At 44.5% G+C, this 70,930-nt stretch overlaps 3 protein-coding genes and 1 long non-coding RNA gene across 5 annotated transcripts; 2 read left to right on the top strand and 2 right to left on the bottom strand.

Moving 5' to 3' along the window:
• Nucleotides 1-14,576: 14,576 nt before the first annotated feature.
• LOC101788539 (myeloid cell surface antigen CD33) lies at nucleotides 14,577-20,660 on the bottom strand. Of its 2 annotated transcripts, none has more exons than XM_013147860.3 (5): nucleotides 20,072-20,656; nucleotides 19,612-19,890; nucleotides 18,003-18,096; nucleotides 17,612-17,693; nucleotides 14,577-15,081 (listed from the first exon to the last, which is right to left on the bottom strand). In XM_013147860.3, exons 1-5 carry the CDS (start codon nucleotides 20,565-20,567, stop codon nucleotides 14,941-14,943), a joined length of 1,092 nt encoding a protein of 363 aa, XP_013003314.1. In that variant the 5' UTR covers nucleotides 20,568-20,656; the 3' UTR covers nucleotides 14,577-14,940. The 2 variants fall into 2 exon arrangements, with proteins under 2 accessions (XP_013003314.1, XP_063109292.1); XM_063253222.1 differs by lacking the exon at nucleotides 14,577-15,081 and adding an exon at nucleotides 15,088-15,428 and having other exon boundaries at nucleotides 20,072-20,660.
• Nucleotides 20,661-20,785: 125 nt separating this feature from the next.
• On the top strand, nucleotides 20,786-65,929 carry LOC100714832 (sialic acid-binding Ig-like lectin 9). The gene is made up of 3 exons (XM_013147712.3): nucleotides 20,786-21,012; nucleotides 50,064-51,339; nucleotides 51,519-65,929. The coding sequence occupies exons 2-3, from the start codon at nucleotides 50,853-50,855 to the stop codon at nucleotides 51,851-51,853; spliced, it is 822 nt and encodes a 273-aa protein (XP_013003166.1). The 5' UTR covers nucleotides 20,786-21,012; nucleotides 50,064-50,852; the 3' UTR covers nucleotides 51,854-65,929.
• LOC100714556 (myeloid cell surface antigen CD33-like) lies at nucleotides 39,374-44,358 on the bottom strand. The gene is made up of 6 exons (XM_063253221.1): nucleotides 44,015-44,358; nucleotides 43,574-43,951; nucleotides 43,103-43,396; nucleotides 40,567-40,660; nucleotides 40,136-40,207; nucleotides 39,374-39,778 (listed from the first exon to the last, which is right to left on the bottom strand). Exons 1-5 carry the CDS (start codon nucleotides 44,049-44,051, stop codon nucleotides 40,144-40,146), a joined length of 867 nt encoding a protein of 288 aa, XP_063109291.1. The 5' UTR covers nucleotides 44,052-44,358; the 3' UTR covers nucleotides 39,374-39,778; nucleotides 40,136-40,143.
• Nucleotides 42,536-44,838, top strand: LOC134476903 (uncharacterized). Its single transcript, XR_010048702.1, has 3 exons — nucleotides 42,536-42,668; nucleotides 43,120-43,182; nucleotides 44,401-44,838. It is a non-coding gene; the product is annotated as an uncharacterized LOC134476903 (long non-coding RNA).
• Nucleotides 65,930-70,930: the final 5,001 nt, after the last annotated feature.

Here is a 70,930-nt window from a genome sequence, read left to right as displayed (position 1 = left end):
CAGAACACTATAGAATTTATTACAGCAGAATATTGAATAGAGCAGTACTATTAATCAGAATAAAGCAAAACAGTAGTAAAATATTTGCCTTCAAAGAGATGGTAAAAGGAAATTCCCCTTATTTGCTATATTGCATATGGTCAACCTCCCAAGAGATGCTCAGATCTCCAGTTCCCATTTGCTAACAGGGGCAGGGGAAGTGGGATGTTTGACTCTAAGCCCGTGCACCAGTAGGCTTACTATTGCTTAGCAGGGAGGCAGGCTGGTTGCTTGGTTTCCCAGCATCCTAAGTTCCAACATGGCGTGGATCTCAGGAGATGCTGGTGGTTCTCCCCCTGGGGCAGCTTCAGCCTGCCCCTTACAGATGTCTTATTCGTTTCACTTGAAATAAGATCCTTCTATGACTAATTTCTTTGATTTTTTTAATCATGAAGGGATGTTTAACTCCGTTAAAGTTGTTTTACACATCTCTTAAAGGACCATGTGATTGTTGTCCTTGGTTCTATCTATGTGGTGTATTACATGATTGATTAGCATGTGCAGAACCATCCCTGCATTCTTTGAATGTAATGAACATGATCGTGGTGCATGACCTTTTAAGTGTGTGGTTGGATTCTGTTTTGAAGAGTCTTGTTGGAGATGTTAGCTTCTGTGTTCACCAAGGACTTTGAACTATAATTTTTCTTTCTGGTGAGGATTTTTCTGGTTTTGATATCTAGGTGATACTGGCTTTATAGAATGAAATTAAATGTGTTTCTTCCCATTCTACTTCAAGCCATAGTTGAAGATAATTGGCATGGCTTTTAAAAAAAGATTCTGTAAATTCAGCAGTAAATCTGTCTGATCTTTGGCTTTTGCTTGTTGGAAGACTTTTTTTTATTACTGCTTCAAGCTCATTGCTTGTTATTAATCTGTTTGGATTTTTGCATCCTCTTGGTTTCTGTGTGTCTAGACCATGTATCCATTTCTTCTGGATTTCCCAATTCACCAGAATATAAGTTTTGAAAACAGTTCCTAGTAATCCTCTGGGCTTTGGTGGTATCAGCTGTAATGGTGCTTTTCCACCTGTAATTGTGTTGACTTGAGTTTTTCCTTTCTGTTGGGTAGATTGGATAAGGATTTATCTTCTTTATCTTCTCAAAGAACCAACGCTTTACTTTATTGATCTTTTGTATGTTAAGTCTTCATTAATTTCAGTTCTGAGCTTCATTATTTCCATTGATTTTGGGTTTGGTTTGTTCTTGTTTTTTCTAAGATCTTGAAGTGTACAATTGAACTATTGATTTGCAATATCTCAGCTTTTTAACTGTAAGGACATGGAGCTATAAGCATTTCAGAACTATCTCTGCTATATTGTATAGATTCTGGTATGTGGTATTTCCATTATCATTTGGCTCTAGGAATTCTGGTATTATCCTGCCTGATTTCTTCAATGACCTACCAATCATGGAAGGGAACATTCTTCAATGTTCACGTGTTTGTGTATATTTTGTGGTTTCTTCTATTGTTTCTAGTTTCATTCCATTGTAACTTGATAGAAATCATGGGACTATTTCATTTTTTTGTATTTGTTAAGAATTTCTTCATGTCCTACAGTATGGTTTATTTTGGACAAAGATCTGTGGGTTGCCATCGAGAAAGCATTTTCTGCTGTTGTGTGACGGGACACCCTGTAGATTTCACTTAAGTTCTTTTGAATCTATAATATAGTCTAACTTTGATAGTTCTTTGTTGTTTTATCTTGTGGGTGATATACTGTTTGGCGAGAATAGAATATTCAAATCACTGAGGATAGTTCTATTGTTATCAATTTTTCCCTTTATGTTGAGCAATTCTTTCCCCCCAGAAGTAGTTTGTTTGTTTATAACTTTTTCAAATCCATTTTATTCAACATAAGAAGAAATAAAAGGAGGAAAAGGAGGAGGAAGAGGAGGAAGTGGAGGAGGAGGAGGAAAAGAAGAAGAAACTGTAACAGAATTTCAAAGCACATCAATTAAGGGGTAACAATGGCACACACATTGTACATTGTCATCCTCAAATCATTCACCTGGTGCCCAAGACATCTGCCCTCCATTATCCAAACAATTTCAGTACAAAGCTTTCTCTTCAGTGAACTCAGAGAAATCAGTAGTATAACTATCTTAATTATTTTATATACATATACATACACATATACTGGTGTTTTTTTCCAGTTTGTCACACTAACAAGACAATATGATATTTACACATGTGTCTTATTTATTTCACTAATGAATATATTCTCAAGATGCATCCATTTACCTATAAAGGTGTCCAGTTTGAGTAGTGCTTTATGAAATAGGGTGCCTTAGTGTTTAGTGCATGCATGTTTACAATTGCTGTATAATTTTGATGGATTATTTCCTTTACAAATACACAGTAACCTTCTTTGTCTCTTCTAATTTTGACTCGAAATCTGCTTTGTCAGTTATAAGTATAGCTACTCCTACGGGCTTTTGGATTTCCTTTGGATAAACTATCATTTTTCATCCCTTTATATTTAGTCTGTGTTTGTCTTTGCAGGTGAAGTGTATTTTCTTTTCAAATTGTTTTCTTTTTCCTTTTTGTGTTATTAGGTATAGAACTCAGGATATTCACACTGAGTTACACCTAAACCCTGTAATTTTTTTTTATTTGAAACTAATTCTCACTAAATCACTTAGTTGCCCATGCTTGAATTTTTAATCCTCCTTCCATAGTCTCCCAGCATGCTTTGGTATGGACTAATTCATGGCCAACTTGAAGTGTATTTCTTGCAAGAAGGATATGGCTGGATTTTGTTTTCTTAATCCAATCTGCCAGCCTGTGTCTTTCAGTTGGAGAATTCAAAGAATTTATATTCAGGATTATTATTAAGCACATGCCATTTTGTTACTTTTGTGATGTTTATTTCCTAATACTCATTTGTTAGTCTATGCTTTCTCCTCTGTATGTAGTGTTCCTTTAAGAATCTTCTACAGTGCTGGCCATGAATTAGTTCTGCAGTGCTGGGCATGAGTTAATAGACACGAATTCCTTTAATTTCTGCTTGGCTTGGTAGGTCTTTACTTCTCTTTCAATTCTGAAGGATAGCTTGACTGTATATATTATTCTAACTTGGCAGTTATTTTCTTTAAGAGCCTGACACACACTATTCCATCCCTTCCTGGTGCTTAGAGTTTCTGCTACGATTGAGATGATTTGCCTTTATGCATCTTACAGAGTTGAATATTATTTTTTTTCTATAGTCATGGCATTTTAATATGATAAGATATAGAGAGATTCTTTTGTGGTCAAATTTGTTTGGGGTTCTACAGGTCTCGTGTAAACTGAATGTCCACATTTTTCTCGAGATTTGGGAATTTTTCTGCTACCATTTTACTGAATACATTTTCTTTCCTTTTAGTTTCTGTCCTATGCTCTTACATTTCAAAGATTCTTAAATTTAGCATTTTACTCAAAATTTTCACATTTGCTTCATAATTTCTTTTTGTTGTTGACTATATAATATTTCATCAATCAACTTTATCTATAAGCCCTAAGATTCTCTCTTCTGTTTGATCAAGTCTGCTGGTGACGCTTTATACTGAATTTTTTGACATTAAGTTTTTCATTCCAAAAATATCTGTTTATTTTTTCCCAATATCTTTACCTCTTTATCAAAATGTTCTTTCTTATGTTGTATCATCTTCTTTATTTCATTCAAATGTTTATCTGTATCCTCTTTGAGTTCTTCCATATTTTTTATGATTACTATTTGAATTTTTAGGTATTTTATTCACTTCAATGTCATTGGAATCAATTATTCTAGAACTATTAGCTGTCAGAGAAATGATTTTAGCTTATTTTGGATGTTTCTTGCATTTCTGTAGTGACATTTGCAGAGCTGTTGGGTTGGAAATCTCCTCCACTTTTATGTGAGGACAAAAGACTCAATTGCCCCAGGTAGGTGGGCTATGGTGCCCTACTCAGGACCACATCTCTCCATGGCTCAGTCCCTGAGTGCAATTATATGTGTCTTCTCAGACTCCAGACTGTCTTCTACCAGCACTTGGAGACTGGAATCACCAGTCCCCAAGGGTAGAGTGCTTTATGCTCCTGAATATTTTTCATATGAATCTGTTGATGTTTATCTTTCAAGGAAGCAGCTTCAGTGGCATTCTTCTGGGCAAACTTGATCACAGGCCAACATTAGCTGGGACAGCATGGCAATCCTTTGACTTTGAGGAGAAAGGAAGGTACATGGGTTTGTATTTCCCTGAGCAGTAAGCTTGAAGTGACCTTCACAGGATGGTTCTTGCCATGCCACCAGACTTGTATCTTGACACTTTTCAGGCACCAGCCTGGTATTTGTCTTCTGGATCAAATAAGTACAAACTGCTGCTTTGTTTTGTTTTGCTTTGGATCTGTTTTCATGCCAGTTTTTGTCTACTAGGACTCTGTCTTTCCCTCTGTGACAGTCTCCCTCCTCTGCTGTGTGGCTGAGTCGCCAACATTATGTGGTTTTGCTAATCTTCTGTTTTAATAAACCCAAGTCTCGATTTGTGTCTTAGTCACTTGCTCATCACTGGGACAAAATTTCAGGGAGGAGAGGTTTCCTTTGGCTCACATTTCAGACCATGATCAGCTGGTTCCAAGGCAAGGTGACATGGCAGAGGGACAAAGTGAAGGAAATGCTGTTCAAAACATGACAACAAGAGACCATTTGAGCACTGCACTCGGTTATAACCTTCATGGACTAGAGAGGGCGCCATTGGCTATCAAAACCGGATATGACTCATTATCAAGGGCTCCTATGTGAACACCCTCACGTAACTTTAGACTATGAACACCCTTAATTCAATCATCTTGCTCCCAGTTGCACAGGGGACACTCCCTTCATGGTTATGTGGCAGTAATGGACTAAGTGTTCTTGAGTCAAAGAGATCGTACACATTTTTCCCCTCAGAGACAGAGACATCCAATATTTCACAGATGAAAGCAGACGGATTCCAACAGATGGCATATGCAGTGATGAATCTAGAGTCCATGGTACAGGCTCAGCCTCTGTGTACAGGAAACTCAGCCAGAAGACAGAACTACCAGCCTTGATCAAGGCTATTTTGCTGACCATGGACAAAAAGGTTAACATCTCTACTGATTCGAAGTATGCCTCTCTGACACTGTGTCTACAGGATTATTTAAAAGAAAAGAGAAGTTTTGACTGCTGGAGGGAAGAAAATAAAATACAAAGAAAAAGTTTTACTACTGTTAGATACATTATGCCTGCAATAAAAAATGAATGGCTGCCATACACTGTGGGGGGCATTAACAGAGTGAAACATTTAAATCAGAGGAAATGAAAAAGCAGATTAAAAAAGCAAAAATGTGGGCTGCTATGATATAGGACCTTTAGTTAACCCCAGAGGAACTCTAGCCATCATGCTCATCCCGGAGCCACCCCTACTGAAGATCCCAAATTATTCTCCAAATGAGAAAGCCTGATTTGACCAAGAAGTTGAAAAGTGTATAAATGGGGATAATGAAAGTTTGCTGATTGGAAGCTGGCTGTTATAGATTAAGAACTGGTGGTCAACTTAACTCCAGCTGGATTACATCTGCATAGCACTGAGTGAAGTTGTGAGCATAAATAGGTGGAGGAGAAGAAGGTTGTTAATGCATTGTTGCATTGAGGCATTGTGGGTTCTCCTACGAGTTGCTGTTTGAGCCTTTAGATTCTCCTGGAGAAGCTTTGGTCTTTACATTGAGCATTGCTTCCTGATTCCGGAAGGGCAGACATGTGACACTTGGTCTCCAGGATGGACTCATCACGCTAGCTTCCTGGCATGTACCTGACTGTGCTTGTTGTCGGAGGGGCTCAGGCCTCTATGTCACGAGGATGGCTGTGGTACCTTTCAGGACAGCCCTGGTCTTTGTTGTAAGTATGACTTCTTGGCTCCAGCGTAGAACCCTCATCCCATCAGCATAGCTCTTTCACCCCACGGGCATGGACTTTCTGGCTTCCACTGCTGGCCATTGGGCCTTCCTGGCATGGATCTGTAAAAGAGACTGGCATAAGTCCTTCTTATGGGCTCTGGACCTCCAGTTGGACTCGTGGGAGGCATTGTTATGAGCTCTGGGTTTTCATCTGGACTCATGTGAGACATTACTGTTGGATTCAGGCCCTTAACTAAATATTCTGTCTTTGGTGTTGCGGAGAGATTTCCTGCATTTTCTTGTGTTAACTCCCGGTGACCATTATAAAAATAATATTATAAACTCCCTGTCCTGATTCTAATTGTTCTCTGCACAACCCCTAACTATAACACTGGCCTTCTTTGAAGTGCTGGGCCCCAGCTTCATCAAACAATTCCATCAGGGTTCTCACATGAGAAAGACAACATGGTAATCATTACGAGGTATTTTTATGTGTCAAAAATCACTGCCATTGCTCAAGCGATACTTGACCTATGCCCAAAACAACTCAAGACAAGCGCTCACCTGGCTCCTGGGTATCTAGGAAATAGGAGCTGCCCCATGTAAAAACTTGCTGATGGATTTTACTAAAGTGCCTCAAGCCAGGCTCTACTGCTACCTGATCATCCTCATCTGAACCTCCGCAGGATAGACAAGCTTCCCCACTTGAACAGAAGAGGCACCAGAGGTGACCAAGGCACTTTTAAGAGACATTATCCTAAGATTTGGAGTAACTCTGACCTTCCGGTTGGAAATGGACCCACAATCATAGCCAAGATAGTCTCAGAGCTCACACAGATGCCAGAGATAAAATGGAAGCTTCGACAGGCTCACCTGTCACAGAGCTCGGGGGAAAAGTGGAGAAGATGAGCTGGACCCTAAAACAACAGCTGAGGAAGTATTGCCAAGAAAGCCGCCTAAGGTGGGACCGTGTCCTACCCGTGGTCTTCTTCCTTGCTGGTGCATCCCGAGCAGGAAAATTGGGTGTTGCTCTTACAAAATCTTGTTCAGCCAGCCACTCCCAATCATAGGTAAAATGAAGGGTGATCTTTGTCAATTAGAAAAGTTAACTTTAAGAAGACAAATACAAGCTCTAAACTAGGCATATAAGACTGCCATATCTGTGTACAGGGAAAAATCCCTATAAACCTGATGGAGCCAATACATCCATTCAAACCTGGGATCTTTGTTTGGGTTAAGAAAAATTCAATCACCCTCAGACTCTTATGGAATAGACTCCATGCTGTGATCTTGTCTACCTTCACTGCTGTTAAAGTTACAAGAACAGTGACTTAGACCCACCATAGTCAGTGTAAGCCAGTGGCTCAAGACAAGTGGACCAGCCAGCAGAACCCAGAACACCTGAACCAGCTGATCCTGCTATGAGACTGGGCCAGCACCAGAGACAACACCCTGATCTAGTCACCCTGGAAACTGACCTGTCCACCCACAGATGAAGCCTGAGGAAAACACAGCCCTGCTCTGCTCATTCTGGAAGCTAACCAATCTACATACGGAGGAAGCTTGAGGATCAACGTCAGGATAAACAGAAAACATGAGTCTCTTTTCCTTTTTTGTTATAATTCTCCCTCTGTCAAATAGGGAGCCACTCCCCTCCCCATAACAAGGTACATGTTAGTAATGCTGATGCTGTCTATTAAAACTTATTATAGGAAGCATCAAAGGAAGTGGGGTCTCCCTCAAACTTCCCACCTCCTTCCCTGTAGCTATAACTCATTATTCTGGAACAAATAAAATCTTGTCCTAAGAGTAGAGCTTATGTCATCTTGTTCTTGCACGATTCATAAGGCTAAGTTATTAATTGCTTTGTTTTGTTTCTGTTGTTGTTTCTGCTTGATGACCCCTCCTCCAGTTACTAAGGCCAAATGCATAAAACCTAGAGCCTTTCCTTCAGGGCTCACTTAGCCATTTTGGGTACCATAAGGTCAAGCTGAGCTAGTGTGCCCCTAAAACCCAATAAATCCTTCTCTTTCCCCTTGGGATTTGTGCTCAGATCCCAACTTGGACTCCTTGGGCTAGTCTCTCTGATCTCTTAGATTCTGGAACACTGTCTTATGCAACAGAGAAAACAGAAGCCAGAGACCATGGAGGAAAAATCAGGGGAAAACATGACAAAAATATTCTATCCACTGTGATCTCACATCCATAAAAATGTAATTGAGTAGCAAATGTGTTTTGAAAATGTGTAGAAGGGAAGGGAGAAGGAGGTGAAGGAAACTCGAAAAGAATCACCATGTGTTATGTAGGTGTACATACACTCCCAAGGAGGAATGCAATCATCACATACTGCAAACATGTGCTAATAAAAATAAAAATTTAAAACGTGTAAAAAGCCAAAAAGCGTGGAATGGATAAGAAGTAAGCAAAACTAAGGGCTAATGAATGGGAACGTTGTGATCAGAGTTGGGGAGTAGGGTGCCGCTTTAGGAGTGTTGCCAAGAAAGTTCTGCATGTTGTACCTTATTGGATTGTATTACGTGTGAAAGTATAAACAAATTTTTTTATGGAAAATGAGATAATATAGTAGCCATTGTTTGTTCTCTGTTATTTGGTTCTGAATGCCCTGTCATACCCTCATTCTCTTGAATGTTTTTATACTATTTTGTTATGTTTGATACTATTGCATATGAAATTATACTCAACTATTTCAAAGAAAGCGACATTGTGGTAGTTACTGTTAATTACGGGTTGTCTTCTAGTGAAATTCTGTATTGCTTACATTGTTCCTTTCTGATCTGCTTTGTTATGTCCTGTTTTGTCTTAATCCCTTTAAAATAAAAAATAAAAATTAAAAAAAAAAAAAAAAAAGAAAGTCCTGCTAAGAAAAAAACTCTCCCCAAACTCCCAGGAGTTCACTGGCTCCTATTCATTGGTTCAATATCGGTGGTCATAAAGAGGGGGCCTTCTGATAGGCTCTGGTGGCTGTGCATCAACTCCAGGAGCCACTTGCAGGAGGACACAAAGCTCCACCTACCTCGCTGATTGGTTGTAGAGTAGGTGGCATGCGTGGCCGCTCATTGGCTGTGAGGTAGAGGTGAGCTTGTGAGAGGCTAATTGACAGGATTCTGGGTGGGTGTTGCGTGCTCCCCTTTCCTTTCCTGTGCTGCAGACAGGAGGTAGCTGTCCCTGACCCTGGCCGTCCCTGGAATGATCAGTGCTGGATCTGTGCTCGGATCCCAACTTGGATTCCTTGGACTGTCCAAGGCCAATTTCAGGTCATGACAAAGCGGTACCGTGGATAGTTTGGTTCATCAGCATGTCATCTCTTACATATCGGCGGTTCTCTCACCACGTCAGTCACCTGGTCATCCTTTCACCACATCAGCTGTCTGGTCAGCTGTCACCAGGTCAATTACTTAATCAGTCTGAAAGTCAACAGGTGAGTGACCAGTCTGCCACCAGGACAATCAAATGGGGTGGTGTGTCACTTAATGATCAGGTTCGCGCCCTTCTGAGGTGAAGTCTCCCCTTTAATCAGTTAATCCATTAATCGGCAGTTAGTCCTGCGTGAAGCACTCAGTTGTCATACACACAGTCATTTCACGGAGAAGCGTGGGCTGCACTGCTAGCCTTTTATTTCCCTGGAAAATTGAGTTTTAGGTGCAGTAACCACAATCAGTTGCCCCGCCCCTCGGTCCTTTTGGTTTGAGTTTTGTTCTCTATCTCATCTGACCCAAGGTCTGAGAAAGTGTAAGTCTAAATCTCTGCACCTCAGCACCTCTCTTCCTCTTTGTGGGAAGGGGTGGAAATGAGTCACTAGGTGAACTCTGCAGCCAGCAGAACGCACTGCTGTCCCGCGAGGGGACGCCTTCCCTCCTGTCCAGATCCCTCCAGCACTCTGCCCTTAGGGAGACACCTCAGGGTCCCTCCAGAGCCTGGCCTCTGGGCAGGAAAAGCTACAGAATCCAAAAGGGTGCTCTCTCCAGGCTGGGGTGGACACAAGAGCAGGAGAACTTTTCGACATCCCCGAAGGGCTCTCAGTGTGTCTTTTGTGTCCAGCCTCATCCAGCCCTCAGAGCAGGACCCAGACAGCATCATCAGGGAACAGAAGCTACTTACCTATGCACCTGGGCTTTCATGCTACCTGTGACCTTGGAGTCCACCCTTCTTTGTCCCTCTGCTTCACTCCCTCCTCAATCAGACATGCTTTTCATTTCCCAGGCTCTAGAGAAAGCTGAGGGGCCCTGCCCCTCCCCAGTGCTGCAGGAAGAGGATAGTCCCCTAAGGGGCGAGGTCAGTAGGCCCCAGGAGACCTCAGGCCCAGAGACAGACGGATGCTGACCCTGGTCAGTGAGCAGGGGTAGTGGGAGCTGAGAATTGAGCTTCGGCCAGCATTCCTGTAGCTTCTTTTCTGCTGGCACCTTGGGTCCAGTTGACCCGAGGGCCAGGGCTCCAGCATCATAAAGCAAAGACCAGAGTGCAGGATAGCGGGTGTCCCATTTTGTGTTTGTAGTGTAAATGTGTGTGCATGAGTCAGGGGTGACGTGCATGTGTCCGTGTGTAGGTGTGCTGTGGGTGTCCGCTGTGCGCATTTGTGCCTGTGTGTCTATCTGTGGTCTCAGTATATCTGAGGTGTATGCATGTGTGCCTGTGCATATGTGGTACACATATGAGTTTTTGAAGTGTGCATGTGTCAGTGTGGGTCTAAATTCTTTGGGTGCGTAACTGATGTGTTTTTGTGTTCTATATGTGAGCATGCGGTGAGTATATGAGACTGCTTTGTATGCATGTACATGCAGTGTATATGTGAATTTGGAAGTGTGTTTGGGTATATGCCTGTGTATATCTGAAATGTGAGTCTGTACTGAGTTGTGTCTGTGTGTGTGTTTTTATGTATCCCTGTGGTCTCTCTGGATGCATGTGTGTCTGTGTGACTAATGTCACTGGTGTGACTGCTTAATCATGCACACACATGCCATATCTATGTATATGTGAATGTCAGTTCTCATTGCTAATGTCCAGGGATTACATATTGAGGAGTATAATTCATCCGATACTCCCTGTATCTCTTCATTTTTTCCCAACGTCTTATTACCAATCAATATAGCATATAATCTGTTTAATTATCCCTTATCTACCTCTTCCACCATTAAAATATAAGTCACATGGAGGGTTTTCTATCTTATCTATTTACTCTGAGAGCTTCCTCATCTGAATGGCCTACGATAAATACTTATGAATAGCTGGTGTAAGAAGTGTAAAGAAACTTAGAAAGCAAAATTAGATTACTGGGACTCTTTAATGAAAGCTGTGTTCTTTACAGCATACACTTCTGGGGGGACTTGAATCTAACATTTTTGTCTTTTACCTATTTTACAGTGCTAGAATTTGGAGTTAACTAATACAAATGCAAGCAGTTCCTGTCTAAGGTATGCACGTCCACTTGTCTGTTGGAGGTTTGTTTGAATCCCCACAGCAAGCCAGTTCCGTGCCCATTCACAAATCCATTCCCACACTCCCTTACTCTCTGTATAAATTTGTGAGTTTTTAAAATCTTTCCTTATTCCCTGAATAATAATGAATAAAATAAAACCTTTACTGTGCTAATTTTATGAGAGTTATAACCTTTACCCTTGGAGGAATGAAGAATTTTCATGTGTGCTTGTGTGTGTGTGTTTGCCCCTTGGATCCTGGCCTGTTTTAGGAACTGGCAGTGCCCCTCCCCCAGCCATCTGATGCAGCTGTGGGGAAGGAACCTGGGCCGCTGCTGGGCACCCTGCAGCAGGCAAGGCCAGAAACAGAGTCACATGCAGGGGGATGTGGAGGGGCAGCAAGTTCCGGTTTTGTGGTCTCAAAGCCCTATCAGAAGCACCCAGATTTCCTGCTTCTCTGTGGCTCGGGCAGCTGGGCCAGAAAGAATGGCAGGAGGGGTCTGGCAGAAATTGGGGTGGGAGCCTTGCTGTGCTTGAGATCAGCTAGCTGGAGGCTAGAAGGTTCCAGACAGAAATGTGAGAAAATACAGAAAAAGGAAGGCCCTGTCTTGAACTGAGAGAATGAAAATGGGCAGAGTTGGAGAGAGAAAAACAGAAGCCTGTAGTTTTTTGGGGTGAGTGGGAGGAGAACTACACATGAAAAAGAAGTGCTGTGTCCCCCGCAAGCCTTCCGACAGAGTGAAATGTCACTCTTGGAGTAGTGAATGCCTTGCTACCAATTTGCCCCAACAATGGCTCTGATTACTAAATCCCAGGAATACTGTGACTGCTCCGTCCTCACCTCAGGAAAGCACAGATTCCTAGTTAACATCTGTAGGTGGCAGGGAGTCCACCCTGGAGGATCCCAGGCATCCAACCAGCTTCACCACTCTAGGGTGTCACCAGCCCTTTCTGCGGGCCCCGCCCTCTTCTGCACAGGATTCTGGCAAGGCTTGGCCCAGGGCTGCTGCTCTCCCTGAGACACATTGCCTAGTCAGGCACGTGGCACACATCTGTAATTACAGTACTGGGGGAGGCTGAGTCAGGAGGACTGCAAGTTCAAGGTCAGCCTGAGAAACTTAGGAAGTCCCAGTTTCAAGATAAAAGACAAAAGGAGCTGGAGTTGTAGGTCAGCTGGAGAGAGAGAGAGAGAGAGAGAGAGAGAGAGAGAGAGAGAGAGAGAGAGAGAGAGTAAAGAAAAGAGAGAATTCTTTCCAGGAGGAAAAGGTGGGACAAGGTGGTGTGGGATGGTGATGCTTTTGCTGACTGTGGTGCAACTGAGACCAGGTGCTCCCCAACTCTGCAGAAAGCCCTGACCCGGGGTCTGAGAACCCCAGTGCTAACCCAGGAGGGCAAAGGGATGCAGAGCGGCCACTTCTGCTGAGAGACACTTGAGTCAGTTTAGGGAAGGACACATGATCAGGAGTCCGCTGAGCTGATCGCTCCCTGCCATCTTCCTCCCCCAGGGGCACCCCTGCTGTGGACAGCACGGTATCCTCCATAGCTGGCTGAGCCACAGAGGGCTGAGGTTGCTAGGCCTCTCTGCTTACTGGCCTCACCCCTGCTTCTTTAAGGATCTTGTCCAACCTTAGCCTCACATCACAAAGGAGAAAATCAGAAGTGAGAAACACCAGGTGCTGAGACTGGGTTCCTTCTTCCATCTGTTCCTACTGGACCTGCATCTCAGACCTGGTGCCAAAGGACCCTGCTTTGTGGCCACTTAATTCTGGGTCCCACTGATCCTCCTTCCTGGAGATACTGAACCTGCCTCATGTTGTCAGAGGGGCTGCTCGTTTGCCCTGAAGGACACCAGTGGACACATGCAGCTGCCTTCCATTGGGGGAGCAGATGTGGGGGAGCTGGGTCTGAGGGGCCTTCCCCTGCCCAGTGGTGCAGGAGTGGGAAGGGGGACAGATGCTCCGCCTCTACAGTGTTCCTCCACTCCTGGGCCCCAAGCCAGCCTGCCTTTTCACCTCAGTTTAGCTATTTGTTTTGTCTGGAACATTTGCAAAGACATATTCTGGTACTATGCCAATGATATAGTTTTGCAAAGAAAGAAGAGACAGGAAACGGTGGCTTCTCATCTAGACTCGAGGTCTAAGGTCAGTTCCCAGTGTTAGCAGGCAGGGCTGTCTGCACCACCAGGCTGCCAGCATCCTCCTCAGAGGGTGGACTCTGCGGGGCCTGCTGTGGAAATAGGGGTTAGGCATTAGCTGCTTCGGACACAGTGCCAGAATATTCCATGTACTTAACGATTCTTATCAATCTGTAGCCTAATAATTTAACCCTTTTACAGCGATGGTGAAGTTTGGGTGGTTTCCGCGTAGACTAGTTTTCTGTTATTTTACGCGGTCTTTTCAGGAGGGGGGGGCTATGGGTATGAGCTTCTGTCCACTGTGTCTACCCAGACTTCAACTTCTGAGCTCATTTTGAAGGGTAAGCACATTTTATCCAATGAGGGTGTGGGATGGGGCCCCTTGGAGGAGATGCCACACATCAGTGAGGGATGCATCAAAATGGATCAGTAGAGCAGTCTGGATCAGTGGTAGGGTTCTGCAAAGGAGGAGAGATACGTGCAGTGTAGGACCCACAGCAAACAATGGCCCATGGTGTGTAAATGAAGTTCTGCTGAAACTCAGCCATGTTTGTTCATTTGCAGATTGTCGTGTGAAACTATGGCTTGTGAAGCCTATTTTTTTTTTTTTTTTTGATACTGGGAATGGAACTCAAAGCCTCGCACTTGCTAGGCAGGTGCTGTACTGCAGAGTTACATGCCCAGCTCAAGCCCAAAATATTGACTCAGTAGCCTTTTACAAAAAGGTTTCTCAGTCTTTGTTCTAGAAGGTCATGTTGAAATTTTATCAGTTAGTCTTTTGGTTTGGGGAACTGACTCTGGTCATATTTAACTTTAAGAAAATGTCAGATGCTAACATATGGCTTAGGAGGGCATAAAAGAAGTGGAAAATGTGAGTAAGGGAGAGGTGGGATGGAAGGGGCGAGGATTTAAGGAGTAGAAGCAGTGGTGATACTGGGGGGGATGTAGAGTCAAGGAAGGGCTTCATGGCAGGGTCTGAGCAGGGAATGAGTCTGACATGCTGCAGATACAATTTTCAATGGGACACCCTGAGCCTCTGGACTGGATGGCCCGCTGAGAAGGAACCAGTGAGTGGTGGGTACACACGGGGACCTCTGCTGGGCGTCTTCCACGCATGCTTTATTTAATCCCCACAGCAACCTGTGAAGCAGAGCTGCTCACGCCCACGTACAGAGCGGAGCAGGAGATGGGTCATGGTGGGTGTAGTGGCCCTCCTGATGTTGCACTCTTCTTAGAAAACCAGAGAACATAGGTCCATCCCAACTCTCTCTGACTGCAAAGTCTGAGATAAGTTCAGTGTCGCAGGAAACTTGCAACAGTAGTTTATAAACTCAGTGCAGATGGGGATGCTATGTCTCAGGAATCAGCCTGGGAGTCCAGCAGAGGCTCAGGGTCCTGGCTGAGCCCCACGCTCCCCTCGGTCCTTCAGTGGATCCTGAGGTCGGAGGGCTCCCCGCAGGATTACTTCCGGGGACCGAAGGTGATGGAGGCGTAGTGGATCTCCTGCTCCTCCTCTGAGGTGGCGGTGGCGGTGGCGGTGGTGGCCTCCATGGAACCAGAGGGCTCAGTGGAGTCTTGTGGCTTGGACTCTGCTGGGTTACCCTGAGGAGAAACAAAAGGGAGTCACAGTGTGGAGAGAGGAACCTGGACAAGGCAGAGAGGGTCCATAAAGTGAATTTCACCTTTCATTTTTTGATCAAGTACTTGTTCAGAAGGCCAACACACCTCCATTCATTTCTGCTTTCTAATTCACAATGCTCACAGCACCTATGTGAAAAATGCTATTATCTTGTCCATTTTCCTGGCACAGAAACTAAACCTTAGGGAGATTAAGTACTTGGAAAGGCCACTTGTCCTCAGATCATGCAACCAGCCAGGTTCCTCCTGCGTGCTCAGCAACGGATACATGGACCCGGGCGATGCAGAGACCGGCCCTGTGGCTTCCAGTGCTGAAGGAGACAGAGACAAACACTGCCAAATAATCATATGGTGACAACTGGCACTCCATGTGGGTGACCAGGAGAGAATTTAGGAAGGTTCCTCAGACCTGTCCTTGCCCCGTGCAGCGAGTATGGTGGAGGCAGCCATGGACCAGCGGGGAGGAGACCTCTACAGAGGGTGACACAGCCTTGCAGGGGATCTGGCTCGGGATCTCCTAGAAATGTCAAGCTTTGCAAAGCAGAAGCATTTTCTGCTGCAAACCTATTTCTCAGCTCTAGATTTACCACAGCATTTCTCAAAAGCGTTCTGAAACTCACAATTTCCACTTCCTCTCCTGGCCTCCTCTCCTGAGCTCGGTCGGACTCACTACTTTAGTGGCTTCCTCCATCCTCAGACCTTCTCGTGGAGGGCCCCCAAACTCGGTATTCATCTGGAACCCACTCCTCACCACAAACTGTTGGCATTTACGGTCTAAGCTGAATTCTCAGAGGTGCCTCACGCAAAACAGTGTTTGATTCTATTTCTTGAAGCATTTGTCTTCCTGCAGGGCTGGAAGTTTCTGTCACCTGCAGTTCAGTGATTTACCAGAGTGGGGTCACCTGTGACATACACGGATATCTGTGGCATCTTGATCATCCAAGGTATCTAGGAGGCAGAGAGTGTGATATCTTGGCGATATCCCACAGTGAGGTCTTCACTCCACTAGCAGAATCCGTGGGCTCAGTCTTTGGGGTGCGGCGAGAACCCACCTTCCCACCCAGATTCCTCATTGCTGCCCTCACTACTCGTCCCTTGCTGAGTCGCTTGTGTCTCCTGTCTCTGGCCTCCCCCCTGCACCACCTAGTGTAGAATATTTTAATTTCACAGAGGGATTCATTCGAATGGTGAAAATTCATGTCACCCTTCTGCTCAAAATACACAATAATAATGGTAGATTTTTAAAAATGCAGACAAGGTGCTAGCACCTGGAATAACTGACCCACGAGGGCTGATTATGTACTGAAGGACTGGGTAAATGCACAGGTACTGCTGACTCTGGCTTCAACAACCTGATAGCGCTGTCTACTTTAGTCAGAATTTTGCACATAGATGCAAACCAGAGCTCAGATGATGAACAGAGTTGGGCAGATTGACATGGGCCTGGGTGCAGGAGGGGTAGCTGGGCCAGCGTCCTGAGAGGCGGCACGGGGAGGAAGAAGGCCATGCAATGAAAGTGTCCCTGACTTTCCTGCCCCAAATGCCAGACCACGCTCTTCGGATGACTTTTAGCAGCATAGAGCATCTCATAACTGGGTTACGGGGCAGTGGCTTTATAGGATACTGATGACACATGGGGAGGAAGAGTTGCGGCTTGGTAACAAAAGTGAGGGGAACTTAGCTCAAAAGGAGAAGTTGGCTTCACTTCTTTAGAAGAGGGATCGACATCCTTTGCAGCTTACTGGCAGAGGAAGAGGGGACAGTGAACTTGGGCGGAATGCGGGAAGGTGCCTGGCTGAGTTCCACGGGCAGGACTGCCATCATTAGGGAAGCCCGCAGGAGGAGCACACTTAGGGGTGTGTTAGCTACGTGTGTGTGATGTGCTGTGTCCATGCCCTTGCTGTTTGAGAGGCCACCTCTTCCAGGGACAGCCAGTATCTACAGAGAGTAAAGGACCCACACATAAATGCATCATTGCTGTGCTAAAAAGCAAAACCAAAGCCCACGCTTAACCACACTCTCTGCAGAAGGCTGACACTCAGGGCCATGATCCTTTTGCCCCATAACTCCAGGGCTGGTACCAGGCAGTTGGGGACAGGGCTGTTTGTCCCAGAGCCTCCTGAAATTATGCAGTGCAGCCAGTCTCACCCCTGCAGAGCCTGTGCACCCCGCCTCCTCCTTTCCTCCCGTAAAGCCTGCATCTCCCACGCTCTGCCTCCTGCTCACCCTAGTGCTTCCCCACACGGCCTTCTGTGGCATTGGCATGGCATGCTCATTTCTCTTGGGAACTGTGAGTCATGAACTGCCTTTCCTGTGGTTGCCTTCCCTGGTTGGTTGGCCTTATCATGCCTGAATAAAACTGACACATAGGTGATAAAGCAGGCGGCAGGTGACCAGTTCTATTCTGAACCCGGCGAATGGGGCACAGCAGTAAACCGCATCATGGAGGAGTCTGGGGGCACAGCCCCAACCCCAGATTCAGCATGGCACTCACCAGCGAAGATGGCCCCGCAGCAGGTTCAATGTCCTTCGTGTCTTCTGCAGTCTTGAGTGCTTTCTTCTTGAATGTCTTCACTCTGAGGGGGGACAGCAGGGTCTTTGAGCCTGGTTTCCTCAGACTTGGGGGGTCACTGTTAGGAGCCTGAGGCAAATAACCATGGCAGGGCTAAGGTAACGCTTGCCTGGTGGCTGGCATAACAAGGCACTATACAAGGTTCTTTTCTCCCTGCTCCTCCTCCACTTCCTGGACAGACCAGGCTTTCCCAGAAGCTACAGCTTGGATTCTCAGTAGCACAGCACCCCTGCCCCTCACATCCCTCCGTCCCTCTGGCTCCAGATCCATCTGCTCCAGCCCAGCCCCTGCCATGCCCTGAGCTGAAGCTCACATGAAGAAGATGACGCAGAGACAGACAGCGAGCAGGGCTATGACAGCAATGCCAATGACCGCCTGGACCACTCCTGCTGCTGTCTTGGGGTCCCCTGCAGAGAAAGGAGAAGTGAGCCAAACTTCAACCTTGATAAATAGCGTGTGACCCCTTCTCTCCAGCTCTAAGGGAGGCTTTCACCTCCAAGACACAACTCAGTCCCTGGGACCCGCTTGTGCCTCGTGACCTCCTTGTCCAGAACCTTGGGGTAAAGGATGTAGCCCAGCCTATCCCTACTGTCCATCCCTTGCCTTCCTGTCTTCTTCTCCTGGAACCAGGTTCCTCCCTGCATCAGACCTCTGGCTTGGCCACAGTGGGAGCCTGAAGCTCTGGGCCCTGTTGACCTTCTGTTAGAGATGGTGACAGGGTCAGAAAGTGCCATGAAATGCTACAGATCTGGTCCCCACTTCCTTCCAGGGAGCAGGTCTGAGTCTCCTCTCCTGGTCCCCATGGGTCCTGTTCCTTGGGGTTAAATGGGTCCTTTGTCCTCACAGAAGGTAGCAGAGGTAAACTGGAACAGGAGGTGGGCACTGAATCTTTGAATCAGACACAAGCAGCCCTCCTGGGCCTGCCTGGCTGTGCCTTGGGGAATCCCAGCAGCCAGAGCCAGGGATGCATCTCCGGGCCTTGCCTGGTGACAGCTGAGCAGTACCATGAGGGAACTGCCCTGTCCTGACAGTGCCCACTGTCCAGAGAGGGAGCCAGATGGCATTACCATTGGGACAGGGCAGGGGCAGTAGGGTGATCTTTGCACAGATGTTAGGGCTGAAGTAAAACAAAAACACCCCAAAGGGATTTTTAAGGCACTAAAGAGTAGTGTACTATACACTATGATGGTGACAACGCACTACACCAAGGGTGAGGCTTGGTGTGGACTTCAGGCTCCAGGTGTGGGGTGTGCACCTCTGGGATCCCCATTTCTAACTCTTCAGCACTCTGCTGCCTCCTGATGACAAGGGGGCGCTGTGCACAGGTGAGGGCAGGGGCTGATGAGAATTCTCTGTATTTGCTTGGCACCCAAATTCGCTGTGCGCAGTGCACTGTGCTAAACCCTGAAAGGTATCTTAAAAGTGCCCCCCAAATAATCACTGCTTGGAGGGAGAGAAAACACATCCTTTAGGAGGGGAGAGGAGGCAATCGCTGCTCACCCATGAAGGTCCTCACCTGGAGCAAGAAGCCTGATGGAGGCTACCTGTGATTGGCTGCAGGCCTCCCAATATTTGAACCCTACTCAGACCAAACCCAGCACAGGCAACAAGCCAGCAGCAGTCCCTGGAAGAAGGAGTCTCCCTCTACTAAGTCAGGTTCTGGGGAGACCCTGATTGCAGGGTTCCTCTGCAAACTCTGGAACAGAAGACAGCATTTGTTTCCCTCTCTACTGGGGTGAAGAGGAGGTGATAATGAGGCATTCCCCACCACCAACCCAGAAGCCACACAAACACTAAGGTTCAAGACTGTGTTCCTCCAAGGCCCCTGTGCACCCAGGATTCCAGCACAGAGTGGTGTGAGTTCCAGGGCTCTGTCTTCCTGTTCCAGGCCCAGGGACCTGGATTACCAGGACAGCACTTACCAGTGACGTTGAGCTGGACGGTCCTCTGCACAGTCACATTAGCTCTAGGGAACCTCACCTGACAGGTGAGGTTGGTGCCATGGTCCTGGGGCCAGGGGCTCAGGGTGAGCATCCAGGAGTTGGTGACAGTGGGGTCCAGGTGGGATACAGAAGCCCCCACCCAGGAGAAGATGGGGGGTGTCCCCTGTTTACAGGCCCAGGGCACAGAGCAGGTAAGGTTGCTGGGGCGTCCAGATGCCAGGATCTCCGGGATGAGGATGTCAGGGATGTGGGTCAGGGCTGGAGAGGAGAGGAGACAGTGGGATCATGAGGGTGGGTCCCAGGTACAGATGTGGGAGAAGCCTAGGCTCAAACCTAGCCCCTCCTGGGGTCCTAATTCTTGAAATCAACCCTTCCCACCAGCATCCATCCCAGCTACCTCAAGAGGCCCCCATAAGCTGTGTCTGTGCCCAGGCCTTACCTGTTACTTCCACAGAGACCTGGTTGGCACAGAAATTCCACTTTAGACTTCTTGAGACCACCCGAAAGAAGTATGAGCCATGGTCACCCCTCTGTGCATCTGTGATCTTCAGGGAGCAGTTCCTGGTCTTTGGGTCCAGCAGGAGGTAGAACCGGTCCTGAGTCCTCTCCTGCACTTGTCGCTGTGGGTCGTTTGTGGCCACTGGGGAGTCGTTATTTGTATCAGCCCCTTTTTGAAACCAGTAGCCATAGACAGAGCCATTCCTAGAGGACACTGCCTTCTGGGGGAGTCCGCAGGGCACGAGGACACACTGACCCTCCTGCACAGTCACCGACCTTGGCACTTCCACCCTGTGGGTCCGACTAACAGGTGCGCACCTCGAGGGTAAAGAAGGCTCAGCATCTGGCAGCCTCCGGTGCCTGTGGCCACTCCTCTGTCCCTGTGCCCACTCCCCTGTCCACAGCAGCAGCAGCAGCAGCAGCAGGGGCAGCAGCATCTCAGTGCTGAGGATCCCGGGCCCCTGTGTGTGAGTGGAGAAGGGAGCAGTGCGCAGGGGAAGTGCTGTGTGAGCCACAGAAGCAGGGGTGGAGCAGGAGCCTTGAGGGTTCACAGAAGAGGAACTTAGACCCACACCCGGAGGGAGCTGTCCCGCTATACAGTGGGTGGAAACTCAGGGACCCGCCCAGAGGACAGGCAGGAGCAGAAGCCACGTCCTGACCCCACCTTGGGAGCTTCTCTGAGCACTGGGCTTGTGCCAGGACACTGAGGACCCCTGCGGCAGGCGCTGTGAATGAAGTGAGGCTGCCCACCTCCCGCCTGGCACACTGACTCACAACTTCACCCACTGCCATGTGAGATGGACCCTGCTGACCAGCAGGTCCTGAATCATCTCCTGTTTGGAAGAGAAGAATAGAAGGAAGTGAGTCCCCAGCGATGTGCAGGTAACAGCCTGTCCTGCTTTCACTCAACAAACATGAGGGAAACTCAATTCCTAGGAGGAGACAAGATAAGGGATGTCCTGGTCCTGAGACACCCCAGTGTAGGGCTGCACCAGACATAGAGCTGCAGGCTCCAGGGCTTGCCGTGCATCGTGGTGGTGCCTTTGATACAATTATAAAATACAAGCAAGGGGTTCTTTCCCTAGCACTGGAACACTGGCTTGCAAAGTTTGCCGTAAGAAATAGACAAGTCCTTTCAGACAGAAAAGAGGCCCGGGCTTTGGGCTAGGGCAGTGCCACTGGGGTGGCATGGACTGCGGTGAGTTTCAGTCCATCCCCAGCTCACAGATGAGCTCCTCCTTCCACGCAGCACATCTGCTCCTCCTATGCAAATGTGCCTCAAAAGGCGTGATGTATTCAGATAAAGTTACTTCTTGATGCAATTCTCATCATGTTCCTCCTCCTCCAGTGAGGCAGTCAAATTCTGTCCCCACTTTAGGGTGTGACGCACTGTGGTGAGGGGTGTGCCATGGGGTAATCTGTCCCCTGTGACTCCAGCCCCGAGCGACATTGTTCCCATGGACCACCTTTCTTATACAATTTACCAGCTGAGGAATATCTGAGTTGTTTTCAGGTTTGGGTGACTAGGAAATAAAGCTGCCAGAAGTATGAGCATGCAGGTTTTTCTGTCATGATAAATTTGTATTTCACTTGGGTAAATATTTCAAAGTAGATTACTTGATCCTAGGGAAAGGGTAAATTAAATATATGTGAAAATTTCAGACTGCCCTACAAAGTGCTTGGGAAATTTTATCTTCTTAATAAGTGTACTTGGGAGCTTTGCTTACTCAATATCCTCCTTAGTGTTTTGCATTTTTTGGATATTTTAGGGGATATTTATTCATTTTTAAAACTAATTTTTTGGTACATGCTAGGTATATATAATGACCATATACATTATATGGAATTTGTAGCCATACAAAGTATATCTTTATTCTTTTTTCCCCAATCCCTTTCCCTCCTTTCAATCTCTCTTCCCCTCTTTATTTATAAAGCTTCCTTTTCATTTTTTTTCTATCCTCTTATTTTTTCTTTTTGCTTCCTTCCTTTTGGGGGGGAAGTTTAAAGTTTTAATTTTTAGTCATTGCATTAAATGTGTTCTGATATCTCCTGGTTTTCACTTGTAGTTTCGCAACAAATGATGTTGGACATGTTTTTGTCTCATTACTAGCCATTTCTTTTCCTTGTAAAAGTCCCTGGTTATTTTGTTGTTGCCATGGTAAAATGTACACAGTGTACCCTTTCAACCATTTTAAACGTACGGGCCATTACACCACCATCACCACTGATCGCTATAGTTCTTCAGTATCCTAGAGGGAAGCCTATACCAGTTAAGAGCTATCTTTCTATTTCTCCTGCCCCCAACAGGGTAATCACTATTCTATTTCTTTTGCCTATAAATTAGAACAGCCATTGTGGAAAACAACATGGAGACAGCTCCGAAACTAAAAATAAAATTACCATATGATCCACCAATCCCATTTCTGGGTATGTGGATGATCAACAAAATGAAAACCACATCTGAGAGACAAACCAGAATTCTGTAGCATTGTTCAATAGGCAAGGTTAAGATGAAGTGAATGTCATGGTGCATGGGTGATTGCATCAGAAAGTCACACACACACATACACGCACACACACTACACGTAGGCAAAGTGGAATATTAGGTATTTAGAAAAGAAGGAAATCCTTTCCTATTCAACCACAAAGATGACATCAGAAGACATTATATCAAGTGAAATAAACCAGGCATAGAATGACAAATATCACATTATGTTCTTTTTCAGATTTGCAGTCTGAAAAACCAAACTCAGCAAAGCAAGAGGAGAAAGTGGTGGGAGTGCAGAGGCCTGGGGGTGGGAGCAAGGCTAAGAGATTGATCAAAGGGTATAAAGGAGGGGTCAGATCTGGAGATGTACATAGTGGTGACTATAGTTAGTATGATGCATTGTATATTTCAAAATTGCTAATACAGTACGTTTCTTAAAGTTCTTATCATAAAGCAACAAAACTACAAAACTCAAATACTTCTGGATCTAAAACAACTTTTAAGTAACACAGGACGTGTTAGTTCAAAGTGCAGGGATGTTGGTAGGTAAATATGTGAGGTCACTCAAATGGTAGCTTTCCTTAGCATAGAACAGTGTGAACAGACTTCAAACCATTACATGCAGTTTCTGTTTGTCCATAAGATAATGATATCAATCATGATAATTACAAGCTACCAAGTGAATATCCACAAAAATCGCATTATACACTAAAGGTGTCTAAACTTTTATTGGCTAATTAGACCTTAATAGACCAGAATATTTCCTACAAATATCTAAAGGGGACACCAAAAATTTATTACAATTAATAAACAAAGAGAGCCGGCTGATACAAAGGCCACGGGTGATAAGCGTGTTTCCTTTTCTCCACATTCGGTCGGTTATCTCTTCTTGCCTCCCTTGTGGGCTTCTTCACCCCAGTTATGCTCTGTGACACTGCAGCCTGGACCCTCCTCTCTCTCCACTTCTGTATCTGGCTCTCTGCCTGGATCCCCATGTAAGATTCAAAAGCCTCTTCCAAGTTACTATCTGTAGTGGTTGATTGATTGTGTCAACCTGAGACAGTTAGAAGCTTAGTTAAATGAGTTTAGCAAGTCTATACCCTAGGATGTAGAAGACCCACCCTAGGGTGGCTCATCACTTGGAGGTATAAAAGGGAAGGAGGAAGGAGGAATGCATTCCATTCTTTGGAGAAGCTCCAGTCTTCACCTCTGGTTTGGACCTGGTCTCCTGGCTTCCAGTGTAGACTCTTTGCTTCCCAGCATAGACTCTTCAGCCTTCCATCATAGATCTTTTGGCATTCTGTCACAGACCCATCAGCCTGCTGGTGTGGACTTGCATGAGACACTAGGGTGAACTCTAGACCTTGGATTGAATCCTTGGGCCTCCAGAGTATAGACACCCTCTGCACACTCCCTCATCTGACTTTATGGCTGACCGTCGTAAGCCAATCTTGTCATTTCTTATACATTTGTTTATCTCATGTTATCTGTTTTTTCTAGTAAAACCCTGACTAATACACTATCCTTGCTTACAACCCTGTTCTTCTTTGGAACAGATTGGCTTCCTTCCAGTTGCTCAGTGAGGAGTTCTGGCATTGTTCATGGCAATCTCAATAGTAAACTCAGCCTTTAGAAACTGTCAGGTAGGCAAGCATCATGCTAGAATGGAGGCAGAAACACTTAGGAAATGCTTGGAATCAGCTCATCAAAGCCTTCAGGTACCCAGAGCTGGGAAAAAGAAAATCCAACAGGAGAGCAACATGAAGAAGCCCGTGATATCCCGGATCAGGGTGTGCAGGGCAGGGAGAAGTTGCTTCTCAACCCTGACACTGCTCAAGCCCAGGTCCAGTGAACACACCTTGGGCAAAGTGCAAATCCTCTCAAAAGAAGAAACAAAGTGAGGCAGAGGGTTGGTGCCCAGTCTACAAGCCACTGCCCAGTACCCACCTGGCCTAACTCTCCTCCCATTTAGGGAATGGAGCCCAGCAAGTGAGGAATTCTGAAGTGAGGGTCTCTCCACATCAGCGTACTAAGGAAAACAAAAGCCAGAGAATCACACTCAGAAGGTAGTGACTGTGTTAGGACTGGTGAGCTCCAGAACAGAGGAGCAAAGGGCACAGCCCTCTGAGGGATCCAGAAATAGTGACTGAGCAATCTATGAGGCAGTGAGAATCATAGAGATTGCAGTGTCTGTGATGAGTGAGAGCCGTGGATAAATAAAAGGCATCAGAGCACTGCTAGAGAGGTACTGCAGACGCAAATGCCACTGAGCTCTCCGTCTGCATCCCTAAACAGCCACAACTGGAAAAGAACCTCTCCACAACACATCAGAGTCAAAATCCCAGAGATTCAAAGCAAAAATACTAAAAGCCATTAGACAAAAAGTAACACAACTTGTGAATGCAAGCCTATTACAATAATAGCAAATTTCTCAACTAAAGTCTAGCAGAGCTTGGGGTGAAGTTTTCCAAGCTCTACAAGGAAGTAATCACCAATCTACATCTTGCAAAATGATATTTCAAATTGATGGAGAAATAAAAACCTTTTGTTACAGAGGGAATCTAAATAATTCATGATCACCAAATCAGCACTGTAGAAAATACTCAAAAGACTCTAATCAGAGACAGTAATGCCAATTCAAAGAATTCAAAGGGAAAAATACATTTAATTGGAAAAGTAGTCAAATAAAAAAGTAAAAAGAATCATCACTTAAAAACTAATCCATGGACAAGAATACATTAATACCTATCAATAATAATGCTCACTGTAAATGGTCTTAACTTCCCAATCAAAAGACACAGACTGGCAGATTGAATTAAGAAACAAAACTCAACTTTATAATGTCTGAAAGAGACACATCACATCTACAAAACACACACATAGACTGAAAGTGGAAGGGTGAAGAACGATGCTACATATATTGAGCCCCAAAGCAAGCAAGAATAGTATTCTAATGTCAGAAAAATTGTACTTCAACTCAAAATGGATCAGAAGAAACAAAGAAGGTCACTTATTGGTAGAGATACAATTCAACAGGAAGAGATAACATTTGTAAATATATATGCACCAAATGCTGGTGCATTTTATTTCAGAAAACAAAAATGTATTGAGATAAAAAGACATATACACATCAATACAGGCATAAAGCAGAGATTAATGCTCCAGTCTCACAAATAGGTCAACCATAAAAAAATCAATAAATCAAAAAGTTCAATGGTGGTGTCAGAGTTGGACAACACTGTTGAACAAATTGATCTAAAAATATCTGTAGAGTGTTTATCTGACAATAGCAGAACACATTCTGTCAGCAACACTTAGAACTTTCTCCAAAGTAGACCACATGTAGGCCATCACAGGTGTTTAAATAAGTACAAAATAATTGAAATAATCTCATGTATTCTAGCAAATCTCAACAGAATGAAACTGGAAATCAACAGCAAAAGAAATCATGGAAAGTGCACAAACATAAAGACATTAAACAATAATTTCCTGAGTATTCAGTGGATAGCAGAAGAAACAAGGGGAGAAATTCTTAAGAATTCTTAGATCAAATGACAATCACAGTGCAATATACCAGTACCTGTGCTGCACAATGAAAGTTGTTCAAAAAGGACAGTTTATACCTGTGAGTAACTGCTTTAAACACATAGAATATCACCAGCTAATAACCTAGTGATGCATCTTAAGGTCCTAGAAACACAAGGGCAGTTCAAATCTAAAACTTGGAGAAGGAAAAATTATGAATATCAGAATATAAATCAATAAAATTGTGACCAACACAAAAGATCAATGAATTTAAGAGTTGCTGCCTTGTAAGGATAAATAACATCAATAAACTCTAATAGATGTCTTAATTTTCTCATTATTGAGACAAAATACTCAATTCCTAAAGTTAAAGGAAGAAATGTTTCTTGTGTCACAGTGTCACAGTGCATAGAGGTTTCAGTCCACAATAGTCTGTTCCAAGGGAGGGTGGTATGGCAGAGGGGTATCACAGAAGAGAGGAAAACAGTTCATGGCATGGAATGCAGAAGGCAGGGGGCAGCAAAAGCAGCAAGCAGCATGTGACAAGTGACCACAGCAACCCTTTTTCTGTGCTTTGACTTCTATCCAGGATATGTGCCCTTAAGACAGATAACGCTCATACCCAGTGGGGCATTCCTATTATCCACTCCTAGAATTATGCCAAGCCAATCAGTGGACTGATTTAGCAACTGCACACCCTTGATACTGGTATTACATACTCTAGAGCCTGACAGCTCTGAAAAGCCCCACCTATGACTGCATGAGGCTTTGGAGGGACATCTAGACATAAGCCGTAACAATAGACTTATTAGAAAAGGAAAGAACGGTTACATCATTGTAATTAGAAATGAAAAATATGAAATCAAAGGACACCACTGGACTCAACCATATATCAAAAACTATTTGGAAATACATTCTAAAAAGTTGGAGCATCTGGAAGAAATGCATACATTCTTAGACACATATGACTTACCAAAATCAACTGAAGAAAGTATACAAACCCTGAATGGATCCATAATGAGCAATCAAATTGAGGCAGGAGTAATAACTCTACCAACTAACAAAGTCCAGATTCTGATGGATTCAACACTGACTTTTACTAGAACTTCAGAGAAGAACTTCAGTACTTCTGAAAGTGTTTCGTTTTTGGTGACTGCTGGAAACTGAGACCTGGGACCCCAAGAAGCAGCCAGGACTGCCCCACTGCACCAGAGGAGATTGTGAAAGGCTCTGGAGCTCCAAAGCTGAATGCTGTGCAGTTTTCTGACCATTCCACGCTGTGCCGAGAGCACAGGGAGGGCGAGCGGCATGGTGTGCAGTAGACCCAAGAGGAGGACCTGCACCGAACCCTGGTGAGTACTGGGAACCCCGTGGCTGCTGGGGTTGGCCAGAGAACATCTTGGAACTGGGCAGTGCCCACCACCACGGGGACATCAATTAACACAGAGAGTCTGGTGGCAGACATCTTAGAGTTGGGCAGAACCTACAGCTTGGTGACATCACCGAGTCCCCCTGAAGGGAGGTCTGGTGGAGGACGTCTTGAAATTGGGCAGAGCCTGACGCCGTGCTGGCTTCAGTGTGATACAGAGAACTAGTGGAAGACATCTTGGATTTGGGCAGATCTGCTGTCCTGGTGCTCCTGTCACAGAGAGGTCTGGAAGAGAACAGCTGGGATTTGGGCAGAACCCTGTGCCATAGTGACATTAGTCAGCTGCTTCTGGTACAGAGAGAACTGGCAGGAGCTACTGGGGCTAAACCAAGCCTCTGCTTGGGGCCCAATAAGCTGATACAAAATAGTCACAACTCAGTGACATCCAGAAAGTACAGCCTAATTTACGGATTGACTGGCACAGAGGCTGGAGGCTAGCCTGTACCGCCCCTGCATCCCAGCCTACCCCAGATAACAGCAAATTGGGGAGGACAGCAAAAACTCAAGTCAGCACACTTCTGAAAGGCCCTAAGCAATTCGGAGAGGGCCAGAGACCACCAGGACACTTCAGTCTGAAAGAAACCAGAAACATGACAAGAGATAAAAAAAAAAATCTCCAGCTGCCCAACATGAGAAAATAAGCCCAGGAGAAGTAAACACTGAAGAGAACAAGCACAGTAACCATCCAATACTCGACACAGCATCAGCCAAAATTAAAAAATACCTTCATGACCTCAGAGATTAATTTAAAGCTGTACTCCTGATCCAAGTGAGGCAAGATATAAAGAGATTAATTAAAGAAATGACAAGCCCCACCAAAGAGAACACAGATGGAAGAACTGAGGAAATCAGAAAAGAAGGAGAAACTTCTGAAGAAGAATTTAAAAATAACTTAGAATACATGAAACAGATCCAAAGAGATTACCAGGAAACTAAAAACTCCATTGAACACGGGCAAAATACCTTGACAGAAACTAAAGACAGCCTTCTGGAACTTGAAGAGAGATTTATGGCATATGATCATGAAAGAAAAAGCCTCTTAAAAATAACAAGGAACCAGAAAGAAACAATTCAAAAACTAGAAGATGACAAAAAGATACATAACTTAAGAATAAAGAATGTGAGTGAGGAAGCAGGAGCAACCAAAAATGAAATACAAAGAATATTCACAGATATATTAAAGCAAAATTTCCCATGTATAGCAAAAAGAAATGATATCCAGATAAAAGAGGCATAGAGAACACCAGCTACCTACAACCAAAACAGATCTACACCTAGACATATAATAATCAAGATTCCAGAAATCCACCAAAAGAACAGAATATTAAAAGCAGCCAGAGAAAAGATGCAGATTACCTACAATGGGAAAATTATCAAAATAACAGCAGACTTATCAACACAAACTCTTACGTCAAGAAGGGAGTGGGGAGAAATATTCCAAGTCCTGAAAGAAAATAATATGCAACCAAAGCTCATATACCCATCAAAACTCTCTCTCAAAATTAATGGAGAAATAAGATGCTTCCAAGACAAGGAGGAACTGTGGGAGTTCGTGGCCACCAATCCAACCCTACAGAGAGTGCTGAAGGACATTACAGAGAAAGAGAGGAAGGGATACCAGGATTCCAGCAACAGTGGCAGAGAGGCCTCAATGAACGGGGCAGACAGTGGAATGAGGGAATAAGGTGGACAAATTATAGCAGAAAAGTGGAGTAGCAGACATGAGGCAGAGATGGTAAGTTATAGTCTTTAGTATAGACAGCTCTGAAACACTATAAAAAAAAGGCAGAGGTCATTGTTAATGGTGTATAAGGATTTAAAAGACACAGTAGTCTTATCTCCATATTTAGTTTGAATTTAATTTGTTCTGGTCTGTCCACTCATGTCAGATTTGAGGGCACAGACATCTTGACCCAAAAATAGCAGGTTATACCATGATAACTATCCTTACTTTCCTATTAACTTAAACTGAAATCCTGTATTACTTACATTGTCTTACTATGACTGATCTTAATTGAATCTGAATCATAAGACTATGGGTTTGCCTTGGCTGATTTTATTTGAATTTGGTATGCTTGTTAGTATCAACCCTAAAAGTAGAGGCAACTACTCCGAAGATGACAAGATGTAAAGGATATCCATACTGGTATTAACTATTAACAGCTCTCAAATCCCACAATGCTGTCAAAGTTAAGTTTTTATAATAATAGGTAATACTATGTTTAACTATAATAAGCCGGTGTTGGGGACAAATCTATTGAAAATAACAAGAGAAAACATAGTAACTACGGAAGATCATCTATATTGTGGTCTTATATTCTTATCCATTGCATGTTTTCCTAGGAAATTGTTTTGCTGTCTTGCTATGACTTGGTTTTCCCTATAATACAGAGAGGATAGATATATATGTAGAAATTCACACATGAGTTCTTTTTTAAAATTATTTACAGGAACAGATTATATAATGCAAGATGTAATAAACAGATACTCTGAGGAAGAGACGTTAAGAAACCCAAGGCTAATTTGGTAGCATTATGATATAAATTCTAGCAATACTATTGTTCACTGATTAGAATGACATTGGACTGGTTTCTTGAGTTCAATTTCAGCATATGTAGAGATGGAGACAGCTATCACAAAGAGAATGAGAGATGCGATGGTAGTTACTATTGTCTTCCCTAATGTTAGATCTTGAAGACCTAAAAAGCCTTCATCATCCTGTAATGATTTGATTAGTTCTATAATATGCAATAAGTATATAAAGTGGGTGAAGATGGGGACAACTATTTGTAAGAAACTAGAGACAATTAGATAGACAGTGAAGATCTCCAGTGGACTTGCTTTGAAATCTGTATTTCTTTAAATTGTTTTTTTTAATTGTTTTGTTCTGTTTTGATATGTTTAATATTACCCTCTTTGAGATGTAAAACAAATGTGTAGGACTGATAACCATATTACTGAGCTTTTGTTCGATCATTGAGCAGAACTGTTTGTAGTGTCACTTTTTGAATGTCATTCTAAATAGTTTAATTCTATAACCTGAACAGCTATTTCTAAGATGACAATATGTAACTTATCAACCAGCAATTTCTTACCGTTTGTTTTTCTGTAATTTTGTATTATTTCTACCCTTTTTTTTATCTCCATGTATTTTTTTTATTTCCTTTTCTTTAAAAAAAGAAAGAAAGAAAGTGTTTCATAAAATTGAAGGGAAGCAATGTGGCCAAACTTGTTTCCTAAAGCTCACATTACTCTAATGCCAAATAGAGAAGGACTGAACCAAAAAGAAAGTTATATGCTGATATTGGTTTTTTTATTCTTTTTTAATAAAGGATTTTATTTAAAGAGAAAAAAAGCAAAACAGAAAAAAGGGTAGAAGTAATACAGAATTTCAAAAAGACAGATAGTAAGAAATCACTAATTGATAGATTACATATTGCCATCTTAGAAGTCGCTGTTCAAGTTACAAAATCAAAGCATACAAAGTGGGCATTTAAACAGTGAGATGGCAAACAGTTCTATTCAATGATCCAACAAAAACTTAATAATATGGTTACCTGTTTTACACACTTAAACATACATGTGGTTATATACTTTAGAGCACTTTCTTTTCTTCTCTTTTTTATAATAACAATTACACATTTTAGGTTTTATTACTCTTACAGTTATTACTTTGTTTAAAGAGAATAAAACCAAATGTGACAAAGCAAAATGGAGTCAGTTAAAACAAGAATAGATATAGTATATGATGTAACAACAAAACACAAGGTGATCAGCAATGGCTACTATAATGCTTCTTGCTATCTGCAAAAGAATTACCCATATCTTAAAGAGGGTAAGATTAAACATACCAAAACAGATCATAAGGAAACAATTTTAAGAAACACTGATTTCAAAGCAAATCCACTGGAGATCTTCACTGTCTGTCTTATTGTCTCTAGTTTTCTTCCAAATAGTTGTCCTCATCTTCACACACAATGAATACATACTGAACATTATAGAACTAATCTGATCATAACAGGGTGATGAAGGCTTTTTAGGTCTTCAAGACCTGACATTGGGGAAGTCAATAGTGACTGCATCTTTCATTCTCTTCATAGTAGCTGTCCTTATCTTTACACTGAAATTGAACATAAGAGACTAGACTAATATCGCTCTGAACAGTGAATAATAGTTTTGCTAGATTTTATATCATAATGTTACAGAATGAGCACTGAGTTTCTTAGTGTCTCTTCTTCAGAGTATCTGTTCGTTACATCATGCATTATACAATTTGTTCCTGTAAACTGTTTAGAAATTCTCTCCATGTGTGAATCTCTATATGTATATCTATTCTTTCGGTATTATAGGGAAAAACAAATCATAACAAGACAAAGAAACAAATTCTTAGAAAAACATGAAATGAAAAGAACATATAAAAACCACATTATTAGATGATCTACAGTACTTATGCTTTCTCTTGTTATCTTCAATAGAGTTGTTCACATCATCAGACATATAATAATTGAACATAGCATTACATAGCTATTTTAATAAAAACACAACTTTGGAGACATTGTAGGACTTCAAAAGCAGTTAATAAACAAACCAGAATGGGTATGTTATTACATCTTGTCATCTTCAGAGTGATTGCCTCCACTCTTAGACTCGATATTATCAAGCATACCAAATTCAAATAAAATCAGTCAAGGCAAAACAGCAGTTTAACAAACCAGCTTCAGGAGCTGGGGATTTAGCTCAGTGGCATAAGCGCCTGCCTTGCAAGCAGGCAGTCATGAGTTTGATCCCTGGTACCAATAAAAAATGAAAAAGACCAAAAAAAAAAAAAAGACCAACAAACCAGCTTCAAATTAAGTTCAGTCATAATAAGACAATGTAAGTAATATGGTTTAAGTTAACAGGAAATTAAGGATAGTTATGGTGGTATAGCTTGCTATTTTAGGGATCGCTATCTGTGCCCTCAAATCTACTATGAGTAGATTGACCTGAACAAAATAGAATCAAACTAAGCAGAGTAATAAGATTACTGTGGCTTGTAAATCCTGATACACTATTAACAAAGTCCTCTGCCTTCCTTTTTTAGGCAATTCCTTCACCTTTCCCTTTCTCAGGATGCTTTGTATATTTTGGGTCCCACTAACTCCTTTAGTTTTTAGATTAAGGGGGAAATCCATATCTATCTGAGTGGTGCTAAAGCTTTTTACCCCTGAGTTTGACCTTGAGCTATACTCTTTTCCTTACTAAAGCCACAAGGTTTTCCTTCCTTCTAGCTTGTAGTTCTACACTTCACAAAAGTGTCATAACTTTCCAACCTATCTGTGGCTGCTGGATGAGTTGTACCTATTTCTCTCTGGTTCCTTGTCACTTAGAGCTTCGTTTTCTCATCTTTGACTTTCACTTTATTAATCTTCTTTTAGGCTGAGTATATTTCCTATTCAGAGCATCTCGATGGATTCTGCCTCCTAATCTACTCTGCCTGTGTTTCTTTTTGTTAGTGTATCTAGGCTATCTGGGTTAAAAATTATAGCCCACCTTCTCTGCCTCAACTCTGCTATTCTATTTTTCTGCTATTATTTGTCCATTTTTCACCTTCATTACACTGTCCTCCTTGTTCATTGAGGCCTCTCTGCCACTGTTGCTGGAATCCTGGTATCTCTCTCTCTCTCTCTCTCTCTCTCTCTCTCATCCTTCAGCATTTTCTGTAGGGTTGGGTTGGTGGCCATGAACTCCCACATTCCTCTTTGTCTTGGAAACATCTTGTTTCTCCATTAATTTTGAGAGAGAGATTTTCCAGGTACATTAATCTTAGTTGGAGATTATTTTCTTTCAGGGATTGGACTATTTCCCCCAGGCTCTTCTCCTTTTAATAATTTGTGTTGATAAGTCTGTCATTATTTTGATGATTTGTCCTTTGTAGGTGACCTGCTTCTTTTCTCTGGCTGCTTTTAATATTCTGTTCTTGTGGTGGATTTCTGGAATCTTGATTATGATATGTGTGGGTGTAGATCTGTTTTGGTTGTAGGTAGCTGGAGTTCTATATGCCTCATTTATCTGAATATGATTTCTTTTTCCTATGCTTGAGAAGTTTTCCTTAATTATTTCTGTGAATAGTCTTGTAATTCATTTGTGGTTACTCCTGCTTTTTCACTTACATTTTTTATTCTTAAGTTATAGATCCTCTTGTCATCTTCTAGCCTTTGAATTGTTATTTCTTGGTTCCTTGTTATTTTTAGTAGGTCTTTTCTTTCACGATCACACATTGTAAATTGCTCTTCAAGTCTTGAAAGGCTAACTTTTGTTTTTGTCAAGGCATTTTGCCAGCTTTCAATGGAGTTTTTAGTTTCCTGGTAATCTCTTTGGATCTGTTTCATGTATTCTAGATTTTGTTTATATTCTTCACCAAAGGTTTCTCTTCCTTTTCTGGGTTCCTCCCTTTTTGCCTCTGTGTTTTCTTGAAAGGGGCTTAGCATTTCTTTAATTAACCTTTTTATTTCTTGTCTCACTTGGCTTAGAATTTCAGTTTTAAGTTCCTCTATGAAGTCATGAATGTATTTCTTTATGTCTACTGATATTGTGGCTAATACTGTATGATTACTGGTCTGGTTCTCTTCTGTATTTACCTCTCCTGGACTTATTTTCCCAGGGTCACTGGCTGGAGGTTTTGTCTTATCTTTTGCTCTTGTCATGTTTTTAGTTTCTTTCAGATAGGTGTGTGGAGGAGGTCTCAGGCTGTCTCTGTATTACTTACAGTTTTTGTAAAGCATGCTAGCTGGGGGCTTGCTGCTCTCTCCAGTTTGCTGATATCTGAAGTGGTGCACAGGGACACTGCGGGTTGGCCCCTCCCCTCCAAGGCAGTCAACCTATAAGTGCCTTCAGCACTTTATGCTGTGCGGTTACATCACAGGGTTAGAACAATTTCATCCCTGGCTATTGGTTCCTGACCAGCAACTTGGTTCAGCCCAAGCTGCTCCCACCAGTCCTCTCTGGGCCAGGGGCAGTTGACTGACACCACTGTGGCACTGGGCTCTGCCCTACTCCAAGATGTCTTCTAGTCAGCCTCCCACACTGCGGGACCAATTTCCAGCACTCAGCAAGAGCCAATAAAGCTCTCTATCTTGGCTCCACTCCACACTGTGCTGCGTCCTCTCACCAAGGCCCCGGGACTCACCAATTCCCATTATCGGCAGCCGTGGCTTCAGCACAATCTTGAATCATTTGACTCCATGGCACGCCCAGCACAGCGAGGAATGGGTCTCAGTGAGCGTGTGGGGCTTTGGCCTTCCACCCATGCTTTTCCTTCCTCCACCTAATTTTATTTTTCTTTAAGTCTCTTTCTGGGTTAGTGTTCTCCAATCGTCTGGCCCTCTTCATGTTGTCAGATTCTAGCAGCTGAGCTGTTTTCCTTGGAGAGGTCCTCTATCCAGCTTCTTAGCAAGCCATCATTTTTCTCCTCTCCATATGCTGATATTGTTAATGAATTATAAAGATCATACATCATAACCAAGTTGTCTTTATCCCAGGAATGCAAGGATAAATCAACCTACATAAATCAATGAGTGTAATATACCATTGTTAGAGTTTGTGTCTAGATAGAGTTATGTCTAGTTTATGCCCCCCCCCCACCAAATTCTCATGCACTCATAGTAATAGGTGGGGCTTCTGAGAGGTGACTGAATCCTGGGAGAATGGTGCTTTTCAGTAGATCAACACACTGATGAGTTTGTGGATAAATGTGATGTTGGAAACTAAAGTCTGGTAGGAGGTGAGCTGGGGCTGTGGCCCAGAAGGATCGCCATCCTTTTCTCCCTCCTCCTTTGATCATTCTCTGCCTTCTGCTTCCATGCTGTGGCAACCCTCCTCTCTCATTCCTCTGCCGTGACCCTTGCCTTGGAGCCAGTGGACCATGGGCTGAAACCTGTAAACCTGTAGGCCAAAATACACCTCTAAATTATAGGTATCAGGTACTGTCTTTTGTGTCAGAGACAAGAAAAGTAACTAATACAACCATATAGATAGCACTTAGGATTAAAAAGACATTATTAGCAGCAGGTGAGCCAGGAAGAGAACAAGTCAGCTTCTCCTGAGATCCAGCCATGTTGGAACTTAGGGTGCTGAGCAAGAAAGCAACACACCCTCCTTCCTGGTAAGTGTCTGTGGTGCAAGTAAGCAGCGGGTGAGCCAGGAAGAGAACAAGTCAGCATCTCCTATGAGTCTACTGGCACACGGGATGAGAATCAAACATACCATCCCCACCCATTAGCAACTGGGGGCCAGAGGTCTCAGCATCTCTTAGGAGCACAACCATATGCAATATAGCAAATATGGAGGATTTCCTTCTATATTCTCTTTGAAGGCAAATATTGTTTTCACTGTTTTGCTTTTTTCTGATTAATTGTTTTGCTCAATTCAATATTGTTTTGATAGGTTTTATAATGTTCTGTTTCTGATTTGATTTTGCTATACCTGATTGAATGGACAACTATTGTGAAGATAACAAGATACACTATGGTACCTATTACTCTTACCCAGATATCCTGCTGTGAAGTTCTGTGCCAGTTTCACTGCACTGTCTCAATTGGCTTTGTTCTGCCTTGTTTTGTTGTATTTTACTACCTTCAAAATAAATAAATAAATAAATAAACATTATCACCTCAACAAATGTAGAAAAACCCTTTGATAAAATCCAACTACCAATCATGGGGGGAAAATGGTGAAATAGGAATACAAGGATTTTACCTCAAACTAATAAAAGTAGTCTATGAAAAATCCAGGCCAACAGCATACTGAATATGGGAAAATTCTAAAATCAGGGACAAGACAAATGTGTACACGGTCATTCCTGTCAATATAGAGCTCAAAACTTTAGCCAGAGCTGGCAGGCAAGAGAAAGAAACAAAAAAGGTATGAATAGGAATAGGAGGAAGTTGAACTATGTGAATGATATGATCCCTTATGTAGAAAACTCGAAGACCTCAAGCAGAATAATTTTAGAGGTAAAAGCAGATTAAGCAGAGTGGTAAGATCTAAAATCAGCACTTGTAATTCTATTGTGTTTGAGTATACCAATAATGAACCTACTGAGAAAGAAATCCGGAAAATGATCCCACTTATAGTATCTCCAAATGAGTTAAATTTCTAGGAGTCAGCTTAACCAAGGAAGCACAGGCATCCATAATGAAAACTACAATCCTCTAAGGAAGAGACTGAAGAGGATGCTAGGAAATAGAAAGACATCCCCTGTTCCAGGACACTGTCAAAATAGCCATATTACCAATGTGGTAACAGCATTCTTCACAAAACTAGAAAAAAAATACCAAAATTTATATGAAACCAGAGGAGATCCAGAATATTCAAAGCACTCTTGAGCAAGGGAAGATGGGAGGCATCACTATCCTGGATTTCAAGTTATTCTGCCAAGCCATGGCAAGAAAATCATGGTGGTACTACACAAAATAGACATGGAGTCAGTGAACTAGAAGACACAGAAACAGCTTCAAGGACCTTTGCCGTGTGATCTTTGATAAAAGAGCTAAAATGAATGCTGAGAGAAGATACCCTCTAACAAATGATGCTGGGATAACTGGTCATTCACACAAAGAATAAATTTAGGGCTGTGTTTCTCTCCCTGTACTAAAACCAAATCAAAATGGTGCATAAAAACAAAAACAACTGAATCTGTTGCAAAATAAAATACTTGAAGACAAGGCCATAGGCTAGATTTCTGGAACAGAATCTCAATTGTACAAGAAGTAGTTACAAGAATCAAAAATGGGTTATATCCAATTGAAAAGCTTCTGCAGAGAAATGGAAATGATCAACAGAGTTAAGAGAAAGCATACAGAATAGAGAAAATTTAGCAGCTATTCTTTTTATAGAGGGCAACACTTAGAATACATAGAGCACTCAAAAAATTTGTCAGCAAAAGCAAAATCCCCCATCAAAAAGTGAACAGTTGAAATGTATAGACACCTCTCAAAAGAAGAAGTACAGTGGCCTATGAAAACATTAAAAAAAGCTCAGTGTCTTTGGCCACTAGGAATTGTAAATCAAAACAAGATCAAAATTTCATACTGCTTCAGGAAGAATGGCTGCCATCAAAGACTCAAAACCAACAGATACCAGCAAGATGTGGATGAAAAGGAACACTTCTACATTGTTAGTGAGAACATAAATTAGTACAACCACTATCAGCATCACCATGGAGATTACTTTGAAAAATCCTAAATGTAGAAATTCCATTTCTCCCAGAATACCCCTCCTGGGTATCTTCCTGAAGGAGTTGAAGTCATTGTATTACAGTGATCCATGCAAACTCATGTGTGTAGCAGCACAATTCACAATAACTAAACAACTGAAACAGCCTGGATGCCTCTGGACAGTGGAATATATAAGGAAAATGTGGTGTATACACATGAGAGAGAGTTGCTCAGCCACAAAGGCAGATAAACTTGAGTCATCTGTCAGAAACTGAATGCACCCTAGGACCTGTTAAGTGAAATAAATCAAACTCAGAAGGTTTACAGTCACGCGCTTTGTCTTATATGAGAAACCCATTTTACAAATAATTTAAAGAGCAAATTAAAGGAAACTCAATGGGAAACAGGGAAGTAGCCCCTGTGAGAAGGAAAAGGGGACCTATGGAGGAAGAGAGTGAGAGGAAACCAACACGATTGATCTGTGACGTGTCTGGACTCATTCCTCAAGGCAAGTGTCACCACCAAACACCATCACATGCAGTAGTAAGATAAAAAAAGAAACCCTGCCAGCCTGACCCTCTACACTGTCAGATGCACCTCCTCACCCCCACGCTACCTCCCTGGCTCCTGTGCCGTTCTGCTCCTCTAGGAGGATCCACCTTCCCCTCCCTCTGTGCTGTCCCCCACAGTCCATGTGTTGAAGACCTGGTCCCTAGTGTGTGGTGCAACTGGGAGATGGTAGAACTTTTAGAATGTGGGACCTACCAGGAGGGTGTTAGGTCATTGAGGGCACCCCCTTTGAAGGGTGCACTGGGACTCTGGCACTTTCTTGTCATGAGATGAGCAGGCCTCCTTAATGATGGGCCACCACCATGATAGAACATGGCACCTCATGCCCAAAGCTAAGGGGCCAAGTAACAGCAGACTGAACCCACTGAAACTAAGGGCCAAAGTACACATTATTGACCTCTGGTAGTTTGTCATAGTGACAAAAAGACTGACTTACACACCCTTCTCTAAGTTGGTGCCAAGACCTGCTGAAGCCTTGGTGATCCCAGTAAAGTAAAAGCCCAGTCATGACTCAGTGCCCTCAAAGGCTGTGGGTTCTGCCTCCTCCTGCAGGGCCCCCACAGTCTGCCCTTCCTCCCTGGGAATCCCTGTCCTTCTGCCTTCCTCAGCCCTAAAACACAGGCTTCATTTTGAGTCCAGATTGATGTCAGCCTCTGAACAATGCCACACACATCTCCCTTCTCCTCTTCCAACTCTACTTCTTAGGAAAACACAGAGCCTACTTTTTCAATACCTTCAACTGTCCCCAAGCATCACTTCTCATGATGTCAGACATGGGCACTGACCCCATTGTCACTGTATTCTATCCCTGCATGCTTTTTCTACAGACATAACTCATCCTCCCATAGGTCTTAATTTATTATTGATTTCTTTTTATTCCTGATGCTCTGATCTCTAAAACAGTGAGTTCTTGATTACAGGGACCAGGCTGCTATGCACTGAGGCATCCCTGACACCCACAAATACACTGGCACATGCTAGAGACTCCCTGTTGGTTACCAAAATAGTCTATGCAGAATGGGCAAACGTCATCCCTCCATAGATCATCCAAGACTTTAATGCACACACTGTGGACTGAATGTAGGGGATGCTGAAAAACACACACGCACACAGACACACAATCACATGCATGCACGAATACTTCATCAGCACTGTAACTCGATCCTGGAGTGTGATCAGTGCTTGGGATAAGGTATGGCGGGAGGAGTCCCAGGACAGGAATGGCCCAGGCAGGCTGGGGTCCAAGAAGGCCTGGTCGGTGGCTGTGGTGAGAGCTTCATAGGGTATGTATGGAGAGGGGGCTCAAAAGGAGAGTCCAGCAGGGCACAGCTCACACAAGGCCTCCAGCCCTGAGATAGTTTTTCTCCTGAAGAGGATCCATGGCAGCTCAGACCGCTCAGGAAGTAAATGACTTCTGTGTCTGTGAACACATCCTGGAGGCTGTTGATGGGAGAGATGAGGAAGGGGTGAAGTGGATTCAGTGGCCGAGGAAGAGCTGAATCCCAGGAAAAACCAGTGGCAGGATGGAGAAAGAGAACTGGCCTGGGTCAGGCATAGCAGGAAAAAGTGATCCATTAGTGATTTGTGGAATGAGGGAGATGACGGAGGTCACAGTGAACACGCCCTCATCCTGCTGTACATTTGGGGACAGTCAGCCATGAGCATCACTGGACTCCTGCAGTGAAACAGCTCAGCATGGTAAAGGGTGGTCACTTATGCATGCTGAGCTGGGAGTTCTGAGGTCATCATGTAGGAGGTGGCTAAAGGGATGTGAGGTGCAGAGGTGACATCACTCACCTGAAAGCTTAACTCATGGCAGCATCCAAGACTATGTTTGGCCTTTCCACCTTCTTCCTTTGGTACCTCATTCTGTGTGGAGAGACCGGAGTTTTTCAGTGTGGGTGTTCTGGGTACAGATTACAGTGGTCACCTTGCCCATGCCCTAGTGAGAAACTGGAAGAGTGACTAACAGAGAGAGGAGAAGAAAGAGTGGAGAGGAGAGGAAGATTCAATTCTCAGACCTTGATGAGACAGGCTCCATATTGGGACATATTTGGAGGAAGAAGAGTTGTCCCCTGTTGAGTTCTTATCACCCACTTAGCCATTGTCTGTGCCCAGATTTCTTGGCCCCTTTGGGTGCCCCAGCAGTGAGGACCTGAAGTTCGGTGGTGGGCAGGCCGGCCTTACCACACCTCCTGTCCATCCATGGTTGAGTTCAAAGTGCTCACCTGAGGAAGGTGAGGCAGAGCCCGAGAAGCAGGATCTTGACAGCCATCTCCACAAGGGTCACCAGCATCACCTCTGCCATGGGCCCTGATTTCCCTGCAGGAAAGTGGAGGAGGCCAGATTCTTCTGCAAAGCACAATCTCAGTCTCTCCTGCACTTGGATATGGATCCTTTAGCCCTCCCCTCAGCTCTGGATAAGAGACCATGTCAGACTGGGCTCCTGTACCCCCAACTCCAACTGTTGTGCAAATGCACAGAGACAACATCATTGCCCTTTTATAAAAAAATTTAAACTTTTGTTCATTCATAGATGATATCAAGAAAGTGAAGAGGCTGCTCTGTGGTACTGGAGAGATAACTGCAAGCCTTGGAGGAAATCAAACAAGTCCTACAGTGTAATGGGATAAAGGTCTGATGTCCAGCACACTGAGAGGACCCTTATACACCAAATGACAGAGAACCCATATGACCCAATTAACAATGCACATAAGATTTGAAAAATATGCCTCTGAGGAGGCTCTACAAATGGCCAATAACTACATGAAGATACTGCCATCCTCTTTAATTTTAGGTCAGTGCTAATCAGAAGGCCAATGAGATGTCCCCTCATGCCCTCCAGCAGGTTATGGATTTGGTGTAAAGGAAAACATAAATGTTGGGAAGATGTGGAGAGCTTTTGAACGGAATGTGGGTGCTTTGAAGGTGGCTGGGGTAGGTAATGTGGGGCCGGCTCTGCAGGAAGCATTCTGTATTTCCTCAAATGTCTCGCTCTGTGCGATGATGGTACCACTCATCTTTCTGCCGGTGGTCCTGTGCCCAGGGGAAATGAAAGCACCTCTCTGCTCAGACAAAACGTTTACACCGATATTCCTAGAAGCAGTATTGATAGCCATCAAAAAGTAGAAACAGCCCTATGGTCCATCACCTGATAAATGGATGAGCAAAATAAGATCTATGCCAACAGTGGCTGTTATTGAGTCTTAGAGAGGAAAGAGTTGCTGACCCATGCTACATAGATGACCCTAAGGATCACTGTGCTACATGGATCAGCCAGACACAGACAGTCATCAGGTAGATGATTCTACTGCTGCCTTATGTCTGGCGTCTGGCATAGACAGCTCCTCAGAGACAGGGTGAGCTGTGATCGTCAGAAGAGGAGAAGAAGGAGTAACTGCTTTGTGCATGTGGGGGCTTTTTGTGCTGGCGGGGTCGGAAAAGTTCTGGAATTTTCATGTGATAGTCTTTTATCTTTGTAAATATAACAAAAGGTCAGGTTTTGTAGAGTTCAAAGCAGTTAGTGTTAAATTGAATATGAGTGAAATTTTTTTCTCAATAAAAACATGGATTCTAAAGTGTAGAGAATTAGTAATTTTACCCAACACTGGCACAGATTGAAAGGGTTCTTTCTCTGTGAGGTTTGGGATGAGCTTTGCTGGTAAACATCAGGCTCAGCCCCAGGTTCAATCTTGGCACCAAAAATCAAAATCAAATCAGACCAAAAGGTCTGGGCACACACATGGTGGGTGGAAATACACCCTCAGCCCGTACTGCTGCAAATGGAACTCACTCACCCTTCGGGGAAAGCCAGAATGGGAAAGAACATGTGGCCAGTCACACTGTTTTCAGGAATTTCCCACCATCCTACAGACACATTTGTGGAAGTAGATGCAAAGCTTTTGCTGTCAGAGTAAAACTAATGCCATGACCTTGCATTGCCAGAAGATGCCTGCAAAGATGGCTCTGTCTGCCCCTTGGCTCCACAGGCACGGAGAAAGGATCCTCTGTGCTCCCAAAATCTGTGACTTCTGCTATCTCTGGGGTTTGGGGTGGGCTGAAGTTCAGCACAGCCCGTGTGGACACTTGTCACTCATGAGAACAGGACTGAGTTTCTGGGGATGACCGCAGTGTGTTAGTGTGTGTTCTGAGTATCAGTGTGTGACTGTACTTCCTTCCAGAAGTATTGAGGTCAGAGCTAAGAGGGGAACAAAAAGAGGAGGGTGGAGGCGGAGCCAGGAAATGAGCAAGGAGCCTAGAAATCCTGCTGGAGCTGTGTTAACATGGATCTGTCTAAGGGAGCCCAGAGGCGGCGCCCAGGAGCCGGCAGGTATATGAACTGAATGGGCAGGAGCTCCAAGAGGCTAATGGGGCTGGGCAGGGGAGGGCTGAAGTCCATCACCAAGGGAACTCTGTCACCAGGCTGTGGCCATGGTAAGGAGAGACCTGGCCCTTCCCTAAGCCCATGGTGTCCTGCCCCTTTCCTGTAGCCCAAAGGAAATTCCTTCCTATCAGAGCTGGCTCCCAGGGAGAATGCGGTTGTAGAGCTCCTTGCAGAACCTGGGACGGGAAGAGAGGGTTTTTCCTTCCTCAGTGGGAGTGAAGAGCAGTCTAATACAGCATTCCCCACCATCATCCCAGAAATCACAGATACACAGAAGGACAGGACCTGTGCCCCCAATTCAACCAGCCATCTGGCACACAGTCACCACAAGTTCTAGGCCTGCCCAGTGACCCCTCTTACTCCCTGGGATCTGGGCTTACTTGTGCAATTCTCACAGGTGATGTTGAGCTGGATCGTCCTCTCCACAGTCACGCCAGCTCCAGGGAACATCACCTGACAGGTGAGGTTGGTGCCGTGGTCCTGGGGACGGGGGCTCAGGGTGAGCACCGAGGAGCTGGTGATTGTGGAATCCAGGTAGGACACAGAGACACCCATCCAGGAGAAAATGGGAGGCGTCCCCTGCTCACAGGCCCAGGGCACAGAGCAGGTCAGGTTGTTGGGACAGCCAGACTCCAGAGTCCCTAGCATGAGGATGTCGGGGATGTGGTACAGGGCTGGTGAGGAGAGGGGACAGTGGGATCAGGAGAGAGGGTCCAAGGTACAACCCCAGGAGAAGCTCAAACTCTGACCCATCCTCTCTGAGCTGTCAGTGCTTGACACTCAACTCCTCCTGGATGGAAACCCATCTCAGCCCTGCCCTGTGGCCACCACTACTGCAGCTAGAGACTTACCTGTGACATACACAGTCACCTGATTCCAATAGAAATTCCTTCTGGAGCTTCCTGGGTTCATGTGAAAGGAGTATAAACCACCATCAGCCCTCTGTGCATCCCTGATGTGCAGGGAGCAGTTCCTGGTCTGTGTGTCCCAGAGGAGGTGGAACCGGTCCTGCGTCTCCTTCTGCACTTGCTGTTGTGGGTTGTTTGTGGCCACTACAGGGTTGGGGAGAGAACCAGACTCCTCCCGGAACCAGGAGCCGGTGAAAGAGCCAGGCATGGAGGGAAAGCGGTGGTAGTAGAACTGGCAGGGCACGAGGACACACAGACCCTCCTGCACCGACACCGACTTTGGCATGTGTAGCCTGTATCTCGGATACCAAGCCAGAGACCCTGCAGGGAGGCAAGAGTCAGTTCCATGCAGAGCCCCCAGCCCCTATCCCTCTACCCACTCACCTGCCCACAGCAGGGGCAGCAGCAGAGGCAGCAGCATGTCAGACGTGGAGGGAGGCTCCTGGGCTCCTGCAGGTGAGCACAGAAGGGAAGAGCAGGGCTGTGGAGCACTGTGGGGCCCAGGGAGGAAAGCTGGGAAGAACAAAAGACCTTAGTATTTCAGGGAACAGAAACTCAGACAACTGCGTGGTCAGTTGTTCCTCTGTGAAGCTGCACAGAACCCCATGACTACTGAGCCCAGAGCCTATGCGGACAGGACCAGGGAAGGAGCAGACACCACATTTGGCTGTTGTCTCGGGCATTTCCTTCTACATCTGGGTCTGGACAGAAATCTGCATCTTGCCCAACAGGCCTTGGGGGCTTCAAGGACTGCCGTTTTGTCTTCACAGGGCCTCTGAGGCCATCTGAGGCACAAGGGATGGTGGCACCAGGTTCTCATTGGCTTTCTTCCCAGACTAAGGAGCTGTAAGTGACCTTTGATTGCAACAGAAAGTCTCCTGACCTGATCAGCATGAAAAAGTCCCAGAGTCACTGTGAACTCTCTTCAACTGGGTGCAATCTCATCTCTCTTGGACAGTTCTCAGTGACTCGAGACACTGAACCTGGTTACACACTGACAAGGGCAGTGGCCAGGGATGCAGCTGAACACCCCACTATGCACAGGACAACCCCCCCAAGAAAGAGTCCTCAAGCTCCATGTGTCTACAATGCCCAGGTCAGAAGAGCGGCAGCTGACCCTAGGGCCAGCCAGAGTCTCCAGGGGTGGAATATTGGAGGCTGCGTGTGATATTTGTGGCATTAAAGATGAGCAGGGTATTGGGTCAACCACTGAAGACATTCATTCATTCATTCATTCATTCATTCACTCATTCATTCATTCTGCTCTGTGCTGGGGCTGATAGCAAATGCCTTAAACTCTCCTCACATCCCTGAGGTGCTCCCCACCTGGGATAGTCAGATAAGCTGCCAGGGAGTGCTCATAAAGCAGTGAGGAAAAAGAAGAGCTGATGGTTCCATTTGGCTCTTTCCCTTTGGGCACACTGAGCAGATGGGACCTGGTCTCTGCCCTCTGGGGACAGAGGGACTATGCTAGCTTTGGGCAGGATGCTTTGCCCAGGCACGGTTCATTAAGGAAGGGAAGGAAGGTTCTTCTTGGCTGCTCCCTGGTCCCTTGGCTGGTAAGGATGCTCCCAGCTGGCTTCAGGTCCTCACCTCCCAGCCGCTTCTCTGACATACAGTCGTGCTGCAACCCAAGTCAGGCCACACCTGTGCACATAACCAGCATGCTTGGTATTCCCAAACTTCTACACTGCATTCCTAAACCCATGATGATGCTCTTCAGTGCTGAGGCCTTTGAGAGTGATCAGGTCATGAAGCAGAGCTCATGGATGGGGTTAATGGCCTTATGAAAAGGTCAGTGCCCAGAGAGCTTTCCTGTCTCTCCCTCTATGAGGGCAGAGTGAGGAGGGGCCCATAGTGAAGGAGGAATAAGGGCTTCACTGGATATGGAATCTGCTGGTGCATCTTTCTGTAGATGAGGTGTCACTGTCTCACACCATCCTCAGGATGCAAATGTCACCCTTGCACTGGGCATTGATACCCAGGAAAAAGACAGCCCCAGGAAGATGCGGCAGCCTGAGTGTGACGGGTAATTTTATGTCAACACACCTGAGCTAAGGTTCCCAGATAATGATAAAGCATTGACTCTGCATTTGTCTATGAGGGTGATCCCAGAAGGAATCAGAGGTTGAACTGGTAGATTCAGTCAAGGAGAGCCAAGAAGGGTAGGAAGTGCCCAATAGGTCAAGGACCTTAGTAGAACTAAAAGATGTAGGAAGAACAAATTTGATGTCTCTGATCGATACAGGACACTCATGTTCTCTTTTGCTTATGCATCAGATTACTTAATCCTTGAGCCACTGGTCTTCCTGGTCCTTCACCCTTTGGGTTTGGATTGGAGCTTACACCAATGTCTCTCTTCAGTCTCCAGCTTGTAGACAGAAGTTCATGGGATTCCTCAGTTTCCAATTGCATGGAGTCCTTCCTAACAAATCTCCTTCATATATCTCTCTACTTCCCATTTTTTGTTTGTTTTTATAACCCCAAAGAATATGCTGGAGTTTCAGAGGGTGCTGGTTTGCCCTCCCAAATGGATAGAGGGAATTAAAGGTTCAGGATGGCTGCAGGGGACACTGTATCAGCAGATGCAAGTGAAACAGGAGACAGGTAAGATGAGAAAGGTCCTCGAGGCAGGGTGACTTGGTGGTGATGGATGGAATTGAAAAACTATGTGTGGATTCCTAGCGTGGGAGAAGCAGGGTTGGGCCCAGGGCAAGCGCATGAGGAGACAGGATGAGCCTGGGGGACGGGAGCCCAGGAGGCAGGCGAGGCAGGGTGGGGTGGGCACAATGAAGAGACCAGAATGGAGTCCAGGGGTGCTGGCAGGGCCCAGGATGCCAGGCTGGGAGACACAGAACAAGACTGAGTAGGAGAGGGGCACTGACTGTGCTGTGACCCAGGGCTCCTCATCCACCCTCAGGAAATGGCCAAGAGGACAGGTTTGCTCCAGAAGAGGGAACCCAGAAAGCATCAGGCTCGGAGTCCCCACACCAGCACTGGTGAGGCCATTTACAGTAAAGATGCCTTTACCACTCACAAAATCTTGAGAGAAACAGCTTCTTATAGAGTTTTCAGAGCTGAAATCAGGCTCAGAATGACTGAGACGATGCAGATTTTGATGTCTGGAGAGGGGCTGGCATGGAAGAGGGTCATAAAGGTAAATGAATGGACACTCGGTGTCTCAGCCACCAGATCAACACCCACAGGAGGTGGAGCTGGACAGTTCCTTCTGGAGAAGGAAGCTCCAGCTGCAAAGGGCACTCACTGGACAGTGGGGACTGGGCCTTGGGTCCAGGGGCCTGGGTGCTGAGTGTATTTCCTTAGATTTTGCATTGGTGATGCTCTGGAATCTGGGTCTTGCTGACCAATAGCTCCCATGATGAATGGTGCCTAGGAGCACTTTTCAGTGCAACTCGGAGCTCATCTCCAATCTTCTGGATCAATCTGGTTGTCACATCCCAGGAAGCCACACATCGCCCTCCCTGATCATCCCAAGTCCAGTACAGATAGCAGGCACAGCCCCTGTGCCCCAGAACACACTGAAGCCTTTTAAAACAGCTAAACATGCTGGCACCTTTCCTGTGGAAGCCATTGCAACACTTCCTGCCTATCTGTCACCTTGCTGTCCCTCACTTCAGGCCTGTGTGGTTTCCTGTGCCCCCTTCTTAGGAACTGAGCAACAGTCCGTCTTTCTAATGGCCAGTGTCTCCTGGTCTGTAGGCCTGGTCATGCCTGGATAATAATAAGCCTATTATTTCACAATGTAATAGACACTCCTGGCTGGGGAGAGTACAGGGAAGTAAGGACGCCCAAGCTCATGGAGGAGGGTGCCCAAGTCCAGGAGGAAGTGAGGTGGGGTCCCTCACCTGCACCACAGGTGCTAGCTGGTACAGGATATGGATTTGGGGGCAGAGCTGATGTGGAGAGAGACAGATAGACAGACAGACAGAACACATACACAGAGCCAGAGAAAGACACATACAGAGAGACAGAGAGTAAGGCAGACAGAGAGATCCTGATTCTATGGAGAAGGGATGTTGTCAGGGCTTGCAAGAAAAACAATTTAATAAGGGACAGATAATTTATAGTATTATTTTATAATAGTCATCCAAAGAGTCAAACAAAAGTTCAGGACATCTGTCCATACACTAAAGAACCTAGAAAGGGCCTGGATCCCACAGCAATGTCCTGCATTAGTCCAGCTGAAGACCTAGAGCCCACGACAATGTCTCATGCAAGTCTGTTTCAGAGATCTGTGCTGGGAAGGCCCAAAGGTCAGTGATGGAAGCTAGAAAGTCTGTGCCAGTGAGATGAAGGATCTATGCCAGTAGGTGGAAGGATCTGTACTGTAGTGAGGAAGCAACACTCAAAGTAAGGACAAGGGCTCCCCTGAAAAGTACCATAGCCATCCTCAGTGACAACAAGGTCCAGAGCTTCTCTGATGATGAGAATAGCCAAGTTCATCTCAGAAAAGAAACTTGACAAGCTCCTCCAGGAGAACCTACAGCAACAGGAAAACTAACAACACCACAAAACCTCTCCAGTTCTCCTTTTTATGCTGTTGGCAGTGATCCTCAGGGGGGCCATCCACACTCAGCATCATGCTGATTCCATACAGCTGGTGTTAAATTGAACAACAGGGGTCAGTCCATCTCAATCCTGCTACCAAAATCTGCATTAGTCAGAAAATCTGTATTACCAGAGAAACAGATGTAACACACGATCTACAAATGTATAAGAAATGACAAGACTGGCTTACAATGGTCAGCCACAGAGTCAGTTGGGGAAGCGTGCAGATGTCTGCTCTCTGGAGGCTCAAGGATTCAATTCAAGGTCTGGAGCTCACTGCAGAGAGCTGTGCAAGGCCGATGGGTCTGCGATGGAAGGCTGAAAAGTCTACATCAGAAGGCTGAAGGATTCCGGGCAGAAGCCAAAGAGTCCAAGCCAAGAGAAGACATCCATGCTGAAGATGAAGACTGGAGCGTCTCAGAAAAACGGACCCTCATCCATCTTTCCTCCTTCCCTTTGGTACTGTCCAGGAGATGAGCCACCCTTGGGTGGCTCCCTGGGATGTAGAATTGCTTAACCGATTTAGTTCAGCTTCTAAACTTCTCAAGTTGACACAGTCAACCACTACAGTGTTTATACTGTTCCAACTAAGGAAACCTAACATGTGACCTCACCCAAGTTCATCAGCTTCTCTGCACTTAAAAGGAACACATCCTGTGCTAATCAAAAGATTGTTTTGTACTCAATAGTATTTTTTGTGTTGCTTTGTGATGAGGACGCTGAGAAATTTACTGATAACAATTTTGAAATGTAAAATACACCATTTAAAAAATTTAAAATGAAAAATGTAAAACAACATAGAATTTCAAAACAAAATAATAGGCGATTAACAATGATTCATATATTGTGTTTTGTCATCTTCAAAGTAGTCGCTCAGATTACAAGACATAGGCATGAAAAAATGACCAAACAGTGAAAGCACAAACCCCTAATGTACTGATCTCCTGAACTTTCTCCTCGTGTCTCACTCTGTCACGCTTGTTCCCACTCCCGAGCCTCTGTCTAGCATTCTTCTCCTCTTGCTTGTAAGATTTTTCAGATTTTACATAAAATGCTGTGTCTCTATGCACAGAATATTTCACATGGCCTAATATCCACTGCTCATCTGTGTCCTGGGAGACACCAGGCTCTCCTTCCTCTCTGGGATGCATAACTGTCCTCCATGCATGTGCTGGTGTACGTAAGTGTTTGTCTTTATGAGTCTTTGCATTGTCACTTTCTGTGAAGCAGCCATCCCTGAATGGTGACATTTAATCAGTTCTGCATGGTGTCTAAGAGAAATGTGTTTGCCCTCCCCTATTTCTGAAGTCAGTTTTCCTGGCCAGATCTAGGGTTCCCGGGGACAATCTCCCCTAGACTCCATGGCCTGGCTTCCCCCTGGCAGCTCTCAGAGTGTTGAGGCTGCTGTGTCCCTTGACTCCTGGCCCTGTCACCCTGTGGTCATGTGGTCACGTGGTCTCTTCCTGCTTCACATGCCTCTCCTCTTCCTCTGGGTCTCCCGAACAAGGACATTGTGACTGCCTTTAGGGGTACACTGGATGATGCAGGATGAATTCTGTTGGTCAAGGAAACTTGCTGGGTCACATATACAAAGATCTTCTCACTAGAAGACTTTGACAGGGTTCAGCGGCGGAGGTCTGGGTTTGTGGGACCCTGTTCTGCCCTCAGAGCCTCCTGGGAGCCTCTGTGCTTGTCCCCTTTCAGCATCTTCCTTTGCTTTCCACGTCCTGGCAGACTAGTGATCTCCTGCTGTGTGACACATATTGAGGGAACAGCGGTCTGGTTCCCTAGGAAAGACAGTGAGGGAGACCAAAAACCATGTGAGCTGAGGCAAAAGTCAATTTTCTCACTCATGTCCCCTCAGGTCATCTGAATATGTGTCTTCTGAGCTAGCAGATTCACTCTATGAAAGGAGGAGCACAGCTATCTGACAGAAGCTCCCTGCGTGGCACCCAGCATCGATGGAGAAGAAGTCTCAGAGTTCCTGCTCTCTCTGGGTCACGTGAGAACGCTGCCTGCTTCCGATCCTGGGGATGCTGCTCTCTGGGAAGCACCATATTCATCCAGGAAAACAATTCCTTGCTCCTGGTTTGAAATGACACTAAGGCGCTCACGTGTTTCATGGCCCAGAGGCTCCTACATGGGGGCGGTTTAGGGTGAGCTCAGTTTCCCCCTGCGCTCTCACGTCCAGTTCACTGCATGTCTGCTGGGAGAATGAGCAGGTGGCTGTGGCGTGTCCTGTGCCGAGGACCCGGTTTCCTTTAATCTCTCCAGACACACAGAGCACTCAGAGTCCTTCATTCCTCGCCACCCACCCACGGGTACAGGAAAGGCCGCACCTTGGCCGGGCCAGCAGGAGGTGGGCAGCCTCACCTCACTCCCAACACCTGCCTCAGGGGTCCCCACTGCTCAGAGAAGCTCCCAAGGTGGGGTCAGGACGTGGCCTCTGCTCCTGCCTGTCCTCTGGGCGGGTCCCTGCGTTTCCACCCACTGTGTAGCGGGACAGCTCCCTCCGGGTGTGGGTCTAAGTTCCTCTTCTGTGAACCCTCAAGGCTCCTGCTCCACCCCGGCTTCTGTGGCTCACACAGCACTTCCCCTGCGCACTGCTCCCTTCTCCACTCATACACAGGGGCCCGGGAACCCCAGCACTGAGATGCTGCTGCCCCTGCTGCTGCTGCTGCTGCTGCTGCTGTGGACAGGGGAGTGGGCACAGGGAGATGGGCACTGGAGGCTGCGAGATGCTGAGCCTCCTTTACCCCCGAGGTGCGGACCTGATAGTCGGAACCTCAGGGTGAAAGTGCCAAGGTCGGTGACTGTGCAGGAGGGTCAGTGTGTCCTCGTGCCCTGCGGACTCCCCCAGTATGCAGTGCCCTCTGGGAATGGCTTTGTCTATGGCTACTGGTTTCAAAAAGGGGCCGATACAGATAAGGACTTCCCAGTGACCACAAACGACCCACAGCAACAAGTGCAGGAGAGGACTCGGGACCGGTTCTACCTCCTGCTGGACCCAAAGACCAGGAACTGCTCCCTGAAGATCACAGATGCACAGAGGGGTGACCATGGCTCATACTTCTTTAAGATGAAGTCAGAAAGTCTAAAGTGGAATTTCTGTGCTGACCAGGTCTCTGTGGAAGTAACAGGTAAGACCTGGGCACAGACACAAGTTATGGGGCCTCTAGAGGTGGCTGGGATGGATGCTGATGGAAGGGATGGGTTCAAGTCTTAGGACTCCAGGAGGGGCTGGGTTTGAGCCTGGGCTTCTCCCAGATCTGTACCTGGGACCCACCTTCATGATCCCACTGTCTCCTCTCCTCTCCAGCCCTGACCCACACCCCTGACATCCTTATCTCGGAGACCCTGGTGCTTGGACGCCCCAGCAACCTTACCTGCTCTGTGTCCTGGGCCTGTAAACAGGGGACACCCCCCATCTTCTCCTGGGTGGGGGCTTCTGTGGCCCACCTGGACCCCACAGTCACCAGGTCCTCGGTGCTCACCCTGAGCCCCTGGCCCCAGGACCACGGCACCAACCTCACCTGTGAGGTGAGGTTCCCTGGAGCTGGTGTGACTGTGCAGAGAACCATCCAGCTCAATGTCACCAGTAAGTGCTATGCTGAATGCATGGGTGCCTGGGTATGTGAAGGCTGGAAGGGCTAGAGTGGACACTCCTGGCTCTGTGTACTGGCGGCTTGGCTGAGTGAGCACCTGGAAGCTTATACTCTGTGGGGTTTCTGGGGTGGGAGTGAGGAGTGCTGCATGATCTCATCCCTCAGCCCCACTCAAGAGTAAAACGAACTCCTTTCTCTTCCTGATGCTTTAAGGGACTTTGCAGTTTGTGTCTCTACAGGAGCTGGCCCATGCAGAGAGAAACCTCCTATCCTGGGGGCAGGGCCTCTCCTGCTAATGAAGGGCTGGGTCCTTCTGCACCCTGGACACACCCCAGTGACTGAGATACTTGCAGCAAACCCAGTGACTGCTCCCCACACACAGCACAGGTTCTTACCCACCCCTTGTTCCCTCAGACACCATGGACAGGGAACCCCCCACCCAGCAGAACCAGACTTTCTGTGTCCTTTTCTTCCATCACCTGGATGCCCCTAGAACATCTGCCTAAGCAGTCATGGAAGGAAACAGAGCCACACAGGCAAACAATCAGAACCCATGGTGGTCGGTCCTCAGAAGCTCAGTCCCTTCCCCGGGAGTGACCCTGAGCACTATGCCTCACTGTGCCCCTGTCTGTCCCCCTGAGGTCAGAGATGTAATGGGAGGTCAGCAGCACAGGTGGTCCTGGTACTTCCTACCTGCAGTGCCCACTGCAGGAAGACCCTGGTGTTGTGGGCGTCTTCTGCCAGTGGAAGGTCAGGGCCCTCATTTCACTGCACCAGCGGAAAGGTTTGATGAAAGGTTTTGTTATCTGTTTTCATGGTGTGAATGTGACAATGAGATGGGGTCCTAAGAGCAAATGGACTGGGATTGCATGTTTCTTCTTGCTCTGATGCATGCGGCCTGGGGTCCTCCAGGTGGGGCACCGTTACACTCCCAGCAGTGAGAGCTGGGAGAGTGTGCATTCCACAACCAAAGAGCCTTACTTAGTGTTGGTTTAGGTTTTGAGTTTTTGGTTCTGTGCATGAACCTGGGGCGGATCACCGAGAATGACCACTGATTCTGCCCTAAGCCCCATGGTGGACTTCTGGATCTTTTCTACCAGCAGGCAAAATTTGGTATCTCTGTATCCTTCTAAATTTTATATCCCTATATTTTCTTGGGATAAAATTCACTAAAGTTAAATTCAACACTATCCATTTACCCACCACACTTGTAGTGAGGTACAGCCATCAGAGCTATGTAATTTCAGAGCATTCATCACCCCAGAAAAAACCCCGCACCCCAAAGCAGGCCTTCTCTTCTGGTCATGACTGGCCTCCTCCTCTAAGCCTTTGCCTGTCCTTGACATATCAGAGACTGAGTCACATAAACTGTCATCTCTTGTGCTTGGCTACTTCCCCTAGCACATGTTTTCCAGATTTACCTGTGCAGCCAGTATGAGAGCTTCCTGTCTTTCCAAGTTTCAATAACATCCCCATGTCAGGGCATGACACATTTGGCTCAACTATTTATCATGTGACGGATGCTGGGGTTGAGTCCACTTTTAACTACTATATTTAATCCTGCTAGGAAGAAATTCATCTGTGTGTGTGTTTTCATTTTCCTCAGATACATATCAAGGAGTAGAATTACAAAGAGACTATAAGTCAGACCCCAATCTTTGGGTATTATGCTGTAGATATTAATTTTTGGATATTGTGATTCAGACAGTAATTTTTTTAGAAATGTGGACTGTACCCCCCCCCAGTGTCAGTACAGCCTTCTATTCCCATCAGCCCTGTGCAAAAGCTCCAAGTCTCCATGCTTTTTGCAACATAATTTTTTAAAAATTTTATTTGAAGAAAGACTAAACAAAACAGAAAACGGGTAGAAATAATACATACTTTCAAAGAAAAGATAAACAGTAAGAAGTCATTAGTTGATAATTACAGACTGTTCTCTTACAAATAGTTGTTCAAGTTACAAAAGTGAAGCATACAAAGTGGACATTCAAACAGCGAGACTGCAAACAGTTCTGTTCAACTATCCAACAAAAACTTAATAATATGGATATCAATCCTATACACTTAAACATACATGCAGTTATCCATATCTTCACTTACGTTGAGATTAAACAAACCATACAAGGCTAAAATCACTCTGAACAAAGAATAATAGTATCTCTGGATTTCACACCATGACACTCCAGGATCAGCACTGGGTACTGATCTCTTTTTCTTCAAAGTATTTGTTCATTTCATCATGCACTATAAGATCAGTTCTCATAAACTGTTTATAGGTTCTATGCATGCACGAGTCCCAACATGTATTTCTATCCTTTGTATATTAGAGGGAGAAACAAAACAAAGCAAAACAAAACCAAACATTTTCCTAGGAACAAAGAGTTACACTGTTTTTACTAATGTATAAACTTTGTCTTCTTAAAAATTAATTGAAACTTTGTCTCAGTTTAGGAATACACAATGATGACATTCACCATAAGTAGTTTATAACTGTACATGATATATTGAAGAGACGAAGAAAGCTCGTTCCATCTGCTGCTTCCCCTCCCCTTCTCCCTTCAAATCCAACTAGGTTAAGTTTTAACTTCCTAAAGGCCATAAAACAAAGGCCTGAGGTACTAGCTCCTGACATCCTGGGTCTTCCCTATCCGGTAGCCCCGTCACAAATTGTGTTAATTGCATCAGATTGTATTAGATTGTACATTCTTCACAGAAATAGCTTCGTTTATATCATAGTAATACCTGTAACTGTAAATGTGTGTCTTCCTTTTCCCCTGGGTAAAAGATTGATATGTTAATCAATGCTCTCTTCTGTAAAGAATTGTAAAATCTTACCCAATTGATATGTTAACCATTGTTGCCCTCTACAAATAGAAAGGTTGTGGTGCTAAAGTAAGGTAATTATGTCAGGAAACTCAGAGATAAAGTCTGCTGACTATGCTAATCAAGATTGGGAAGTATGTCAGAACCAAGCCACACAGGAGCTAGGTGACCTAAAAATAAGCTGTGCAAAACAAGACAGTTAATCAACTCTGACCCACTGGTCGCCCCTCATGATCTGACCAATCACAAATGGACAAATCACCAACTGTTCTGCTCTAACTGCTATGATTGGCTTCTGTAACAATGCTTGCTTGCTTTGCGGTTTTCATCCTTAAAAACACCAGCCTTGCCCCAACTCAGGGTTCTCCGTTTCCACCTGTTTGGAGGACCCCGCGTACACGGAATAATAAAAACCCCATTGTTTTTACATGAGAGCGAGGCCCTTGGAGTCTTCCTCGCGACACCGGTCTAACATTTTGGAGGCCCCAGCGAGATCAAACTGAGAAGAGACCTCCTCGCAGAGGGAGACCCCAACGGCACCTCTCTGGGGTAAGTAGTACGGCCAGTTTTTGTTTACTTTCATTTTGGATCGATCCGCCATTTCCTTTCGCCCCAGGCCGAACTCCGGCTCTACTTCACGGGCAAATTCTGTTCTTGGGTGATCGGGGGACGCCCCACACGGTTTTCCGTGACTCACCGTCTGCGATAGGATTTTCCTATTGATCTGGGGAATTTCATTCCCAATCTGTGGTCCGTCTGGGCCAATCTGGGGAATTTCATTCCCAATCTGTGGTCCGTCTGGGCCAATCTGGGGAATTTCATTCCCAATCTGTGGTCCGTCCGGGCCAATCTGGAGGCACCCCTTAAGGTGACTCGTTTGATGTGAAACTAATGCGTGAGAGTGAGGTGGCCGGCCTGTTTGTCCTGTGTGTTGTGACTGTTGTGATCGGTTATTTGTTGTGTCGCGCGTACGCTAACCACTCTTTGTCTTCAGAACACCATGGGACAAATGACATCGTCCCCATTGTCCCTCACCCTCGACCATTGGTCGGAGGTTCGAGAGAGGGCTCACAATCTCTCCTTTCAGGTTAAAAAAAGTAAATGGCAGACTTTCTGCTCGTCTGAGTGGCCCACATTCTCCGTGGATTGGCCACCGGAGGGGACTTTCCACCTTCCCCTCATCTTAGCAGTTAAAAACATCATCTTCCGCCCTGGATGAGAGAGCCACCCCAACTGGGTCACCTACATCTTGGTATGGCAGGACCTCAGGGAGAAGCCCCCACCGTGGGTAAAACCCTTCCTTCCTCCGCCCTCTCCTTGGTTGCCTGTTTAAACTTGTTACTAACTTAGGGGCTTGTTGCCCATTTCTGTTGCAGGATCCATATGGCTTATTAGATTCAAGGTTCATGATAAGAAAAATTATTTCCTTTAGCTGACCAAACTATGCAAGAAGCTCCCTTTGTTTGTGTCTTTAATGTTGTGGCACCTTGTTTAATATGTAAGACTTCAATTGATTGCTTGCAACCTCGGCATGCCTTTTAAAAGGAGTATTTTTTCTCTCTGGTGAAAATGTAAACATGTGCACATATATATGTATATCTATGGTTGTTAAGAGTCATGTCAACTTTGCCAAGTAAAAACCAGGCGGTACTATATTTGAGCCAGTTAAAAGGTTACAGTTTTGTTTTTAAAATACAACATTTTTATGTGGTAAAAAAACATAAAATAAGTATGTTTTGGACTACTAAAAGGTGACTTCAAGGGTTTTGTTGAGAGTTTTGATGTTGTCTGAGAAATGAAAAAAAAAGGTAATTGACTGGTAATAGTAAAAAGAGGGACAAAGAGAGTGGTCTTCAAGTAAAGGTGTCTGGCTATGCCAGAATGTAGAAAAAGATTAAAGCTTAGTTTGAGAGGTATTATTGTAAGTTGTAGAAGGCTCAAGAGGATGTAAATTTTATTTGTCTTGGTTTATAGTACTACAAATAACAGGTTTGACAAAAAGTAAATGTGTTCAAAATTTGACAGTATTAGATCAGTTTTGGTAAAAGTATACATAAGATTGTACTTTGCTGCAAAATGTTTTCATTAAAATGAGATTATAGGTGATATTAAAAATAAGATACAAGTTCTTACATGTGCTGTGAACATCTGGGAGATTATACAGCACAATTTTGTTACCTATGAAAAAGCCCTTTTTGTTAAGAATATAATTTTAATAAAATAATGGCCTGTCACGTGACACCCTTGGACAAAAAACAGTGTGCCATCCAGATGAAGCCGGCTCTCTGATCCGGAATGCCAAAACCATGTTCTCCTTTTGTGCCACCCTGACTGGACATCCAGAGGTAAGGAGGTTTCCCAATATTGCCAGTTGTTCTCTTTGTAACTCAGTCGGCCCCACATGTTAGACAAAAATTACAAAGGTTTGAGAGGTTTAAGAAAATGCCCCTCAGCCAGTTAATAGAGATAGCACAAAAAGGTCTTTGAGAACTAAAAAATTTACAAAAAGATAGCCAAGATGTTAAAATTGCTCTATGAAAAAAAAACTTTTAAAAAACAGACGAGAGTTTCTGGGGGCAGTTGGATACTGTAGGCTAAATTTTACTGAAAAGCTTGCCTCTATATGACTGACTCCCATAAGGGAGAAACTCAAAATTCGCTGAACTGGACTGATAAATGTAAACAGGCCTTCCAACAGCTCAAGCGGGCCTTGACAGAGGCCCCAGCCCTGGGACTCCCTGACGTTACCAAGCCTTTCATCTTGTTCATAGATAAACTCAGGGACATTGCCAAAAGAGTCCTAACTCAGGACATTGGCCCTTAAAAAAGGCCTATAGCCTACCTCTCCAAAAGACTTGATCCAGTAACAGGAGTATGGCCCCCTGCCTAAGAATACTAGCTACTGTGACAATGTTACTTAAGGAGACAAAGAAACTCGCTTTGGGCAAGTGATTTCTGTGGTAACCTCTCACAGTTTAGAGACTCTTATCAAAACCCCTCCTAAAAAAAGGCTCTCAAATGCCAGAATTCTACTGTCAAGCCCTGCTTCTAGACCCAGAGTTAATGATATTCAAGACTTCTTCAGCTTTAAACCCAGCCACCCTTATGCCTGATGATGATCCGGAGGAACAAAGGACACCTCTCCATGAGTGTGCTGACATCCTCGAACTGCAGCAGAACCTACAGGCTGATCTTACTGACCAGCTTTTGGGAAATGCCGACAACTGTTCGATGGAAGCAGCTTCATCCAAAACGGCAAACGAGTGGCCGGGGCAGCAGTGACCGCCAAAAAGGAGGTACTCTGGGTTAAGCGGGTAGAGTCTGGCACTTCTGCCCAAAAGGCGGAGCTTGTTGCTTTGACTGAGAGGCTAAAACTAGCCACAAAAAAGAGGATAAACATTTTTTTTACTGAAGACATCCCTTTGCTACTGTACATATACGGGAAAGCCATCTAAAAATGCTCCACAGATTCTAGATTTGCTGGCAGCTGTCTGGCTGCCTCAATGGGTTGCTATTCCTTACAAGGCTCACCCAACCAGAGATGAAAAATAGCAACCACATCAGAGGGGTCAACCAAGAAAGTAACTGCTCTGATACTAGTCCTCTGACCTTGTCAGAACTAGTCTACACAAAGAAAGACCTACAGTTGGCATCTCAACTTGGAATAAAGTCTCCCACCCCAAGGGGCTAATACCAGTTACCTAATAAACAAGTACTGTTACTGGAGGCACTAGGGTGGGAGCTGTTTCACCTTGCAGAATTGTTCAGAACTCAGTATTTTATTCCAAAACTCTACAAACTGACCACCTCTTTGAGCTCCAGATGCCCACAGTGCTTGTTAGTCAACTCAGCCAAGAGCTCTGCGTTGGAGACCACCCGACATCAAGAAATTGTTCCAGGAGAACATTGGGAAATAGACTTCATAGACATGGTAAAACTTAATTTACAGGGACACCGCTATCTCTTGATATTAATAAACACTTTTACTGGCTGGGTAGAGGCTTTCCCTACTAAATCTGAGTCAGCCTTAGTGGTAGTTAAAAGGCTATTACATGAGATCATACCTTAATTTGGCCTCCCACTATCAATGGGGTCCGATAATGGCCTGGCTTTCATAGCCCGAGTCACCCAAAAGTTAGCCCAGACATTAAAGATTAATTAAAACTCCACTGTGCCTATCAGCCACAAAGCTCAGGGCAAGTAAAACGTATGAACCAAAGTCTCAAGGACATTTTAGCTAAGCTGTCTTCAAAAACTGGCGATAATTGGATGAGCCTTCTTCCCTTTGCACTGTTAAGAGCTAGATATACCCCATATGTTTCTAGAATTTCCCCCTTTAAAGCCATGTTTGGGAGGCCCCCGCCATTGGTTCCAAGATTGTCAGAAGACAAATTAGCTGAAATTACTAATCGAGATCTTAAGTTCCTACAGACACTCCAACCTGTGTTGGCCTGGATCCACCAGCTGTTTAGACAAAAACACTTGGACCTGCCTTCAGAGACCAAGGCCTCAGGGACTCCAGTCTTGGTTCGATGTCACCACCATGACTCCCTCAAATCCTGCTGGGAAAGACCTTTCACCGTGGTGCTCAGTACCCCCACTGCCATCAAGGTAGCAGGAAAAACTGCGCGGATTCACTACACTCATGTAAAGCCACTGGAAACAGCAGACAACGAGGGACATACTCAGTGGACTACACAACAGACTGGTAACCCTTAAAGTTAAAAATTGACTAAAACATAGTTAGATTATGCTGGTCATGAACTGTTTTAGCTTGCTTGTTTTGATTTTAATTAATTAACATTAATGCTGACCTTACATGGCGGCTTTGGTCCCCCTGTAAAAAAAAAAAAACAATTGTTAAAGATCTTTGTATGGGAGCCCCCTTTAAAAAATGTAAAACGGAATTCTCCCCTATCTCCTTCCCTTAATAAGACCATTAGTGACCTTAATCCTAATCCTAGCCATTGTCCCTTGCCTCATTAACTGAATTACCCAATTCATAAGGGGACAAGTCTCTCAGGTCAAATTAATGGTCATACGTCACCAATATAAACCCCTAGCTACAACAAACCTCTAAGATTAGAGGTCATCCCCCCCCCAAAAAAAGGGGGGAATGAAGAGACGAAGAAAGCTCGTTCCATCTGCTGCTTCCCCTCCCCTTCTCCCTTCAAATCCAACTAGGTTAAGTTTTAACTTCCTAAAGGCCATAAAACAAAGGCCTGAGGTACTAGCTCCTGACATCCTGGGTCTTCCCTATCCGGTAGCCCCGTCACAAATTGTGTTAATTGCATCAGATTGTATTAGATTGTACATTCTTCACAGAAATAGCTTCGTTTATATCATAGTAATACCTGTAACTGTAAATGTGTGTCTTCCTTTTCCCCTGGGTAAAAGATTGATATGTTAATCAATGCTCTCTTCTGTAAAGAATTGTAAAATCTTACCCAATTGATATGTTAACCATTGTTGCCCTCTACAAATAGAAAGGTTGTGGTGCTAAAGTAAGGTAATTATGTCAGGAAACTCAGAGATAAAGTCTGCTGACTATGCTAATCAAGATTGGGAAGTATGTCAGAACCAAGCCACACAGGAGCTAGGTGACCTAAAAATAAGCTGTGCAAAACAAGACAGTTAATCAACTCTGACCCACTGGTCGCCCCTCATGATCTGACCAATCACAAATGGACAAATCACCAACTGTTCTGCTCTAACTGCTATGATTGGCTTCTGTAACAATGCTTGCTTGCTTTGCGGTTTTCATCCTTAAAAACACCAGCCTTGCCCCAACTCAGGGTTCTCCGTTTCCACCTGTTTGGAGGACCCCGCGTACACGGAATAATAAAAACCCCATTGTTTTTACATGAGAGCGAGGCCCTTGGAGTCTTCCTCGCGACACCGGTCTAACATTTTGGAGGCCCCAGCGAGATCAAACTGAGAAGAGACCTCCTCGCAGAGGGAGACCCCAACGGCACCTCTCTGGGGTAAGTAGTACGGCCAGTTTTTGTTTACTTTCATTTTGGATCGATCCGCCATTTCCTTTCGCCCCAGGCCGAACTCCGGCTCTACTTCACGGGCAAATTCTGTTCTTGGGTGATCGGGGGACGCCCCACACGGTTTTCCGTGACTCACCGTCTGCGATAGGATTTTCCTATTGATCTGGGGAATTTCATTCCCAATCTGTGGTCCGTCTGGGCCAATCTGGGGAATTTCATTCCCAATCTGTGGTCCGTCTGGGCCAATCTGGGGAATTTCATTCCCAATCTGTGGTCCGTCCGGGCCAATCTGGAGGCACCCCTTAAGGTGACTCGTTTGATGTGAAACTAATGCGTGAGAGTGAGGTGGCCGGCCTGTTTGTCCTGTGTGTTGTGACTGTTGTGATCGGTTATTTGTTGTGTCGCGCGTACGCTAACCACTCTTTGTCTTCAGAACACCATGGGACAAATGACATCGTCCCCATTGTCCCTCACCCTCGACCATTGGTCGGAGGTTCGAGAGAGGGCTCACAATCTCTCCTTTCAGGTTAAAAAAAGTAAATGGCAGACTTTCTGCTCGTCTGAGTGGCCCACATTCTCCGTGGATTGGCCACCGGAGGGGACTTTCCACCTTCCCCTCATCTTAGCAGTTAAAAACATCATCTTCCGCCCTGGATGAGAGAGCCACCCCAACTGGGTCACCTACATCTTGGTATGGCAGGACCTCAGGGAGAAGCCCCCACCGTGGGTAAAACCCTTCCTTCCTCCGCCCTCTCCTTGGTTGCCTGTTTAAACTTGTTACTAACTTAGGGGCTTGTTGCCCATTTCTGTTGCAGGATCCATATGGCTTATTAGATTCAAGGTTCATGATAAGAAAAATTATTTCCTTTAGCTGACCAAACTATGCAAGAAGCTCCCTTTGTTTGTGTCTTTAATGTTGTGGCACCTTGTTTAATATGTAAGACTTCAATTGATTGCTTGCAACCTCGGCATGCCTTTTAAAAGGAGTATTTTTTCTCTCTGGTGAAAATGTAAACATGTGCACATATATATGTATATCTATGGTTGTTAAGAGTCATGTCAACTTTGCCAAGTAAAAACCAGGCGGTACTATATTTGAGCCAGTTAAAAGGTTACAGTTTTGTTTTTAAAATACAACATTTTTATGTGGTAAAAAAACATAAAATAAGTATGTTTTGGACTACTAAAAGGTGACTTCAAGGGTTTTGTTGAGAGTTTTGATGTTGTCTGAGAAATGAAAAAAAAAGGTAATTGACTGGTAATAGTAAAAAGAGGGACAAAGAGAGTGGTCTTCAAGTAAAGGTGTCTGGCTATGCCAGAATGTAGAAAAAGATTAAAGCTTAGTTTGAGAGGTATTATTGTAAGTTGTAGAAGGCTCAAGAGGATGTAAATTTTATTTGTCTTGGTTTATAGTACTACAAATAACAGGTTTGACAAAAAGTAAATGTGTTCAAAATTTGACAGTATTAGATCAGTTTTGGTAAAAGTATACATAAGATTGTACTTTGCTGCAAAATGTTTTCATTAAAATGAGATTATAGGTGATATTAAAAATAAGATACAAGTTCTTACATGTGCTGTGAACATCTGGGAGATTATACAGCACAATTTTGTTACCTATGAAAAAGCCCTTTTTGTTAAGAATATAATTTTAATAAAATAATGGCCTGTCACGTGACACCCTTGGACAAAAAACAGTGTGCCATCCAGATGAAGCCGGCTCTCTGATCCGGAATGCCAAAACCATGTTCTCCTTTTGTGCCACCCTGACTGGACATCCAGAGGTAAGGAGGTTTCCCAATATTGCCAGTTGTTCTCTTTGTAACTCAGTCGGCCCCACATGTTAGACAAAAATTACAAAGGTTTGAGAGGTTTAAGAAAATGCCCCTCAGCCAGTTAATAGAGATAGCACAAAAAGGTCTTTGAGAACTAAAAAATTTACAAAAAGATAGCCAAGATGTTAAAATTGCTCTATGAAAAAAAAACTTTTAAAAAACAGACGAGAGTTTCTGGGGGCAGTTGGATACTGTAGGCTAAATTTTACTGAAAAGCTTGCCTCTATATGACTGACTCCCATAAGGGAGAAACTCAAAATTCGCTGAACTGGACTGATAAATGTAAACAGGCCTTCCAACAGCTCAAGCGGGCCTTGACAGAGGCCCCAGCCCTGGGACTCCCTGACGTTACCAAGCCTTTCATCTTGTTCATAGATAAACTCAGGGACATTGCCAAAAGAGTCCTAACTCAGGACATTGGCCCTTAAAAAAGGCCTATAGCCTACCTCTCCAAAAGACTTGATCCAGTAACAGGAGTATGGCCCCCTGCCTAAGAATACTAGCTACTGTGACAATGTTACTTAAGGAGACAAAGAAACTCGCTTTGGGCAAGTGATTTCTGTGGTAACCTCTCACAGTTTAGAGACTCTTATCAAAACCCCTCCTAAAAAAAGGCTCTCAAATGCCAGAATTCTACTGTCAAGCCCTGCTTCTAGACCCAGAGTTAATGATATTCAAGACTTCTTCAGCTTTAAACCCAGCCACCCTTATGCCTGATGATGATCCGGAGGAACAAAGGACACCTCTCCATGAGTGTGCTGACATCCTCGAACTGCAGCAGAACCTACAGGCTGATCTTACTGACCAGCTTTTGGGAAATGCCGACAACTGTTCGATGGAAGCAGCTTCATCCAAAACGGCAAACGAGTGGCCGGGGCAGCAGTGACCGCCAAAAAGGAGGTACTCTGGGTTAAGCGGGTAGAGTCTGGCACTTCTGCCCAAAAGGCGGAGCTTGTTGCTTTGACTGAGAGGCTAAAACTAGCCACAAAAAAGAGGATAAACATTTTTTTTACTGAAGACATCCCTTTGCTACTGTACATATACGGGAAAGCCATCTAAAAATGCTCCACAGATTCTAGATTTGCTGGCAGCTGTCTGGCTGCCTCAATGGGTTGCTATTCCTTACAAGGCTCACCCAACCAGAGATGAAAAATAGCAACCACATCAGAGGGGTCAACCAAGAAAGTAACTGCTCTGATACTAGTCCTCTGACCTTGTCAGAACTAGTCTACACAAAGAAAGACCTACAGTTGGCATCTCAACTTGGAATAAAGTCTCCCACCCCAAGGGGCTAATACCAGTTACCTAATAAACAAGTACTGTTACTGGAGGCACTAGGGTGGGAGCTGTTTCACCTTGCAGAATTGTTCAGAACTCAGTATTTTATTCCAAAACTCTACAAACTGACCACCTCTTTGAGCTCCAGATGCCCACAGTGCTTGTTAGTCAACTCAGCCAAGAGCTCTGCGTTGGAGACCACCCGACATCAAGAAATTGTTCCAGGAGAACATTGGGAAATAGACTTCATAGACATGGTAAAACTTAATTTACAGGGACACCGCTATCTCTTGATATTAATAAACACTTTTACTGGCTGGGTAGAGGCTTTCCCTACTAAATCTGAGTCAGCCTTAGTGGTAGTTAAAAGGCTATTACATGAGATCATACCTTAATTTGGCCTCCCACTATCAATGGGGTCCGATAATGGCCTGGCTTTCATAGCCCGAGTCACCCAAAAGTTAGCCCAGACATTAAAGATTAATTAAAACTCCACTGTGCCTATCAGCCACAAAGCTCAGGGCAAGTAAAACGTATGAACCAAAGTCTCAAGGACATTTTAGCTAAGCTGTCTTCAAAAACTGGCGATAATTGGATGAGCCTTCTTCCCTTTGCACTGTTAAGAGCTAGATATACCCCATATGTTTCTAGAATTTCCCCCTTTAAAGCCATGTTTGGGAGGCCCCCGCCATTGGTTCCAAGATTGTCAGAAGACAAATTAGCTGAAATTACTAATCGAGATCTTAAGTTCCTACAGACACTCCAACCTGTGTTGGCCTGGATCCACCAGCTGTTTAGACAAAAACACTTGGACCTGCCTTCAGAGACCAAGGCCTCAGGGACTCCAGTCTTGGTTCGATGTCACCACCATGACTCCCTCAAATCCTGCTGGGAAAGACCTTTCACCGTGGTGCTCAGTACCCCCACTGCCATCAAGGTAGCAGGAAAAACTGCGCGGATTCACTACACTCATGTAAAGCCACTGGAAACAGCAGACAACGAGGGACATACTCAGTGGACTACACAACAGACTGGTAACCCTTAAAGTTAAAAATTGACTAAAACATAGTTAGATTATGCTGGTCATGAACTGTTTTAGCTTGCTTGTTTTGATTTTAATTAATTAACATTAATGCTGACCTTACATGGCGGCTTTGGTCCCCCTGTAAAAAAAAAAAAACAATTGTTAAAGATCTTTGTATGGGAGCCCCCTTTAAAAAATGTAAAACGGAATTCTCCCCTATCTCCTTCCCTTAATAAGACCATTAGTGACCTTAATCCTAATCCTAGCCATTGTCCCTTGCCTCATTAACTGAATTACCCAATTCATAAGGGGACAAGTCTCTCAGGTCAAATTAATGGTCATACGTCACCAATATAAACCCCTAGCTACAACAAACCTCTAAGATTAGAGGTCATCCCCCCCCCAAAAAAAGGGGGGAATGAAGAGACGAAGAAAGCTCGTTCCATCTGCTGCTTCCCCTCCCCTTCTCCCTTCAAATCCAACTAGGTTAAGTTTTAACTTCCTAAAGGCCATAAAACAAAGGCCTGAGGTACTAGCTCCTGACATCCTGGGTCTTCCCTATCCGGTAGCCCCGTCACAAATTGTGTTAATTGCATCAGATTGTATTAGATTGTACATTCTTCACAGAAATAGCTTCGTTTATATCATAGTAATACCTGTAACTGTAAATGTGTGTCTTCCTTTTCCCCTGGGTAAAAGATTGATATGTTAATCAATGCTCTCTTCTGTAAAGAATTGTAAAATCTTACCCAATTGATATGTTAACCATTGTTGCCCTCTACAAATAGAAAGGTTGTGGTGCTAAAGTAAGGTAATTATGTCAGGAAACTCAGAGATAAAGTCTGCTGACTATGCTAATCAAGATTGGGAAGTATGTCAGAACCAAGCCACACAGGAGCTAGGTGACCTAAAAATAAGCTGTGCAAAACAAGACAGTTAATCAACTCTGACCCACTGGTCGCCCCTCATGATCTGACCAATCACAAATGGACAAATCACCAACTGTTCTGCTCTAACTGCTATGATTGGCTTCTGTAACAATGCTTGCTTGCTTTGCGGTTTTCATCCTTAAAAACACCAGCCTTGCCCCAACTCAGGGTTCTCCGTTTCCACCTGTTTGGAGGACCCCGCGTACACGGAATAATAAAAACCCCATTGTTTTTACATGAGAGCGAGGCCCTTGGAGTCTTCCTCGCGACACCGGTCTAACAATATCTTGATTCTTCTTTCTGTTTTCTCATTCCTCTCCCCTCCTTTAAACCCGTCGCCTCTTCTTATGTACCAAAGCTTTGTTTTCATTTTTCCTTCTTCTCAGTTTGTTTTTCTTTCCTTCCTTGCCCCCTCCCACCCCCTAGTTTCTTGTCTTTTTTTTTATTTTAAAGAGGAAAACAACAAGGAAAATAAAACAATAAAATCAATCAAAATAAACCAGAATAAGTGACACAGAACTTCCAAACCTTATGAAATCAACAATAGTTACCACAATGCCTTTGTTTCTTCAAAATAGCTGCAGATAGCACCTTCGGGCATGTTAAAATCAAACAGAACGGAATAGAATAGAAACAGTAAAAACAAAACAATGAATGCAGTAAAGGACATCAAAACAAGCCAGTAGTAAATACATAATGGCTTCCATAACATGTCTTGCTGTCTTTTAAATAGCTGCTCATGCCATCGGAGTTAACATAAACAAAACAAAAGAAAATAAAGCTCAATTTCTTCCCCCCTAAAAAACTAGTGACAATGATATGGTTTCTGGGCAGGGATCTCTTCCCATGGAGCCTGGTTCTCTCCCTCCTCAGTCCATGAATGGCGCTGACTCACAGAGAGAGTCTTGGGTTTGGTTCTCTCCAGGCTGGCAGCAGCCAGACATTCTAGCTTCTTTTCCCATTTGAATATTTGCTTTGAATTTCACAGTATCTATTACATATTTTGATCCTCATTTACACTTTCAGTTTCTCACACCAGGTAAACAATTGGATATTTAGGAAGATGTGTTTGCTTCATTTCACTTAAGAATATGGTCTCAAGGTGCACCCTTTTACCTAGAAATGTCTCAAGTTTATCCTTCTTTGTGGTTTAGTAGTACTCCATTGTATAAAATAACCACATCTCTGTCCATTTATCGGTTGATGGGCAATTGGGCTGTTTTCAAGATCTAGACATGACAAACTATGTTGCTATAAACATGGGTGTGCATATGTCACTGTGCTTTGAAGTTTTTAATTCTTTTGGGAAAATAATCAAGAAGAATAACTGGGTCACGTGGAACCTCTAGTTTTTGTTTTTGGGAAATCTCCACATATTTCTATAGCAGTTGCAACAGTCTAACTCCCACCAAGAGTGGATAGGGATAGCATGATACTGCAAAAAACAGACCTGAGGATGAATGGAATGATTTAGAAGATACAGAAACAGCTCCAAACACACTCAGTCATCTTATCTTTAACAAAAGGGCCAAAGCCTTTCCCTGGAAGAAAGACAGCCTCTTCAATAAATGGTGCTAGAAAAATAGGCTTGCCAGATGCCGAAGACTAAAATTAGACCCAGATCTATCACCATGCCCTAAACTAAAGTGAAAATGGATCAAAGATCTAAATACTACAACAAAAACACTAAATCTGCTATAAGAGATAGAAATCTTGAAGACACTGGTGCAGCCAAAAGCATTATAAACAAAACCCTGATTTTCATGAGAAATATACAAAGAATCAACAATTAATATATCATTTTATTATATATGATTTTATTGTTTTTCATGAGAAATATACAAAGAATCAACAATTAATATATCATTTTATTAAAAAGCTTTTGCACAGCAAAAGAAACAGTTAAAAGACAGCCCACAGACTGGGACTAAATTTGTGTCAGCTCTTCCTCAGACAGAGATCTAATGTCTAGTGTATACGAAGAACTCAAAACAGCTAGGGGGCCAGTTTTAAAGACCCAAGCCAAAAATGGACAACTGAAATGAACACATCTTTGCAGATGAAGTACAAATGGCAAAATGTTCAACATCACTGGTCATTCAAGAGATACAAATTATGACAATGCTGAGCTTCCATCTCCCTGCAGAAAGAATGGCTACCAGCAAGAAATTAACAATAATAAATGCTGGTGGGGTTGTGGGGAGAAAAGGAGTTGAATTTTTGACAAGGTAAGTTATATTGTCTCCGTGCACCTCAAGGACAGTTGAAGTGTGGAATGGGACAGAGACAAAGACTGATTCTCTTCAAGGGCAAAGGTGACAAAAATGCCTGCAATGTTGTCACCTTTGAAAGAAGGCCTACCTCACTTTCCTGCAGAGAAATCGGAGCCCATGGCACAGGTGGTGCTGGTGGCCATCATGGAGGTGGCAGTTAAGATCCTGCTTCTCGGGCTTTGCCTCATCTTCCTTAGGTGAGTACTGCATGGGGCTGGAGGAGGAGCAGGGTACTCAGCACTGAACTCTGGGTTGTTAGTGCTCGGGGACCCAAGAAGGTCAAGAGGGCTGGGACTAGGCAGGGACTGAGTGGATGCCAGGAACTGGACAAAAAGACAATTGCTATCTGTCCTCAGCTCTGACCAAACATGGGAATGTAGCTGGTCCCATCTGGAGGTCCGGGAGCTAATGTTCCTCCCTCTTTCTACCAACCCTCCAGGCCCTTGGCAGGGCACATGTTAGTTGACTTTGGCCACTGCACACCCAGTGTCCCCACTGAAAGTTTCTGATCTCTTCACTTAGAGTGATGGCTCACAGAGAGAAGGTGGAAAGCCCAGCAGCAAACATGGATGGTGTCACAGATTAGTCTCTGGGGTAAGAGATGTGACATGATAGCATACGTCCCCCTGAGAATCTCCTTCATGGTGCCTCTGGATGCTTGTCTCAGTCACAGTTGAGCCACTTATCACCACTCTGAGCCCATGTGCCCTGTGTGGGTCCCTCATGATCATCCTGAGACCATGTGCCCTGCCTGAGTTCCCATGATGTCCATGGTTCAGTGACCCAATTTGCAGCCAGGATCAGTGTATGGTTGACCAATGTGACCTATTTTAATTGGTCTTACCCCACAATTATTAACTGGTATTTCCTCTCTCCACAGACTGGACTCCCCTGATCACCCTGATTCCCTTTGCCCTTCTTGATGCTGGTCCTTCTGGGACTCCATCTTTTCCAAGATCACTCAGTTGATCTCACTCCTGCCTCATCTCTCCTAACATCAGCCTCCAGGATGTGTTTGCAGAAACAGTCAACATCCACTGCCTGCATGGTCTGAACAGTTGTGTGTCTTCTGCATAGACAGAGAGAAGGACAAAACTACATCCGAACTGGAGTCCTTGCATGATCTCTGCCTTCCTGGATTCTTCTCCATTGCCTTTTCTCCGTGTTTCATGAAGTATTCACCATAGTTACTGCCAGGCCCTCTTGTAGCTGAGGCTTTGCATTGCAAATGTTCCCATCTTTGTGCCCATCCAGGCTCAGTCCACAACATAGTTCAAGGTGTGTGTGTGTGTGTGTGTGTGTGTGTGTGTGTGTGTGTAGTGTATGTAGTTCTTGTGCATACTTCAGGCTCAGTCCCCAATGCATGCATTTAAGTCTTCATGCTTCCATGCAGGGATGGCATTCATCCACTATTCATGGACTACTTTGATAACTAACATTGAATTCCTACCATGTGCCAAAACTTTTTGGGGTGTTTCATGATAACTCAGTATGCACAGCTTGCCAGTCTCTACCACCAAGATAAGAACAGGAATAAAAGGAAAGAAATGATAAATCTGGAAAGTTCGTTTATCCCTTGGTTTCAGAAGGTTCGGTTGACGGGCCTATGGCCCAATAGCTTTGGGGTTGTTATACAGCAGTTCATTATGGTGTCAGCCTATGGCTGAAAAGCCTAATTCATCTCTTTACAGGGAGACACAAAGAAGAGAACGGGGATGGAGTCTCACAGTGCCCTTCGGAGAAACTGCCACTGCCAATCACACCACAGGCTGGGGGGCAAATCCTCTACATGCTGGCCATTAGGGATGTTCAGATCCAAACTGCAGCGAAGGAGAAGAGGAAGATGGAAGAAGAGCTGACGGTCGAATAAACTAGGGAAAGAGTGAGGGAGTCAGAACGTGTACCTGATGCATGTTATGTGTTTTATTATTACATTATGATACACTTGTTTTGTTTATTTAGGTACTGGGGATTGAACTCATAACCTTGACCTTGCCAGGCAGGCACTTACGCCACTGAGCGAAAGTTCCAACCCACTTGTCTTTCTATTGTAATTTCTTTGCATCTACAGATGTGACTTTAAATTGTTCTTGCTGTAGAATCTTGAGATGCATCATTAGTGTTGTTCTCTAAGAAAAATAGCTTCATTATATTTGTATTATAGCAAATTACCTGTAACATGGCCATACCATATATATGTTTTCCTTCTCCCTCTGGGTAGCCTAATTGATATGTTAATCAGTGCTCTCCTCTGTAAAGCATTGCAAAATCTTAAATAATTGATATGTTAACCATTGTTGCCCTCTATAAATAACAGATATGGTGCTAAAATAAGCTAACAGGGGTTGTTAATTACTGTTGGACTTCTCTATTTTCTGCTGAGGAAACCAGGATGTTTTCCTAACTTAAACTTGTTTAAAGGGTAACTTGCTTGTGTGCAGGGAGACTTGCTTGTTATCACAACCCTTACCTGACCTTGTTCTTCCCCCCTCCCCAAAAAAGTAATCTTGCCGTATTTCTGTTCTGTAATGCGCCTCCTCTTGTTCTGTAAGCACCAAAAGGGTTAAGTTCCAAATCCTTGTAAAAACTTAAGTTTCAGCTTCTTTTTTTTTTTTTATTTAAGAGGAAAAAGAGAAAAACACAAAACAAAACAAAGCAGTGTAAGGTTACACATAATACAGAACTACAAAAAAAAACGTAACAGTAAGAAATCACCTGTTAATAGATTACATAATATCATCTTGGAAATAGTTGCTCAAATCACAGTATCAAAGAATACAAAGTAGACATTCAAACGGAGAGACTGCAAACAGCTGTGTTCAATGATCCAAAAACATTAATATAGGCAGCTATTTAACATCCCTAAACACACTTGTTGTTATATCCGTTAGAGCTCTTTTTTTTCCCCTCCCTCTCTTTTTTATAACAAAATTTACACATTTTGGATTTTATTACTCCTTAGTTCTTA

This window comes from Cavia porcellus, unplaced genomic scaffold (genome assembly GCF_034190915.1).
Source record: "Cavia porcellus strain 051 isolate PalLab524CR breed Dunkin Hartley unplaced genomic scaffold, mCavPor4.1 scaffold_7, whole genome shotgun sequence".
NCBI classification, from domain to species: Eukaryota; Metazoa; Chordata; class Mammalia; order Rodentia; family Caviidae; genus Cavia; species Cavia porcellus.
This window is presented reverse-complemented; position numbering and strand designations above follow the sequence as displayed.

Bases quoted from the DNA above. Each gene is read 5' to 3' on its own strand.
- LOC100714832 (XM_013147712.3), top strand. From the start codon at position 50,853: ATGCTGCTGCCCCTGCTGCTGCTGCTGCTGCTGCTGCTGTGGACAGGG. The intron at 51,340-51,518 runs GTAAGACCTGGG...TCTCCTCTCCAG, and splicing joins GGTCTCTGTGGAAGTAACAG to CCCTGACCCACACCCCTGAC.
- LOC101788539 (XM_013147860.3), bottom strand. From the start codon at position 20,567: ATGCTGCTGCCCCTGCTGCTGCTGCTGCTGCTGCTGTGGACAGGGGAG. The intron at 18,097-19,611 runs GTAAGTGCTGTC...CTTTCTCTGCAG, and splicing joins CGTCCAGCTCAACGTCACTG to GGGACCCCAAGACAGCAGCA. The intron at 17,694-18,002 runs GTGAGCTTCAGC...GTCCCCCCTCAG, and splicing joins CTCTGCGTCATCTTCTTCAT to AGTGAAGACATTCAAGAAGA.
- LOC100714556 (XM_063253221.1), bottom strand. From the start codon at position 44,051: ATGCTGCTGCCTCTGCTGCTGCCCCTGCTGTGGGCAG. The intron at 43,952-44,014 runs GTGAGTGGGTAG...GCCTCCCTGCAG, and splicing joins GCTGCCCCTGCTGTGGGCAG to GGTCTCTGGCTTGGTATCCG. The intron at 40,208-40,566 runs GTGAGCACTTTG...CTCTCCACACAG, and splicing joins CTCTGCCTCACCTTCCTCAG to AATGAGGTACCAAAGGAAGA.